Raw genomic sequence first — 72,089 nt, forward strand, 5'->3', positions numbered from 1 at the left:
TTTATAGTAATTTCAAATGAAATTGGGGAAAATATAATAATTGAAACTCAATTTAAATCCAACACTAATTATATATAAAAAAATACTATTTGCTCATCAATTTTACAATTTATTTTCAATAAAATGCCCATATCAAATAATTAGAAGTAATATAATTAATTTCTTCATTTTCCAAAATAGCAGTAATAATATTTAAAATATTACTTATCTAATCTAAATCATATAAAATCCTTATTATCTCATAACTATCAACCTTATACTTTAAATATAGAAAATAATCCAATAATTATAAAATTGGATAATAATCATAACTTATCTCAAGTTCAATAAAATAATCTCTGAAAATAAGGCTATAAATAACTATATGATTTGAGACTTGATCATAATAAGACTTTTCAAAAGTTCTGGGTCTTACAAGAAACAAGTTGCTGCTGTGTTAAACGTTCTGCAGAAAAAACCAGATTTGACATCCATAATTCAAAAATTTACCATAAATCATAAACTTGATGAAAAAGTCTCAAATTCACCACTCCAACTCCCTATATTCCCAAGCTTAATCCAGACTTAGTCCCACGCAAATTCGATCATCATAGAATTAGTTATAGATTTTTAAAGTATATAATTTCATTTAAAATAGTGCAGAAAATCAGATCCACGATTTAACTTTGAAAAATCATAACTAATGTTCCAGTTAATACGAAACCTTCAAAATTGAATCTCAACAATCACACTTAATATAATTTACTTAACATGTAAATTCTCATCATTTCAGTCACTATAGAGCCACTGATTCACTTTCAAAGTTGCCGTTTAATTTCAAGAGAACCTGATTTTCAGCAAACCATTTTGTATTCAAAATCCAACCCTTCAATACCCCTCAAAACCAATTCCAAATCAACCACCAACCAAGTTTATTAACATTACAATATACCAAATAACAGCTCAATGGCAACAAATCCAACATAACCCATTAAAATTCAGAAATTCTCAACAATTAGTCATCAAACAATTCCCATTCCACATAATCAATCAATATCACTAACCAACAATTCCAAATCACAATCTCAACCATTCCAATCACAATTTCAACCACAATTCAATATTCACATAATCAATCAATTACTCACAGCTATTAAATCTATTTGCAGTTATTCAATAAACCTTGTAGGCATTCTTAAATTGAAATCGTTTTAAACCCCCTACCTCGATGTTGCAATCGCATACTTTAACGTAACAACTCTCTTCTCTTTTAGTTTCAGGGTAGTAGCGGTAACTCTTACGCAACCGGAACAGCAACAATATTAGCCTTCGCAGCACTGACCATGATTGCAGTAAAATAGAGGATTCAAATTGGAGAGGAATCAAAAGCAATTTCAGCTCTAGGGATTCAAGACAAAGCAAGAACTAAAATAGAATTAAAACCAGAACATGGCAACCACAGCAGTGACAAAACAAAACGTATAACTGGATCAACCCTAAGGAGAAGATAAGACCAGTACCCAGATAACAAAATCAGAATCAGTAATGGCTTCAACTGTCCCATGGCAGCACCAGCTTCAATACTCGACCTAATTGTAGCAGGAAATAGGAGCCAAAAAGGGGCTGAGCAACAAAGATATAGGCAACCATGATTAAAACAAGCACATGGAAGAGAAACACGGTATAATCAGAGTAAGGGTGAGAGTGTTACGGTTTCAAAAATGGGGAAATTGGAATCAGAACAAGGAGAAGGATCCTAGCTTAATTGAGAGTTGGTGGCGGTAGCTTGCTTTCTCTAATGACAAGCTCCATCCACGGCAGCTCCAAAAAAAATCAAAAGGACAGGGATTAGAAGCAGGAACCGCCGTTCTTGTAGCAGCTCCAAATCAACAACAACCGTATTACCCTCCCCGTCAGTCTCTCTTCTCCGTTATTCTTTCTCTTCTCCTCTGCCCTAACCGACGTTGACAGTGGTGAGGAGAGCTTCAACAGCGGCGGCTAGAAGTGCGACAGCCTCCCTCCCTCTTCTATTCGATAGCAACAGCAGCGACGGTGGCAGTGACACCCACTGGCGCTGCTCCCCGCTTCCCCTCTTCCCTCTGCATCTCGTGCTCTCTTACTCCCTCTTCCCCTGTTTCTCAGTCTCTTGTCTCCCCCTTTTCTCCCTCTCTGCGTTATACTATTGAAAATGTGTGGTGAATTGTTGAGTGTAAATGAATGGTAAGGAATGAAAGAAAGTGGATCACTTGGGGAAAGGGTTAGTGGCAGTGTGCGTGTGTGTTTGTGTTTGGTTAGGGAATATACGTATTAGATAATAACGGTACGTATAAAATAAGAAACATAAGACTAGGAAAAATATATTCAAGTAACATAAATTTTATAAAATATTTGAGATAGAATAACAATTTAAGATTCAAATATAATACTATAAAAATTACTTTCAAAACACATAAGATTTTATCTATCAATCTATTAACGAGCTCAAATAATTATTTCTAATTTAAATTACAAAATAAGCATACTAATCACATTTTATAAAATACGGTTAAACTCAAAATATCAATTACTTATATTTAATTATATAACCTTTTATTATTTTTCTATCATAACTTTAATTTCAATTTATATAAAATAACTAGTTATAATCAAGATTGTACATAAATACTAATTGACTTAAAATTAAAGTATTTATCAAAATCAATTTAATCATTCCTAATAAATTAATCTCTAAGAACTCAATTTAATAAAATAAGTCATAACTTTTTCATTATATAAGTTACTTAAATTAAATTGTATGATTCTGTTTTATTTTTCAATTACTAACATTATACAAAATATTTAATTATAATAAATTACTTAAGAATCTTATTTGATTTAAAATGAAATTATCTCCGAATCTATTTAATTATTTCTAATAAAATAATTTCTAAAGTTATAAAGTTTAAACTTAATAAGATAAAATCACAATTTATTTTAGATTTTCAAAAACGCGGGATGTTACATTCTATCTAACTTACAAAAATTTTCGCCCTCGAAAATTGATATAAGATGAAGAAAAGATTTATATGCACATCCCCTTTTGAATATTTTAAAGATACCAAGAAAATCATATCACATAAACATAGAAGAAAATATATTAGGTGATGCAAACCAAATTTCAAAATCTAAAATTAAATAGGCACAATGTTCGTTCAGAACTCTTAACAAAGCATGATCACTTCCTCTCGTCGCCTTAAAACTTCATGACTCCTTATAACTTCGTACACTTACCAGACTCACTTTCTCTGCACAAAAATTGCGTCCCTAAGAACTAGCGTATATAAGGAATACGAAATATGAGAAGAGAAAGACAAACGGCATGAAAGGTTTATGCGAGAAATTGGAAGAATACTCAAGTTTGCAATTGCACAAGATGGTATTTCGCAAGGTTTTGAAGGAATACATGAGATCGTCAACAAACAAGGATATATATAAGCAATGAAATGGAGCATAAAGGGAATTAATTCAAGGCTTAGGAAGAAATTATGAATCGAACAGTTTCAATATGAATGTTATTAGGGAAAATAGTACAACAATTTTAAACAACTTCAATTTGAAATAGAAGGAATTAGTTTATCTTTTTCAAAAGAATATATATAAATCTAACATTTTTCAAAGTACTAAACTTAGTATAAATAATATGTTATATCGATTTAATTTTTAAATCAAAACAAATCATGCATGGTTTTGTAAATTAAAGCGTGTTTGATGTTAAGGGCAAAATATTTTCTTTAAAAAAATCTTGGAGGATACTTAAGTACATAGCTATAGAATTATAGTAAAGTTGGCAGAAAATGAGCTTCTATTTAAAGAATAAATTCTGAAATAAAATTTTCTATAAATCAATAAAAGATAAGTGGTATATCACAGATAAACAAGATTAAACTACATAAAGAAGCTTCAGAGTTTATGTAAGAAAGTCTAGGCTGAATTAAAAACAATCCCATCAAAATCTAAGCAAGGGTTGTGGATACAATCAAGTAAGAAAAGATTTAAATTGAATTTTTTTTTTCCGAAGGGAATCTGAAACAAGTACTGAAGAAGGAAATTACAAGAGATGATATGTTGCACCGAAATAATTCCGAATTTAGAGCAAGGAACATAGAGTTTGTAAGGTAAGGATAAATGTTTCAAAAGATTCAAGTAACAACCAGATACAGAGTCAAGCAAGGACATGAACGAATGATAATACAAGATTAACAAGAAAAAGATCAGAAACTAGAAATTCCAATACAATTAGTAGAGGAAGAGATAACACTAAGCACGAATAAAGAGCATACGTCGAAACGGAACTAATCTCTAGAATTTAGTTTCTAACGTCCCCAAAACCTTGTGATTCGTGTTAATCTATCACTTCTATTTCATCTATGATAACCCATTAGTGTTTCATATACATAAATCATTAGTATTAAGTTGGCCAAACTTGATACCATGAGGTATGCAATGGTAAACTAATAGCGTTAATCACTAGACAGTCATGCATATAAAACATAAACTCTTGTTATCAGAACAAGTTAAAAAGCATGACAGACATTCAGAGTATGCAATGAAGCATAGTCAGTCCACTCCCAAGGCTCTACAGGAAGGACTGCTCTGATACCATATTGTACCATCCCTTCCAGCAAAATACCTTGCTTAAGTCAGGGTATTTCTACTAGAAAGAACATTACGTAACCTTTTCTAGTATTAACTACTTAATTATCGAGCCTTTGTATTGAGATCGCATTTCAGTTTTAAGAAAATGCCAGAAAATTCTGTTTTTATTTATTAAGGACATGTATCAAGGATAAATATTGCAAATAATAATAACAATCACATAAGTATTATTAAAAGTAATTCGTATACATAAGAAGTCATATAAACCCAAATACAACACCTACCCCTCTGTTAAAATAAAACCTCAAAGGACAAGAGCGAGGGGACTCTATGAATGCATTAAAACCATAAAGAAAGCCTACTAATCGCTTGCAGCTTCATATTGCATCTTCAAACCTGTGTCACTGAAAGGGTGGAAAATTTGGGGGTGAGAACCCAACCACATGTTCTCAGTAGAGGTCGAGAATGCTGCAAAAGTATAGAATAAAGCGCAAATAGTTAATTTCATTCAGAGACATCTAAAAGAAAATTAACCTTCTTTAAAAGCATTAGTTAATTATTCAAAATCCTAGACCCACATTTTCTTCATAAAACTCTTAAAAGTTTTCCTAGACTGTATGAATGACCAACCTGTTCCAAGCATACGTTCATTAAGTCTATGCTGAACCAGTTTGATTTTTCATACTTTACTAGACCATAACGTAAAAGAAGTTACCTACGTGGTATAAATGATCATCCTGCTCCAAGCATAGGTTCATTAAGTCTATGCTAAACCAGTTAGATACTTTATACAAAACTAGACCTCAAACGCACCAGTCATGGCCTCAGGCCCAAACAACTCAATCAACATCCAATCACCACAATCCAAACAATCAGTTACAAACACAGGTAATGAGGTTCAAACATAATCAAGAGCAATTACATCAAGTATAGCAATTAGCAATTAAACAGAATTATTCACTTAGGCAAACCAATTACAATATACACACCCAAACAATGTCACATAGATGCATATGATGAATGTCTAGTCCTAGTGTAGGCCATGAGCTAATGTGTCGGTTAGCACCTGCATTCCCGATATTTATCCGGTCACGAGTTCATGATTTCCCGAATACGATTTTCTGTTCAAATAAATGCACATATAATTATTAGCAGCTCTATTGAGACAGCCTCTGCTTTCTACTCGCAGGAAATATACTCTTGGGAACGGAAAATTACTCTTGGGTTGCCTCAGGGCAATAGATAAATAAACAAACATCTCTTGGGTTGCATTAAGCAACAAGCAAATAAATAATATCTCTTGGGTTGCATTAAGCAACAAATATATGTATATATAATTAAGAAACAAATATATATAATATCTCTTGGGTTGCATTTAAGCAACAAATAAGCAAACAATATCTCTTAGGTTGCCTCAAGCAACAAACAAACATCTCTTGGGTTGCTTCAAACAACAAACAAATAAACAAATATCTCTTGGGTTGCCTCAAGCAACATATAATCATACAGTAAGTACTTTACTCTTTCCTTTTTCTTTCATAATTACAAATACGCAAGCGGGACAAGACCCACGCCCTTGCCAACAATCTCGTATACCAAATAATATTTTCTTAAAAGAATCATTGAAGTTATTATCATTAAATAAGCCTTAAATATTGATTTTGATTAAGTTCTTATACTTTTATAAAAATTTCGACATAATCTCCTTTAAAAATAAAACTTAGCCACCCTTACGGGTTCCTTCTTTCTCAACATTTCATCAGCCTCTTTCAGCAATTGCCATAAAAATATATTCTCAAAAATATTTGATAATAGTATAGAAAATCTATTTCTTAAATTTCATATCCAAAATAATTACCGACACAACTTGGCAGCTTGATTTCCATTTTGTTTTTAAAATATCCAATGAAATCGGAATCACGCAAACTTTATATCCATGTGACCGTCTCGGATTAAGCTTTCTATTAAAACAAAAATCACAATTTTTTGCTGACTCTAGCTTCGGAAATATAAGTAAAACCGTGACTGCTCTGTAGTGTTTTAAAACCAGAAGACAGCAGCAGCATACAACATTCGAAATTTTATATAAAATCCAAATTAAATTCTACTACCTTCAAAATTAATGTGGTTAAACATAACTCATCCAAATTTCTTTCTCAATTCGTTCCAGGGTCATAACATTTTTAATGAAGAAGTAACATAGCTTCGAAGTTAGATAATTCTCTGCAGAATTCTGTTTTACAAATCATTGAACACAACCTCTTCCTAGTCCCATAACTCACTTATTAAAACATAGAAAACCCTGAAATTTAAATCACATACGCTAAAAATACTTAATTTTCACCTCCAATTGGTTGCATCTCAATGTCTATCCAGGATCAAAAGTTATAAACTCCCAAAGTTACTAATTTAGGAAAACAGAATCTGGCATTTTCTGCATAATGCATCATCTTTCAAAAATTCATATCTTTAAAACTACAAGTCCAATTGTTCTGAAATTTTACGGAATTAAAATAATAGGAATAAAGTTTTATTTAAAATTAGTTCCATTTCAAAATTCAAAGTGAAAAATTTCCATTAGAAGAAACAAGTTGCTGCTGTGTTAAACATTCTGCAGAAAAAACCAGATTTGACATCCATAATTCAAAAATTTACCATAAATCATAAACTTGATGAAAAAGTCTCAAATTCACCAGTACAACTCCCTATATTCCCAAGCTTAATCCAGAATTAGTCCCACACAAATCCGATCATCATAGAATTAGTTATAGATTTTTAAAATTTCTAATTTCATTTAAAATAGTGCAGAAAATCAGATCCACGATTTAACTTTGAAAAATCATAACTAATGTTCCAGTTAATACGAAACCTTCAAAATTGAATCTCAACAATCACACTTAATATAATTTACTTAACATTTAAATTCTCATCATTTCAGTCACTATAAAGCCATTGATTCACTTTCAAAGTTGTCGTTTAATTTCAAGAGAACCGGATTTTCAGCAAACCATTTTGTATTCAAAATCCAACCCTTCAATACCCCTCAAAACTAATTCCAAATCAACCACCAACCAAGTTTATTAACATTACAATATACCAAATAACAGCTCAATGGCAACAAATCCAACATAACCCATTAAAATTCAGAAATTCTCAACAATTAGTCATCAAACAATTCCCAATCCACATAATCAATCAATATCACTAACCAACAATTCCAAATCACAATCTCAACCATTCCAATCACAATTTCAACCACAATTCAATATTCACATAATCAATCAATTACTCACAGCTATTAAATCTATTTACAGTTATTCAATAAACCTTGTAGGCATTCTTAAATTGAAATCGTTTTAAACCCCCTACCTCGATGTCGCAATCGCATACTTTAATGTAACAACTCTCTTCTCTTTTAGTTTCAGGGCAGCAGTGGTAACTCTCACGCAACCGGAACAGCAACAATATTAGCCTTCGCAGCATTGACCATGATTGTAGTAAAATAGAGGATTCAAATTGGAGAGGAATCAAAAGCAATTTTAGCTCTAGGGATTCAAGACAAAGAAAGAACTAAAATAGAATTAAAACCAGAACATGGCAACCACAGTAGTGACAAAACAAAACGTATAAATGGATCAACCCTAAGGAGAAGATAAGACCAGTACCCAGATAACAAAATCAGAATCAGTAATGGCTTCAACCGTCCCATGGCAGCACCAGCTTCAATACTCGACCTAATTGTAGCAGGAAATAGGAGCCAAAAAAGGGCTGAGCAACAAAGATATAGGCAACCATGATTAAAACAAGCACATGGAAGAGAAACACGGTATAATCAGAGTAAGGGTGAGAGTGTTACGATTTCAAAAATGGGGAAATTGGAATCAGAACAAGGAGAAGGATCCTAGCTTAATTGAGAGTTGGTGGCGGCAGCTTGCTTTCTCTGATGACAAGCTCCATGCACGGCAGCTCCAAAAAAAAATCAAAAGGACAGGGATTAGAAGCAGGAACTGCCGTTCTTGTAGTAGCTCCAAATCAACAGCCACCGTATTAGCCTCCCCGTCAGTCTTTCTTCTCCGTTATTCTTCCTCTTCTCCTCTGCCCTAACCGACGTTGACAGTGGTGAGGAGAGCTTCAACAGCGGCGGCTAGAAGTGCGACAGCCTCCCTCCCTCTTCTGATCGATAGCAACAGCAGTAACGGTGGTAGTGACACCCACCGACGCTGCTCCCCGCTTCCCCTCTTCCCTCTGCATCTCGTGCTCTCTTACTCCCTCTTCCCCTATTTCTCAGTCTCTCGTCTCCCCCTTTTCTCCCTCTCTGCGTTATACTATTGAAAATGTGTGGTGAATTGTTGAGTGTAAATGAATGGTAAGGAATGAAAGAAAGTGGATCACTTGGGAAAAAGGTTAGTGGCAGTGTGCGTGTGCATTTGTGTTTGGTTAGGGATTATACGTATTAGATAATAACGGTACGTATAAAATAAGAAACATAAGACTAGAAAAAATATATTCAGGTAACATAAATTTTATAAAATATTTGAGATAGAATAACAATTTAAGATTCAAATATAATACTATAAAAATTACTTTCAAAACGCATAAGATTTTATCTATCAATCTATTAATGAGCTCAAATAATTATTTCTAATTTAAATTACAAAATAAGCATACTAATCACATTTTATAAAATACGGTTAAACTCAAAATATCAATTACTTATATTAAATTATATAACCTTTTATTATTTTTCTATCATAACTTTAATTTCAATTTATATAAAATAACTAGTTATAATCAAGATTGTACATAAATACTAATTGACTTAAAATTAAAGTATTTATCAAAATCAATTTAATCATTCCTAATAAATTAATCTCTAAGAACTCAATTTAATAAAATAACTCATAAATTTTTCATTATATAAGTTACTTAAATTAAATTGTACGATTCTGTTTTATTTTTCAATTACTAACATTATACAAAATATTTAATTATAATAAATTACTTAAGAATCTTATTTGATTTAAAATGAAATTATCTCCGAATCTATTTAATTATTTCTAATAAAATAATTTCTAAAATTATAAAATTTAAACTTAATAAAAAAAAATCTCAATTTATTTATATTTAGATTTCCAAAAACGCGGGATGTTTCACAAGCCATCAACTTTAATTTTAAAAATCAAATCTTTTTAATTTCTTTTTCAATTCTTTTTCAAAATAAATTTCAATTATATCTTTCTTAAAATTTTAATTTCAAAATCTTTTTCTAACTTCTTATCTTTTCAAAATTTATTTTCAAATCTTTTTCAACTAACTACTTGACTTGTTTGTTTTAATTTTAAAATGTTTACTATTTCTTATCTTTTTCAAAACCACCTAACTACTTTTCCACTTCTAATTTTCGAAAATCACTAACCACTTTTTTAAAATTCTTTTTAATTAACTAATTGTTTTAAATTCTAATTTTATTTTATTTTTTTTTAATATTTTCAAACACTAACTAAATAATTAAAATAAAAATAAAAATATTTTTTTTTTATTTTACTTAAAAAAAATTCGAATACTTTCTCTCTCATCTCTTTCTATTTATCTTATTTAATTACTAACACTTCTCTTCTACTCATAATTCAAACCCCTCTCTCTTCTCTCTATTCGAATTACTCATCTCCTCTCTCTTCTCATTCTTCTATTCTTCTATTTTTATACTCACATAAAGGAATCTCTATACTGTGACATAGAGGATTCCCATTCTCTCTTTATTTTCTTCTTTTTTATATTAGCAGGAACAAGGATAAGGTCATTCTTGTTGAAGCTAATTCTAAACCTGAAAAGACTCTGAAGAGGAAGCTAAGAGAAGCTAAAGCACAACACTCCGGAGAGGACCTTACAGAAAATTTTGAAAAAGAAGCAGACATGACAGCCGAACCCAACAACAATGCTAGAGATGCAAGAAAGATGCTTGGTGACTTTACTGCACTAACTTCCAACTTCTATGGAAGAAGCATCTCATTTCCTGCCATTGGAGCAAACAACTTTGAGCTTAAGCCTCAATTAGTTTCTCTAATGCAGCAGAATCACAAGTTTTATGGACTTCCACAAGAAGATCCTCATCAGTTTTTAGCTGAATTCTTGCAGATCTGTGATACTGTTAAGACCAATGGGGTTGATCCCGAGGTCTACAGACTTATGCTTTTTCCCTTTGCTGTAAGAAACAGAGCTAGGATATGGTTGGACTCAAAACCTAAAGAAAGCCTGAACTCTTGGGAAAAGTTGGTCAATGCTTTCTTGGCCAAATTCTTTCCACCTCAAAAGATGAGCAAGCTTAGAGTGGAAGTCCAAACCTTCAGACAAAAGGAAGGTGAATCCCTCTACGAAGCTTGGGAAAGATACAAGCAATTGATCAGAAGGTGTCCTTCTGACATGCCTTCAGAATTGAGCATGTTATGTATATTCTATGATGGTCTGTCTGAATTGTCCAAGATGTCATTGGACCACTCTACTGGTGGATCTCTTCATCTGAAGAAAACACCTAGAGAAGCCCAGGAACTCATTAAAATAGTTGCAAATAACCAGTTCATGTATACTTCTGAAATAATTCCTGTGAATAATGGGATGACTCAGAAGAAAGGAGTTCTTGAGATTGATACTCTAAATGCCATATTGGCTCAGAGTAAAATATTGACTCAGCAAGTTAATATGATTTCTCAGAATCTGACTAGAATGCAAGTTGCATCTGGCAGTACTAAAGAAGCTTCCTCTGAAGGAGAAGCTTAAGACCCTGAGAATCCTGCAATGGAAGAGGTGAATTACATGGGAGAATCCCATGAAAATACCTATAATCTTTCATAGAGAAATCATCCAAATTTCTCATGGAAGGATCAACAGAAGCCTCAACAAGGCTTCAATAATAATAATGATGGGAGAAATAGGTTTGGCAATAGAAAGCCTTTTCCATCATCTTATCAGCAACAGACAGAGAATTCTAAGCAGAGCCTCTCTGACTTAGCAACTATAGTCTCTGATCTATCTAAGACCACTCTCAGTTTCATAATTGAAACAAGGTCCTCCATCAGAAATTTGGAGGCACAAGTGGGTCAGCTGAGTAAAAGAGTTACTGAAGTCCCTCATAGTACTCTCCCAAGCAATGCAGAAGAGAATCCAAAGAGAGAGTAGAAGGCCATCAATATATCCAAAGAGGCAGTACTTTCCAGTCAGGAAGACCTCAATGGACGTCCACTGACCACTAAGGAGTCCCCTAATGAGGAACCAAAGGAATCTGAGGCACATACAGAGACCATAGAGATTCCACTGAACTTACTGTTGCCATTCATGAGCTCTGATGAGCATTCTTCCTCTGAAGAGGATGAAGATATTGTTGAAGAGCAAGTTGCTCGGCATCTAGGAGCAATCATGAAGCTAAATACCAAGCTATTTGGTAATGAGACTTGGGAGGATGAATCTCCATTGCTCATCAATGAACTGAATGCCTTGGTTCAATAGAAATTACCTCAGAAGAAATCGGATCCCAGAAGGTTCTTAATACCTTGTACTATAGGCACCATGAACATTGAGAAGGCTCTGTGTGACCTAGGGTTAGGTATAAACCTCATGCCACTCTCTGTAATAGAAAAACTAGGAATCTTTGAGGTATAAGCTGCAAGAATCTCACTATAGATGGTAGACAAATCAATGAAACAGGCTTATGGACTTGTAGGGGATGTCTTAGTGAAGGTTGAAGGACTTTACATCCCTGCTGACTTCATAATCCTAGACACTGGAAAGGATGAGGATGAATCCATTATCCTTGGAAGACCCTTCCTAGCCACAGCAAGGGCTGTGATTGATGTGGACAGAGGAGAGTTATTCCTTCAATTGAATGAGGACTACCTTGTGTTTAAGGCTCAAGGATCTTCTTCTGTAACCATGGAGAGGAAGCATGAAAAGCTTCTCTCAATACAGAGTCAAGTAGAGCCCCCACATTCAAACTCTAAGTTTGGTGTTGGGAGGCCACCATCATGCTCTGAATGTCTGTGAAGCTCTCTAAGAGCTCACTGTCAAGCTATTGACATTTATGAAGCGCTTATTGGGAGGCAATCCAATGTTATTTAATTATATTTATTTTTTTATATAGAAATTTGTTTTCCATTGCCATGTTATGTTTTCTTTAGGTTGATGATCATGTGGAGTCACAAAAACAGCTGCAGAATTAAAGCAGAATCAAAAACAGCATCAAAAATAGCACACCCTAGAGGATAGGCTTACTGGTGTTAAAATGCCAGTAAGGATAGCAGAATGGGCATTTAACGCCAGAAATGGCATCATTCTGGGCGTTCAAAAAAATGCCCAGTAAAGAAGGATTCCTAGCGTTTAATGCCAGCTAGAGTATCTGGCTAGGCGTTAAACACCCAAAGAGGTAGTCAAGTGGGCGTTAAACGCCAGAATGGATAGCATTATGGGCGTTTAACGCCAGGATGACACAAGGGAGGTAATTTTGTTTCCAATTCGATTTTTTTTAATTTTTCATGTTTTAATTCATAATTTTTTGCATCAAACATATTTTAAACGTTCATCTTTCAATTTCTATTTTCAAAAATTAATAATCTTTTCAATTCTTTTTAAATCTTTTTCAATTCTTTTCAATTCCTTCCAAAACGATTTCAAAACTTACATATCTTTTCAAATTATTTTCAACTCTTTTTAATTTTTCTTGTATACAGTAATAAGTTTTCAAAATTAATTGCATCATTCTTCTTCTACTCCCTTCTATCTTATTTTGCTCGAGGACGAGCAAAAGCTTTTAAGTTTGGTGTGGAAAAAAAGCTTTGCTTTTTGTTTTTCCATAACCATTAATGGCACCTAAGGCCGGAGGAACCTCTAGGAAGAGGAAAGGAAAGGCAGTTGCTTCTAACTCCAAGTCATGGGAGATGGAGAGATTCATCTCAAAAGCCCATCACTAGAAAGAGGATGGTGCAAACAAGAGAGCCCGCTCATGGACCTCCACAAGAGCATGAGGAAATTCCTCATCAAGAAATCCCTGAGATGCCTCAAGGGATACACTTTCCTCCACAAAGCTATTGGGAGCAACTCAACACCTCTTTAAGAGATTTGAGTTCCAACTTGGAGCAACTAGGGATGGAGCACCAAGAGCACTCTATTATCCTCCATGAAATTAGAGAGGACCAAAGAGCCATGAGGGAAGAGCAACAAAGGCAAGGAAGAGATATTGAGGAGCTCAAGCACTCCATAGGATGTTCAAGAGGAAGAACTAGTCGCCGTCACTAAGGTGGACCCGTTCTTTAATTTTCTTGTTCTTATTTTTCTGTTTTTCGTTTCTATGCTTTATGTTTTGTCTATGTTTGTGTCTTTATTACATGATCATTAGTGTTTAGTGTCTATGTCTTAAAGCTATGAATGTTCCATGAATCTTTCACCTTTCTTAAATGAAAAATGTTTTCTGAAAAAGAAAAAGAAGTACATGAATTTCGAATTTTATCTTGAAAATAGTTTAATTATTTTGATGTGGTGGCAATACTTTTTGTTTTCTGAATGAATGATTGAACAGTGCATATTTTTGATAGTGAAGTTTATGAATGTTAAAATTGTTGGCTCTTGAAAGAATAATGAAAAAAGAGAAATGTTATTGATAATCTAAAAAAATCATAAAATTAATTCTTGAAGTAAGAAAAAGCAGTGAAAAACACAAAGCTTGCGAAAAAAAATAATGGCAAAAAATAAAGAAAAGGAAAGAAAAAGAAAAAGCAAGCAGAAAAAACCAATAGCTCTTTAAACCAAAAGGCAAGGGTAAAAAAGGTATCCAAGGCTTTGAGCATTAATGGATAGGAGGGCCCAAAGGAATAAAATCCTGGCCTAAGCAGCTAAATCAAGCTGTCCCTAACCATGTGCTTGTGTCATGAAGGTCCAAGTGAAAAGCTTGAGACTGAGTGGTTAAAGTCGTGATCCAAAGCAAAAAGAGTGTGCTTAAGAACTCTAGGCACTTCTAACTGGGGACTCTAGTAAAGCTGAGTCACAATCTGAAAAGGTTCACCCAGTTATGTGTCCGTGGCATTTATGTATCCGGTGGTAATACTAGAAAACAAAATACTTAGGGTCACGGCCAAGACTCATAAAGTAGCTGTGTTCAAGAATCAATATACTAAACTAGGAGAATCAATAACACTATCTGAATTTTGAGTTCCTATGGATGCCAATCATTCTGAACTTCAAAGGATAAAGTGAGATGCCAAAACTGTTCAGAAGCAAAAAGCTACTAGTCCCGCTCATCTAATTGGAACTAAGCTTCATCGATATTTTGAAATTTATTGTATTTTCTCTTCTTTTTATCCTATTTTGTTTTAAGTTGCTTGGGGACAAGCAACAATTTAAGTTTGGTGTTGTGATGAGCGGATAATTTATACGCTTTTTGGCATTATTTTTAGGTAGATTTTAGTATGTTCTAGTTACTTTTTATTATAATTTTATTAGTTTTTATGCAAAAAATCACATTTCTGGACTTTACTATGAGTTTGTGTATTTTTCTATAATTTTAGGTATTTTCTGGCTGAAATTGAGGGACCTGAGCAAAAGTCTGATTCAGAGGCTGAGAAAAGACTGGAAATGCTGTTGGATTCTGACCTTCCTGGACTCAAAGTGGAATTTCTGGATCTACAGAAGCCCAATTGGCCCACTCTTAATTGCGATGGAAAGTAGACATCTTGTGCTTTCCAGCAACGTATAATAGTTCATACTTTGCCCGAGATTTGATGGCCCAAACAGGCATTTAAACATCAGCCAGAGACCCTTTTCTGGCGTAAAACGCCGGAACTGGCACCAGAACTGGAGTTAAATGCCCAATCTGGCATCCAAGATGGCGTTTAACTCTAGAAAAGGCCTATGCACGTGTAAAGCTCAATGCTCAGCCCAAGCACACACCAAGTGGGCCCCGGAAGTGAATTTCTGCACTATCTGCATTTAGTTACTTAATTTATGTAATCCTTAGTAACTAGTTTAGTATAAATACTAGTCTTTCCTATTGTATTCGAAGACTTTTATCATCTTATGCCATTTTTCACATTGGGAGGCTGGCCATTCAGCCATGCCTAGACCTTTTTCTCTTATGTATTTTCCAACGGTGGAGTTTCTACACCTCATAGATTAAGGCGCGGAGCTCTGCTGTTCTTCATGAATTAATGCAAGTACTATTGTTTCTCTTTCAATTCATGCTTACTTCTTCTCCAAGATATACTCTCGTACTTAATTCAATTATGTCAGAATGAAGGGGTGACCCGTGACAATCACCCACTATCTTCGTTACTCACTTAGCCAAGATCCGCGTGCCTGACAACCACAAGCGGTCTACATGATATTCAATGTAGTCATCGGACGACAGCCGGAGTATAGTTTCTTGGGTCTTTGATCCATAGACTGAGTCCGTGAGATTAGGATCTTCGTGGTATAGGCTAGAACCAATTGGCAGCATTCCTGAGATCCGGAAAGTCTAAACCTTGTCTGTGGTATTCCGAGTAGGATCTGGGAAGGGATGACTGTGACGAGCTTCAAACTCGCAAATGTTAGTGTAGTGACAGTGTGCAAAAGGATAGAGAGATCCTATTCCAACGCTAGTGAGAACCGACAGATGATTAGCTGTGCGGTAGCTGTACCTGGGATTTTTCATCCGAGATGAGAAATCCGACAATTGATTAGCCGTGCAGAAATCGTACCTGGTATTTTTCATCCGAGAGGATCATACAGCTTTACATGGAAGGGAGCACGCATGATTAGATGAAGATAATAGGAAAGCAGAGGTTCAGAAGCAACAAAGAATCTCCAAACGCTTATCTGAAACTCCCACCAATGAATTACATAAGTATGTTTATTTTATTTTATGTTTTATTTATCTTTTAATTATCAAAACCTCATAACCATTTGAATCCGCCTGACTAAGATTTACATGATGACCATAGCTTGCTTCAAGCCGACAATCTCCATGGGATTGACCCTTACTCACGTAAGGTATTACTTGGACGACCCAGTGCACTTGCTGGTTAGTTGTGCGGAGTTGTGAAAAGTGTGATCACAATTTCGTGCACCAAGTTTTTTGCACCGTTGCCGGGGATTGTTCAAGTTTGAACAACTGACGATTCATCTTGTTGCTTAGATTGGGTAATTTTATTTTATTTTTAAGCTTTTTATTTTTATTTTCGAAAAAAAATATACAAAAAAATTTAATAAAATCATAAAAAAAAAATTTGTGTTTCTTGTTTGAGTCTTGTGTCAAATTTTAAGTTTGGTGTCAATTGCATTTTTTAATTTTCTTAAAATTTTCAAAAATTCATGCATTGTGTTCTTCTTTGATCTTCAAGTTGTTCTTGATGATTTTCCTTGTTTGATCTTTAACTTTTCTTATTTTGTGTTTTTTGTTGTTTTTCATATGCATTTTCGAATTCATAGTGTCTAAACATTAAAAATTTCTAAGTTTGGCGTCTTGCATGTCTTTCTTTTCTTAAAAAATTTTCAAAAATATGTTTTTGATTTTCATCATGATCTTCAAAGTGTTCTTGGTGTTCATCGTGACATTCAAAGTGTTCTTGCTTGCATTATTTGTTTTGATCTTAAATTCTTATGTTTTGTGTCATTTTGTTATTTTTCTCTTTCTTCATTAATTCAAAAAATTCAAAAATAACATCTTTCCCTTATTTTACTTATAAATTTCAAAATTTTGGGTTGACTTAGTCAAAAATTTTTAAAATTTAGTTGTTTCTTGTTAGTCAAGCCAAAATTTCAATTTAAAAATTCTATCTTTTCAAATTTTTTTCAAAATCAAATCTTTTTCATTTTTCTTTCATGTTTTTCGAAAATTCTTCAAAATAAATTTTTCAAAATCTTTTTCTTAATTTTATTTCACATTTTCGAAAACTTTACTAACAATTAATGTCTTGATTCAAAAATTTCAAGTTTGTTACTTTCCTTTTAAGAAAGGTTGAATCTTTAGATTCTAGAATCATATCTTTTAGTTTCTTGTTAGCCAAGTCATCATCTTTAATTTTAAAAATCAAATCTTTTTAAATTTCTTTTTCAAATCTTTTTCAAAATAAATTTCAATCATATCTTTTTCAAAATTTAATTCCAAAATCTTTTTCTAACTTCTCGTCTTTTCAAAAATTATTTTCAAATCTTTTTCCATTAACCACTTGACTTGTTTGTTTTAATTTTAAAAAGTTTACTATTTTTTATCTTTTTCAAAACCACCTAACTACTTTTCCACTTCTAATTTTCGAAAATCACTAACCACTTTTTCAAAATTCTTTTTAATTAACTAATTGTTTTAAATTCTAATTTCATTTTATTTCCTTTCTTAAATTTTGAATTCTAACTTATAATTAAAATAAAAAAATATTTTTATTTTCTTTTAATTAATATTCGAATACTTTCTCTCTCATCTCTTTCTATTTATTTTATTTATTTACTAACACTTCTCTTCCACTCATAATTCGAACCTTCTCCCTATGGAGAGGACCTTACAGAAAATTTCGAAAAAGAAGAAGACATGGCAGCCGAACCCAACAACAATGGTGGAGATGCAAGGAAGATGCTTGGTGACTTTACTGCACCAACTTCTGACTTCTATGGAAGAAGCATCTCAATTCCTGTAATTGGAGCGAACAACTTTAAGCTTAAGCCTCAATTAGTTTCTCTAATGTAGCAGAATTGCAAGTTTCGTGGACTTTCATTGGAAAATCCTCATCAGTTCTTAGCTGAATTCTTGCAAATCTATAACACTGTTAAGACCAATGGAGTTAATCCCGAGGTCCACAGACTTATGCTTTTCCCCTTTGCTGTAAGAGACAGAGCTAGGATATGGTTGGACTCACAACCTAAAGAAAGCCTGAACTCTTGGAAAAAGTTGGACAATGCTTTCTTGGCCAAATTCTTTCCACCTCAAAAGATGAGCAAGCTCAGAGTGGAAGTCCAAACCTTCAGACAGAAGGAAGGTGAATCCCTCTATGAAGCATGGGAAAGATACAAGCAATTGATCAGAAGGTGTCCTTGATAAACCACTATTTTATGGTTTATCTTGTGCTCAATTGAGTGGTTTTTATCTACTCTTTACCCACTTATTCATACTATTTGCATGATTTTACATTTACCTTCCTAATTTTGTGCTTTGATTGAAAACATGCTTCTTTGGACTTATAATTGCTAATATTAATCCTCTCTTATTACCATAAGATGCCTTGATATGTGTGTTAAGTGATTTCAGAGATTATAGGGCAGGAATGGCTTGGAGGATGGGAAGAAAGCATGCAAAAGTGGAAGGAATGCAAGAAGTTGGAGAAATTGCTAAGCTGTCCAGCCTGACCTCTCTGCACTCAAACGGATATAACTTTAGCTACATAGGTCCAAACGATGTGGTTCCAGTTCCGTTGGAAAGCTAACGTCCGGGGCTTCGATTTGATATATAATATGCTATAGTTCCTCTGACGCTAGGCGACGCAATTGCGTGATCCATGCGGCCGCATCGCAGTGACGGAAATCAGCGCATTAAAATTCGAAACCAGCGAATTCTGGACTGTTTCTGACCCAGTTCGCGGCCCAGAAAACACAGATTAGAGGCTATAAAGTGGGAAATTGCATCCATTCATAAGAGGCTCTCATAATTCACAATTTTAGGAGTAGATGTAGTTTTTAGAGAGAGAGGTTCTCTCCTCTCTCTTAGGATTAGGATTTAGGATTTCTCTTAGTTTTAGAGTGACTCTCAATCCCAGGTTCAATGTTCTTTAATTTATATTCTCTTCTACTTTTATTCATTCTGCTACTTCAGCTGATTATTAGATGTTGCCAATTTGGTTTATGGATTCCTATGTTTAATTTGATTCAATACAATTCGAAGTATTTCAGTTTATGATTGTTTTATTCTATTTAAGATTGCTTTTAAATTAATTTAGATATTTTTCTCCCTTTTGGCTTTGGTTAGGTAATTGGTAACACTTGAGTTGTCAAACTCAGGAGTGGTTGAAATTGGCAGATTTTTCTTTAGCTAGGATTGCTCTAACACTAGTCTCTCCACAGGAGTTGACTAGGACTTGAGAATCAAGCTAATTAGTCCACTTGACTTAACTAAGTGGGATTAAAATCCAATTCTCATCACATCTGATAAGGATAACAAGGACAGGATTTCCGGTTCTCAAACTTTGCCAAGAGTTTATTTTACAGTTATTTATTAATTTTTATTGCTTGAAAATATACCTGTGCACATTGCCCAAACTCCAAATTTCTCAAAACCCCGAATTTACAATCTCCATAACCAATAATAAGAACATACCTCCCTGCAATTCCTTGAGAAGACGACCCGAGGTTTGAATACTCGGTTATCAATTTCAAAGGGGTTTGTTACTTGTGACAACCAAAATGTTTGTACAAGGGATTTTTGTCGGTTTAGAGACTATATCTACAACGCGACTGTTTTTATGACATTCTTTACTGGCAAAAATCCTAACGTCAGTCCTTCTGACATGCTTTCAGAATGGAGCATCTTATGTATATACTATGATGGTCTGTCTGAATTGTCCAAGATGTCATTGGACCACTCTGCTGGTGGATCTCTTCATCAGAAGAAAACACCTGTAGAAGCCCAGGAAATTATTGAAATGGTTGCAAATAACCAGTTCATGCATACTTCTGAAAGAAATCCTGTGAATAGTGGGATGACTCAGAAGAAAGGAGTTCTTGAGATTGATACTCTAAATGCCATATTGGCTCAGAACAAAATATTGACCCAGTAAGTCAATATGATTTCTTAGAATCTGACTGAAATGCAAGCTGCATCCGGCAGTACTAAAGAAGCCTCCTCTGAAGGAGAAGCTTATGGCCCTGAGAATCCTGCAATGGAAGAGGTGAATTACATGGGAGAATCCTATGGAAACACTTACAATCCTTCATGGAGGAATCATCCTAATTTCTCATGGAAGGATCAACAGAAGCCTCAACAAGGCTTCAATAATAATAATGGTGGGAGAAATGAGTTTGGCAATAGCAAGCCTTTTCCATCATCTTCTGAGCAACAGACAGAGAATTCTAAGCAGAACCTCTCTGACTTAGCAACCATAGTCTCTGATATATCTAAGACCACTCTCAGTTTCATGACTGAAACAAGGTCCTCCATCAGAAATTTAGAGGCATAAGTGGGTCAGCTGAGTAAAAGAGTTATTGAAATCCCTCCTAGTACTCTCCCAAGGAATACAGAAGAGAATCCCAAAAGAGAATGCATGGCCATAACCATATCCAAAGTGCCCAAACCTGGAGGGAGTAAAAAGGCAGTGATTTCCAGTGAGGAAGACCTTGCTGGACGTCCACTAACCATTAAGAAGTTCCCTATTGAGGAACCAAAGAAATCAGAGGCTCATACAGAGATCATAGAGATTCCACTGAACTTACCGCTGCCATTCATGAGCTCTGATGAGTATTCTTCCTCTGAAGAAGATGAAGATATTGTTGAAAAGCAAGTTGCTCAGTATCTAGGAGCAATCATGAAGTCTAATGCCAAGTTATTTGGTAATGAGACTTGGGAGGATGAACCTCCATTGCTCATCAATGAACTGAATGCCTTGGTTCAGCAGAAATTAGCTTAGAAGAAACCGGATCCCGAAAAGTTCTTAATACATTGTACCATAGGCACCATGACCTTTGAGAAGGCTCTGTGTGACCTGGGGTCAGGTATAAACCTCATGTCACTCTCTGTAATGGAAAAACTAGGGATCTTTAAGGTACAAACTGCAAGAATCTCATTAGAGATGGCAGACAAATCAATGAAACAGGCTTATGGACTTGTAGAGGATGTCTTAGTGAAGGTTGAAGGCCTGTACATCCCTGCTGACTTCATAATCCTGGACACTGGGAAGGATGAGGATGAATCCATTATCCTTGGAAGATCCTTCCTAGCCACAGCAAGGGCTGTGATTGATGTGGACAGAGGAGAGTTAGTCTTTCAATTGAATGAGGACTACCTTGTGTTTAAGGCTCAAGGATCATCTTCTGTAACCATGGAGAGGAAGCATGAAAAGCTTCTCTTAATACAGAGTCAAACAGAGCCCCCACACTCAACTTTTAAGTTTGGTGTTCGAAGGCCACCATTAAGCTCTGAGTCTCTATGAAGCTCTCTAAGAGCTCACTGTCAAGCTATTGACATTAAAGAAGAGCTTATTGGGAGGCAACCCAATGTTATTTAATTATATTTATTATAGACATTTGTTTTCCATTGTCATGTTACGTTTTCTTTAGGTAGATGATCATATGAAGTCACAAAAACAGTTGCAGAATTAAAACGGAATAAAAAACAGCATAAAAAATAGCACACCCTAGAGGACAGGCTTACTGGCGTTTAAACGCCAGTAAGGATAGCAGAATGGGCGTTTAATGCCCAGTCTGGCAGTATTCTGGGCGTTAAACGCCAGAATTGGCAGACAGACTGGCGTTTAACACCAGAAAAGGGTGTCTGGCTGGCGTTAAATGTCAGAAAAGGGCATCAGCCTGGCGTTTAACGCCAGAAAAGGTAGCAGAGATGGCGTTAAACACCAGAAATGGCACACAGAGGGCATTTAAACGCCAGAAAGGTGCATGGAGCAGAATTCCTTGACACCTCAGGATCTGTGGACTCCACGGGATCCCTACCTACCCCAACTCACTCTCTCTCCTCTTCACACCTTTCCATAACACTCTTCCACAAATACCCTTGACCAATCACATCAATACCTATTCCCCAAATACCATTCACCTATCAAATCCTATCCTCTTCTCCATAATCTCTTCACCACTCACATCCATCTACTATTCCCCAAAAACCCATCATAAAACCCCACCTACCTCACCATTCAAATTCAAAACAGTTCCCTCCCAAACCTAACCCCCTCTTACACGAATTCACTCTCTCTACCCTATAAATACCCCTCCTTACCACCTTCAATTTCACACATCATAAACACTTAAACCCCCCTTGGCCGAATTCAACACACCCCTCTATCTCCTTCATTTCTTCTTCTTCTAATCCTTTCTTTCTTTTTTTGCTCGAGGACGAGCAAACCTTTTAAGTTTGGTGTGGGAAAAATCTCTGCTTTTTTTGTTTTCTATAACCATTAATGGCATCTAAGGCTGGAGAAACCTCTAGAAAGAGGAAAGGGAAGGTAGTTGCTTCCACCTCCGAGTCATGGGAGATGGAGAAATTCATCTCAAAGGTCCATCAAGACCACTTCTATGAAGTTGTGGCCAAGAAAAAGGTGATCCCTGAAGTCTCCTTCATGCTCAAAAAGAGTGAATATCCGGAGATCCGACGTGAGGTTTGGAGAAGAGGTTGGGAAGCTCTCACCAACCCCATCCAACAAGTCGGAATCTTAATAGTTCAAGAGTTCTATGCTAATGCATGGATCACTAAGAACCATGATCAAAGTGTGAACCTGAACCCAAAGAATTAGCTCACAATGGTTCGAGGAAAATACTTGGATTTCAGTCTGAAAAATGTGAAGTTGGCATTTAACTTGCCAATGATGTAAGGAGATCCTCATCCTTTCACTAGAAGGGTCAACTTTGATCAAAGGTTGGACCAAGTCCTCATGGACATCTGTGTGGAAGGAGCTCAATGGAAGAGAGACTCCAAAGGCAAGCCGGTTCAACTGAGAAGGCTTGACCTCAAGCCTGTGGCTAGAGGATGGTTAGAGTTCATCCAACGCTCTATCATTCCTACTAGCAACCGGTTTAAAGTTACAGTAGACCGGGCTATCATGATCCATAGTATCATGAATGGAGAGGAAGTAGAAGTTCATGAGATCATACCTCTAGAACTATACAAGGTGGCGGACAAGCCCTCCACTTTGGCAAGGTTAGCCTTCCCTCATCACATCTGTAACCTATGCAATTCAGCTAGAATTTTCATAGAGGAGGCCATCCTCATTGAAGAAGACAAACCCATCACTAAAAAGAGGATGGAGCAAACAAGAGAGCCCACTCATGGACCTCAACAAGAGCATGAGGAGATTCCTCATCAAGAAATCACTGAGATGCCTTAAGGGATGCATTTCCCTCCACACAACTATTGGGAGCAACTCAACACCCCTTTAAGAGATTTGAGTTCCAACATGGAGCAACTAAGGATGGAGCACCAAGAGCACTCCATTGTCCTCCATGAAATCAGAGAGGACCAAAGAGTCATGAGGGAGGAGCAACAATGGCAAGGAAGAGATATTGAGGAGCTAAAGCACTCCATAGGATCTTCAAGAGGAAGAACTAGCCGCCGTCACTAAGGTGGACCCGTTCTTTAATTTTTTTTGTTCTTATTTTTCTGTTTTTCGACTTTTTATGCTTTATGTTGTGTCTATGTTTTTGTCTTTATCACATGATCATCAGTGTTTAAATGTCTATGTCTTAAAGTTATGAATGTTCCATGAATCTTTCACCTTTCTTAAATAAAAAATATTTTCTGAAAAAGAAAAAGAAGTACCTGAATTTCGAATTCTATCTTGAAAATAGTTTAATTATTTTGATGTGGTGGCAATACTTTTTGTTTTCTGAATGAATGCTTGAACAGTGCATATTTTTTATAGTGAAGTGTATGAATGTTAAAATTGTTGGCTTTTGAAAGAATAATGAAAAAAGAGAAATATTATTGATAATCTAAAAAATCATATAATTGATTCTTGAAGTAAAAAAAAGCAGTAAAACACAAAGCTTGCGAAAAAAAAGAAAGAAAGAAAAAGAAAAAGCAAGCAGAAAAAGCCAATAACCCTTTAAACCAAAAGGCAAGGGTAAAGAGGATCCAAGGCTTTGAGCATTAATGGATAGGAGGGCCCAAAGGAATAAAATCCTGGCCTAAGCGGCTAAATCAAGCTGTCCCTAACCATGTGCTTGTGGCGTGAAGGTGTCAAGTGAAAAGCTTGAGACTGAGCGGTTAAAGTCATGGTCCAAAGCAAAAAGAGTGTGCTTAAGAGCTCTGGGCACCTCTAACTGGGGACTCTAGCAAAGCTGAGTCACAATCTGAAAAGGTTCACCCAGTTATGTGTCTGTGGCATTTATGCATCTGGTGGTAATACTGGAAAACAAAATGCTTAGGGTCACGGCCAAGACTCATAAAGTAGTTGTGTTCAAGAATCAACATACTGAACTAGGAGAATCAATAACACTATCTGAATTCTGAGTTCTTATGGATGCTAATCATTCTGAACTTCAAAGGATAAAGTGAGATGCCAAAACTATTCAAAAGCAAAAAGCTACTAGCCACGCTCCTTAAAACTAATCTTCATTGATAATTTTGGAATTTATTGTATTTTTTCTTCTTTTTATCCTATTTTATTTTTAGTTGCTTGGGGACAAGCAACAATTTACGTTTGGTGTTGTGATGAGCGGATAATTTATACCCTTTTTGGCATTGTTTTTACATAGTTTTTAGTATGTTTTAGTTACTTTTTGTTATATTTTTATTAGTTTTTATACAAAAATCACATTTCTAGACTTTACTATGAGTTTGTGTGTTTTTCTGTAATTTCAAGTATTTTCTGGCTGAAATTGAGGGACTTGAGCAAAAGTCTTATTCAGAGGTTGAGAAAGGACTGCAGATACTGTTGGATTCTGACCCTCCTGCACTCGAAGTAGAATTTCTGGAGCTACAGAAGCCCAATAGTCTATACTTTTCTCGAGATTTGATGGTCCAAATTGGCGTCTAAACGCCAGCCAGAGACCCTTTTCTGGCTTAAAATGAATTGAGATCATAGGCCTTCCATCCTTGTCACTAATAACAATAGTTAACAAGAATTTATCTTATTACGTCATCCCCGATGATGGAGGAAGGTATCATGTTATCCTCATTCTCGGAGAAAGTCTAATAAGACTAGCTAATCTCAATCCAAAAGTCATAATCACTTACTAATTGAATTAGCAAGAGATTAGAGTCAATGGAAATCATACTAGATAACAACTCTAGATCACTGACATAAGTTGGGTTTTCATGGCTCAAGATTGCCTAATTACTCTTTCCAAGCCAAGAATGCTCAAAATCTAATCTAACATCCAACCAAGTATTTTGTCAAACACTTGGAAGGCATAAAAGGAAAGTATAATAAATGACAAGAAATAGTAAAATCTACCAACTACAAATTGCAAGGAGGTAAGATCAACAACTCGAATTCACAATAAAAGACATCAAACATCAATTACATTAATAGAAAATCCAAATCCAACAAGTGTTCATCAATCATAAACAAAGAAGCATGAAAAGGAAAATTAACAAGAGGGAACAAGAAGATTACATCACTACAGCATGAAAATGTAGAAGAAACAAGATGAAAGAAAGGAATTAAACATGGATCTATGATGCAATTAATCCTAGGAACCCTAATTCTAGAGAGAAGAGGGAGCTTCTCTCTCTAGAAACTAAGCTACATGATGTAAGAACTTCAAACAATTGCTCCCCCCTTATCCAAGCTTGAATTCTGCATGAAATAGCATTAGAAATGAGTTGGATTGGGCCCAAAATGCTCTAAAAATCACTGGCCACGAGTTGCTTTGAGTAAATCACGTGCACCAATCGGTGTGCACGTGTACAATGTGCGTGAGCATCCCTAGACATCAGGTAACTATGACAAATTTTATATTATTTTGAAGCCCCGGATGTTAGCTTTCCAACGCAACTAGAACCGTCTCATTTGGACCTCTGTAGCTCAAGTTATGATCGATTAAGTGCAAAGAGGTCAGGCTTGACAGCTTGCAGTTCCTTCATTTCTTCATGAGTTCTCCCACTTTGCATGCTTTTCTCCTCACTTCTTCCATCGAATACTTGCCTTATGAACCTGAAATCACTCAACAAACACATCAAAGCATCGAATGGAATTAAAGTGAATTAAAATCACCAATTTAAGGGCCTAAAAAGCATGTTTTTACACTTAAGCACAATTCAAGGGAGAATTACAAAACCATGATATTTCATTGAATAAATGTGGGAAAAGGTGATAAAATCCTCCAAATTAAGCACATGATAAACCACAAAATTGGGGTTTATCAAGACATAGAGGTAGAATTTTCACAACCTCCTTGTTATGACTTGAGTGATGGGGAAGAGAAAGTTGGTGAGGAAGCAATTCCGTTCCAAGAACATATTGAGTGGGTGGCAATTTCACCTATGAGCTTTATTGGTCCCCATCAATATGCTATCTTGGAGATGGACTACCAACTCAAGGTCCTTCTTGGGTTGGCGCATGGTGGAGGAAAGGGTATTGGTTGCCAAGAGAATCCAAGGCCCTTCAAGAAGAACAATTCAAAAATTGGAGTTCAAGAATGGTGTGAAGCACAATTGGGTAATTTTTGGAAAATGTTGGGTTGTTACAAGGGTCAATTAGGAGCTTATCTATCCGGTTTGAAGCATAAAGATCAACAGGAAGGTGAGCGAATGCCTAGAATATGGGATCCCAGAGGAGAGTCAAAGACCAAGCATGGATGGAGGTTCAAGGAGGAGTGGAAACACAAGCCACCCTAGCTAGAGTCTCCTCAATAAGTCTAACTTAAGGACTATAAACCAAAGTGCTAGGTGGGAGGCACCGCACCATGGTAACATCTTTCTTACCCTTTCTCTTTGTTTATAGTCCTAGTTTATTGCATATTTGCTTGTCTTAGTTAGCTTAGGATTGGTTTAATTTGAGCTTAGATATGTTAGTTTGCATATGGATCATGATTTTATGATGTTTTTAATGTTTGGGGTTGAAATGTTGATTAAGCTAAGGCATAACACCTTAGAAATGAAAGAAATTTTTTTTGCAAAACAGGGCATCTGTAAGTACGCACGCTACTTTGCGTGCGCACACAACTGTGAGTTTCGCGACCTGTAAAAGTGCACAAGCCTGTGCGTCCGCACAGCCCTTGCAGTGCCCTCTGCTCGCAATGCCAGCACAGTTTGTGCATGGGTACTGCCTTGTTTTCTATGACATGTGCGTGCGCACTGCTCTGTGCGAACACACGTGTCTCCCTTCTTGCGCTCTTTGTGCGGCCGCACAGCCATGTGCGTCCGCATGCCAATATGTAACCCCTCTGGTGGGAGCATTGGCGTGGCTTGTACACGTGAACACCCCCTATCTTTCCTTCTGTGCGTGCGCACAGACCTGTGTGCGCACGCACACACGATCTTGCTTCTACAAAAAAAAAGCATTTTGTGCGCACGCACAGGTATGTACGTGCGCACACATCTATACCCCTCTTCTGTTTGGAGCGTTCGCACACATTGTGTGAGCGCACAACTCCCTTTTTCCACCTTGTGTGCGTACGCACACACACTGCACGTATGCACTTAGTAATTAAATAAGTTGCAAGTGTCTCTTTGATGTTGATTGGGTTGCTTGTTGATTGAATTTCATCGATGCACTTGTACTTTACCTTCAATTACTAGCACCTAATTGGATTTGCACATTTACATTTTGTTGCATATTAGGTAAAACTTTTATGAGTGCACATGGAATTTAGTGAATTGAATTGAATTGCTTGTTCACCATGGATTTTAAGTCAATATAATCGCATCACAAGGTCCTTGTTTCTTATTAATGCTTTGCATTTGTTTGAGTGACTTGGCTTGATTCTTATCAAGATTGTCACTTTGTGCAACAAGTACCTTTACCATGTGACTATGTCATTAATTTTGAAGATGAATAAGTAGTTCTCTTTTCATTATTACATTGGTTATTGTTTGTTGTGCTATTTTATACTAATTTCGCTCTTTCACTTACACAACTTCAATATCCAATAATCCTTAAACTCAATTCACCCTTGTGGTGGTTGCCTAAGTTTGTTTGTCCTTAATTGTAGCTTACTTATTGCTTGCATCTTAGGCCATTTAATTGAGGAACTCATTCTTACTTTTTGATTGTGTGGATGCCATTTTAACCGGCCGTTGTGTGTATTCTAATCACGTGTACACTTGGAATACACACATGGCTCAGTTTTTTTTCATACCACACCACCATGCAAAATTCTTCAATGAGATGCTTATTTACTCTCTCCTTTATCTTTTTGTGCCACTTCCCTATGACTCTTAAGTATACTTTATTCCTTCTTTTTTGAGGATGAGACACAAGGCACGGAGCTGGGAGAGGAGGAGGACACCGGGGACGAAGATACCGAGAATGCATTGGACTCGGTGGTTTCCATACAACCCAAGCCCCCTGCATCCACCAGCTGAAGGTGGAGGAACTTAGATACATTCCCCTCGGATGATGTTCGTGCACGGAGGACCGTGTAACACTTAAGTGTGGGGGAGGATTTGTCATTTTGGGGTGTAAACTTTCTTTTCCCAAACACTTTGTACCTTATTTTTGTTTTTTTCTAGTAGGTTTCTTGTATATATTTGGAGTATTTTTGTCTGTTGCATTACATTTTCTTTTGGTATATATATCATAGTTTATATCTAGCTATTGCATGTTGCATTTTTTTTGCATCTTTTCCTTAGTATATATTCTATAAATAGAAGTTGTGATTGGATGTTGTGAATAGTATAGCACCTAGTTCAATTTTGTCCTAATTGTTCATGTTATATTTTGGTTGTTGAAAAAATTAGGAACAGAACTAGGAAACTTTTGAAAAATTACATCCATCACAACATACATACGCATATAGGAATAATTTTGGTGAAAAACAACATGGATTTCCAAGAATTTTGTTTGAAGGGCATTCTATTGAATTGATTGAGAAAATTGTTTTCAAACTTGCTTGAATGATTTCTTTATGGAACATAGAAGAGTAAAGAACAAATACCCTGTGAGTTTTTGAGTTTTAATGAGTGGTTACACATTTTAACCACTAATTTTGTTCATTGTGTGTTATATCTCCTTCTATGATTGTGATCTTGGTTTTGCTCGATTCTTTATTTCCAATATTTGATGTTTGAATGCATTTAGCATGATTGAGGCCATCTTTGAATTAAACTCACTCACCCATATAGCCTTACCCTTGCATCTACCTTTGTTAACCCCTTTGAGCTTTTTAATCCCTTTTGTTCAAATTATAACCATATCAAAAGCCTAAGCGTAAAACCATGGAATGACCTTGAATTGCATCCTTGATTAGCTTAGGATGGGGTGTGTGTGTCGTTTAAGTGTGGGAGAAATCTTGGGAAGCATTGGTAGAGAAAAAAAATTTTTTTGTTTTGGGTACTTATTGAAAAATTTGGAAAATGGGTGCACATTCATGTATCAACTTGCTTTAACCACATGCATTTGTCAAAAATAAAAAGAAAAGAAAAGAAAAAAGTGAAAGGGGACAAAGGTCTCCCCAAAAAGGAAAAAGAAAATGAAATGAATGAATAAGAAATGCATATGTGAACTTGGATAAAAAGATGCATGAATGTGTATAAAAAGGGAATGGAAAGTTAGGTTGCATAGTTTGTAATTTGGTTGATATAGGTTGAGTGGACATTTGAGCTAATCAAAGATTCAATTCCCTAGTTCACTTAGCCATATTTATCCTACCTTAACCCTAACCCCATTACAACCCTCTAAAGACCTCATGATACTTGCACTCACACATTACATGTTTGTTGATTGTTAGATGAAAAGTAAATCCTTGAAAGCATGATTAGGAGGAGACTTAAGTGATTAAACCCTAAAACACCGAGTGCTTAGAGTGTATACACACCTAGTGAGGGTTCGGTCACTCAACTCTATGTTTCCATACCTCTTATCATGTATTCTTGCAAGTTGCTTCATTTTTATGAGAGAATCAATTCTTTAGATTTTGTTTGCATTGAATTCTTTGCTTGGCCCTATATGTCTATATACTTGCTTGGAATTTGATTGTTTGTTTTCACCAATTCAATAGGATACTATATATATATATATAGACATGCATGCATATAGATAGTTACATTCAATAAGTTGTTTCCCTTTGATTATTCTCCTTGCTTGGCTTAGCATGAGGACATGCTATTGTTTAAATGTGGGGGAATTGATAAGTCCATATTTGACGATATATTTTAGGTTGAATTGGATGGATTTCATCACATAAACTCACACTTATTCACTAAAATAGCATACTTTTGTGTTTGATCCCTAAATTGAACCTAGATGTGAAAACATGCATTTTTGTGCTTAAATTGAGTAATTTAATCCCACTTTTATTCCATTCGATGCCGTGATATGTTTGTTGAGTGATTTCAGATCTTAGAGGCAAGAATGGTTTGGTAGAAGTGGAAGAAAGCATGCAAAAAGGGAGAAAACATGAAGAAAACAAAGGAGAAAAGTATTTCAGCCCACGCACACCTTCTGTGCCCACGCACAGGGGTCAAAATTAGGACCTGTGCCCATGCTCAGGGCAGAATGGAAATTAGGACCTGTGCATCCGCACAGGGCCGTGCCCATGCACAGGAGGAAAATCAGCAAGTGTGCCCATGCACAAACTTGTGTTTCCGCACAGGTACCAGCACGTGCCTCCATTAAAATTGCACGTGGACTCACGTTTTGGGGGCTTTTTGGCCCATTTTTGAAGGCTTTGGAGCATATTTGAACGGGGAAGCAACTGTATATCATACCATACATTACCATACTTCATAGAAGAGTTTTTAGGATTAGTTTTAGAGTAGTTTAGTTTAGGTTTTTAATGAGCAGATAATTTATACACTTTTTGGCATTGTTTTTACATAGTTTTTAGTTTGATTTAGTTAATTTTTATTATGTTTTTATTAGTTTTTATGCAAAAATTATATTTTTGGACTTTACTATGAGTTTGTTTGTTTTTCTGTGATTTCAGGTATTTTCTGGCTGAAATTGAGGGACTGAGCAAAAATCTGATTCAGAGGCTGAAAAAGGACTGTAGATGCTGTTGGATTTTGACCTCCCTGCACTCAAAATGGATTTTCTGGAGCTAAAGAGACCCAATTGACGTGCTCTTAATTTCGTTGGAAAGTAGACATCCAGGGCTTTCCAGAAATATATAATAGTCTATTCTTTTCCCGAGTTTTGATGACTCAAACTGGCGTTCAAACGCCAACTTCCTGCCCCATTCTGAAGTTAAACGCCAAAAATAGGTTACAAACCAGAGTTAAACGCCACAAACACACTGTAACCTGGTGTTTAACTCCAAGAGAAGTCTCTACACGTGTAAAGCTCAATGCTCAGCCTAAGCACACACCAAGTGAGCCCCGGAAGTGGATTTCTGCATCATTTACTTATCTCTGTAAACCCTATTAACTAGTTTAGTATAAATAGGACTTTTTACTATTGTATTCAAGGTCTTGGTCATTCTGGTTCCCCCTCTGGGGCCGAAGCCAATGAACACCATTATCACTTATGTATTTTCAACGGTGGAGTTTCTACACACCATAGATTAAGGTGTGGAGCTCTGCTGTTCCTTATGAATTAATGCGAAGTACTATTGTTTTTCTATTCAATTCAAGCTTATTCTTATTCCAAGATATTCACTCACACTTCAATCTGATGAATGTGATGATCCGTGATACTCATCATCATTCTCACCTATGAACACGTGCCTGACAACCACTTCTGTTCTATCTGCAATAGCTTGAGCGTGTATCTCTTAGCCTCCATTCCGAAAGATCGGAGTCTTCGTGGTATAAGCTAGAATCAATTTGCAGCATTCTTGAGATCCGGAAAGTCTAAACCTTGTCTGTGGTATTCCTAGTAGGATCTGGGATGGGATGACTGTGACGAGCTTCAAACTCGCGAGTGTTGGGCGTAGTGACAGACGCAAAAGGATCAATGGATCCTATTCCAACATGAGTGAGAACCGACGGATGATTAGCCGTGCGGTGACAGCGCATTTGGACCATTTTCACTGAGAGGACAGATGGTAGCCATTGACAACGGTGATCCCCAACATACAACTTGCCATGGAAAGGAGTATGAATGATTGAATGAAGACAGTAGGAAAGCAGAGATTCAGAAGGAGTAAAGCATCTCCATACGCTTATCTGAAATTCTCATCAATGAATTACAAAAGTATTTCTATCTTATCTTATATTTTATTTATATTTTAATTATCAAAACCTCATAACCATTTGAATCTGCCTGGCTGAGATTTACAAGATGACCATAGCTTACTTCAAGCCGACAATCTCCGTGGGATCGACTCTTACTCACGTAAGGTTTATTACTTGGACGACCTAGTGCACTTGCTGGTTAGTTGTGCGGAGTTGTGAAGAAGAATTGAGATTATGAACGTGCGTACCAAGTTTTTGGCGCCGTTGTCGGGGATTGCTTGAGTTTGGACAACTGACGGTTCATCCTGTTGCTCAGATTAGGTAATTTTATTTTATTTTTAAGCTTTTTACTTCTTATTTTCGAAAAATACAAAAAAAAAATTAATAAAATTATAAAAACCAAAAAAAATTTTTTGTGTTTCTTGTTTGAGTTTAATGTCAATTTTTAAGTTTGGTGTCAATTGCATCTTTTTTTATCTTCTTTAAATTTTCGAAAAATTCATGCATGGTGTTCTTCATGATCTTCAAGTTGTTCTTGATGATCTTCTTTGTTTGATCTTTTCAATTTTATGTTTTGTGTCTTTTCTTGTTTTTCATATGCATTTTCAATTTGTTAGTATCTAAACATTAAAAATTTCTAAGTTTGGTGTCTTGCATGTTTTTCTTTTCTTAAAAATTTTCAAAAATAAGTCTTGATGTTCATCTTGATCTTCAAAGTGTTCTTAGTGTTCATCTTGACATTCAAAGTGTTCTTGCATGCATTAGTTATTTTGATTCATAATTTCTATGTTTTGTTTCAATTTGGTGATTTTCTCTCTCTTTACTAAAAATCCAAAAATCAAAAATATATCTTTCCTTGTTTTACTCATAAATTTCAATTTTAAAATTCTATCTTTTCAAATATTTTTCAAAAATCAAATCTTTTTCATTTATCTTTACATATTTTCGGAATTTTTTAAATTGATTTTCAAAATCTTTTTCTTATTCTTACTTCATATTTTCGAAAATCTCACTAACATTTAATGTTTTAATTCAAAAATTTTTTAAGTTGTTACTTGCCTATTAAGAAAGGTTCAATCTTTGAATTTTAAAATCATATCTTTTGATTTCTTATTAGTTAAGTAATCAACTTTAATTTTAAAAATCAAATCTTTTTAAATTTCTTTTTCAAATCTTTTTTAAAATGATTTTCAATCATATCTTTTTCAAAAATCAATTTCAAAATCTTTTCTAACTTCTGATCCTTTCAAAATTGATTTTCAAATATTTTTCAATTAACTACTTAACTTTTTATTTGATTTTAAAATTTTTCTATTTCAATCATATCTTTTTCAAAATCATCTAACTAATTTTCTCTCTCTGATTTTCGAAAACTCCTCCCCACTTTTTCAAAATTCCTTTTTGTTAACTAATTGTTTTAAATTTTAATTTAATCTTATTTCTCTTTTAAATTTCGAATTATAACTAATATTTAAAATAAAAATAAAAATATTTTTATTTTATTATATTTAATTTTTGAATTCTTCCCCTTCTTCTACTCTTCTTTTCTTTTACTCACATAAAGGAATCTCTATACTGTGACATAGAGGATTCCTCTTCTTTTATGTTCTCTTCTTTTTCATATGAGTAGGAACAGAGATAAAGACATTCATATTGAATCTGATCCTAAACCTGAAAGGACTCTTAAGAGGAAACTAAGAGAAGCTAAAACATAACCCTCTGGAGAGGACTTGACAGAAATTTTCAAAAAAGAAGGAGACATGGCCGAACCCAATAACAATGGTGGAGATGCACGGAAGATGCTTGGTGACTTTACTGCACCCTCTTCTGACTTCTATGGAAGAAGCATCTCAATTCCTGCCATTGGAGCAAACAACTTTGAGTTTAAGCCTCAATTAGTTTCTCTAATGCAACAGAATTGCAAGTTTCATGGACTTTCATTGGAAGATCCTCATCAGTTCTTAGCTGAATTCTTGCAAATCTGTGACACTGTCAAGACCAATGGAGTTGATCCCGAGGTCTACAGGCTTATGCTTTTCCCTTTTGCTGTAAGTGACAGAGCTAGAACATGGTTGGATTCACAACCTAAGGAAAGCCTGAACTCTTGGGAAAAGCTGGTCAGTGCTTTCCTGGCAAAATTCTTTCCACCTCAAAAGATGAGCAAGCTTAGAGTGGAAATCCAAACCTTCAGACAGAAGGAAGGTGAATCCCTCTATGAAGCTTGGGAAAGATATAAGCAATTGATTAAAAGGTATCCTACTGACATGCTTCCAGAATGGAGCATCATATGTATATTCTATGATGGTCTGTCTGAGTTGTCAAAAATGTCATTGAACCATTCTGTAGGAGGATCTCTTCATCTGAAAACCCCTGAAGAAGCTTAGGAACTCATTGAAATGGTTGTAAATAACCAGTTCATGTACACCTCTGAGAGGAATCCTATGAACAATGGGACGCCTCAGAAGAAAGGAGTTCTTGAAATTGATACTCTGAATGCCATATTGGTTCAGAACAAAATATTGACTCAGCAAGTCAATATGATTTCTCAGAGTCTGAATGGATTGCAAGCTGCATCCAACAGTACTAAAGAAGCATCTTCTGAAGAAGAAGCTTATGATCCTGAAAACCCTGCAATGGCAGAGGTGAATTACATGGGAGAACCCTATAATCCTTCATGGAGAAATCACCTAAATTTCTCATGGAAGGACTAACAGAAGCCTCAACAAGGCTTCAATAATAATGGTGGAAGAAATAGGTTTAGCAATAGCAAGCCTTTTCCATCATCTTCTCAGCAATAGATAGAGAATTCTGAACAGAGCCATTCTGGCCTGGCAACCATAGTCTCTGATCTATCCAAGACTACACAAAGTTTCATGAATGAAACAAGGTCCTCCATTAGAAATTTGGAGGCACAGGTGGGTCAGCTGAGTAAGAAGATTACTGAAACTCCTCCCAGTACTCTCCCAAGCAATACAGAAGAAAATTCCAACAGAGAGTGCAAGGCCATAACCATGACCAACATGGCCGAACCTGGAGAGAGTGAGGAGGACGTGAGTCCCAGTGAGAAAAGCCTCATGGGACGTCCTCTGGATATAAAGGAGATTTCCTTTGAGGATCCAAAGGAATCTGAGGCTCATACAGAGACCATAGAGATTCCATTGAACTTCCTTCTGCCATTCATGAGCTCTGATGAATATTCTTCCTCTGAAGTGGATGAAGACATCACTGAAGAGCAAGTTACTAATTATCTAGGAGCAATCATGAAGCTAAATGCCAAGTTATTTGGTACTGAGACTTGGGAGGATGAACCCCCTTTGTTCACCAATGAACTGAATGCATTAATGAGGCAGACATTACCTCAGAAGAAACTGGATCCCGGAAAATTCTTCCTACCTTGTACCATAGGCACCATAACCTTTGAAAAGGCTCTGTGTGACCTGGGGTCAGGGATAAACCTCATGCTACTCTCTGTAATGGAGAAACTGGGAATCTTTGAGCTGCAAGCTGCAAGAATCTCTCTAGAGATGGCAGACAAATCAATAAAACAGGCTTATGGACTAGTAAAGGATGTACTAGTGAAGGTTGAAGGCCTTTACATCCCTGCTAATTTCATAATCCTAGACACTGGGAAGGATGATGATGAATCCATCATCCTTGGTAGATCCTTCCTAGCCACAACAAAAGCTGTGATTGATGTTGACAGAGGAGAGTTGGTCCTTAAGTTGAATGAGGACTACCTTGTATTCAAGACTCAAGGTTCTCCTTCTGTAACTTTAGAGAGGAAGCATGAAAAGCTTCTCTCAATACAGAGTCAAACAAAACCCCCACATTCAAACTCTAAGCTTGGTGTTGGGAGGCCACAACCAAACTCTAAGTTTGGTGTTGAGAGGCCACAACCAAACTCTAAGTTTGGTGTTGAGAGGCCCCAACCCTGCTCTGATTATCTGTGAGTCTCCATGAGAGCTCACTGTCAAGCTATTGACATTAAAAAAGTGCTTATTGGGAGGCAACCCAATGTTATTAAATTATATCTATTTATTTTTCATTGTTATTTTATGTTTTCTGTAGGTTGATGATCATGTGAAGTCACAAAAACAACTGAAAAATCAAAAAGAGAATGAAAAACAGCATTAAAAACAGCACACCCTGGAGGATAAGCTTACTGGCATTTAAACACCAATAAGAAGCATCAGACTGGCGTTTAACGCCAGAAAGAAGCACCAACTTGGTGTTAAACACCAATAAAGGGAGAAAAGTTGGTGTTTAACGCCCGAAACAAGCAGCAGTCTGGCGTTAAATGTCAGGATTGCACTCTAAGGGCGTTTACACGCCTAAATATAGCAGGGATGATAAGTCCTTGACTCCTCAGGATCTGTGGACCCCACAGGATCCCCACCAACCTCAACTCACTCTCTCTCTCTTCTTCACACCTCCATATCTCTTCCCCAAATACCCTTCACAATTCAAACCATTTCCCTCCCACACCTAACCCCTTGGCCAAACCACTTCCGTCACTCTATCTCCTTCATTTTCTTCTTCTTCTACTTTCCTCTTTCTTCTTTTGCTCGAGGACGAGCAAACCTTCTAAGTTTTGTGTGGTAAAAGCGTTGCTTTTTGTTTTTCCATAACCATTTATAGCACCTAAGGCCAGAGAAACCTCCAGAAAGAGAAAAGGGAAGGCAAAAGCTTCCACCTTTGAGTCATGGGAGATGGAGAGATTCATCTCAAAGGTCCATCAAGACCACTTCTATGAAGTTGTGGCCAAGTCATTTGTACCCTATGCAATTCAGCTGGAATTGTCATAGAGGGAGACATCCTCATTGAAGAGGACAATCCCATCACTAAAAAGAGGATGGAGCAAACAAGAGAGCCCACTCATGGACCTCAACAAGAGCATGAGGAAATTCCTCATCATGAAATCCCTGAGATGCCTCAAGGGATGCACTTTCCTCCACAAAACTATTGGGAGCAAATTAACACCTCCCTAGGAGAATTGAGTTCCAACATGGGACAACTAAGGGTGGAGCACCAAGAGCACTCCATCATTCTCCATGAAATTAGAGAAGATCAAAGAGTCATGAGGGAGGAGCAACAAAATCAAGGAAGAGACATTGAGGAGCTAAATCACTCCATAAGATCTTCAAGAGGAAGAACTAGCCACCATCACTAAGGTGGACCCGTTCTTTAATTTCCTTGTTCTTTATTTTTTTGTTTTTCGTTTCCTATGCCTTATGTTTTATCTATATTTGTGTCTTATTACATGATCACTAGTGTTTAAGTGTCTATGTCTTAAAGCTATGAATGTGCTATGAATCCATCACCTTTCTTAAATGAAAAATATTTTAATCACAAAAGAACAAGAAGTACATGATTTGGAATTCATCCTTGAAATTAGTTCAATTATTTTGATGTGGTGACAATACTTTTTGTTTTCTGAATGAATGATTGAACAGTACATATGTCTTTTGAATTTGTTGTTTATGAATGTTAAAATTGTTGGCTCTTGAAAGAATAATGAAAAAGGAGAAATGTTATTGATATTCTGAAAAATCATAAAATTGATTCTTGAAGCAAGAAAAAGCAGTGAAGAACAAAGCTTGCAAAAAAAAATGGCAAAAATAAAAGAAAAAGAAAGAAAAAGAAAAAGCAAGCAGAAAAAGCCAAGAGCTCTTTAAACCAAAAGGCAAGAGCAAAAAGCCAATAACCCTTTAAACTAAAAGGCAATGGTAAAAAGGATCCAAGGCTTTGAGCATTAATGGATAGGAGGGCCCAAGGGAATAAAATCCTGGCCTAAGCGGCTAAACCAAGCTGTCCCTAACCATGTGCTTGTGGTGTGAAGGTGTCAAGCCAAAAGCTTGAGACTGAGCGGTTAAAGTCGTGATCCAAAGCAAAAAGAGTGTACTTAAGAACCCTAGACACCTCTAATTGGGGACTCTAGCAAAGCTGAGTCATAAATTGAAAAGGTTCACCCAGTTATGTGTATGTGGCATTTATGTATCCGGTGGTAATACTGGAAAATAAAGTGCTTAGGGCCACGGCCAAGACTCATAAAGTAGCTGTGTTGAAGAATCAACATACTGAACTAAGAGAATCAATAACACTATCTAAATTTTGAGTTCCTATAGATGCCAATCATTCCGAACTTCAAAGGATAAAGTGAGATGCCAAAACTGTTCAGAAGCAAAAAGCTACTAGTCCCGCTCATCTAATTGGAACTAAGCTTCATTGATATTTTGAAATTTATTGTATTTTCTCTTCTTTTTATCCTATTTGATTTTCAGTTGCGTAGGGACAAGCAACAGTTTAAGTTTGCTATTGTGATGAGCGGATAATTTATACGCTTTTTGGCATTATTTTTACATAGTTTTTAGTATGATTTAGTTAATTTTTATTATGTTTTTATTAGTTTTTATGCAAAAATCATATTTCTAGACTTTACTATGAGTTTGTGTGTTTTTCTGTGATTTCAGGTATTTTCTGGCTGAAATTGAGGCACCTGAGCAAAAATCTTATTAAGAGGCTCAAACAGGACTACAGATGCTGTTGGATTCTGACCTCCCTGCACTCGAAATAGATTTTCTGGAGCTACAGAGACCCAATTGACGAGCTCTCAATTTCGTTAGAAAGTAGACATCCAGGGCTTTCCATCAATATATAATAGTTCATACTTTTCCCGAGTTTTGATGACGCAAACTGGCGTTCAAACACCAACTTCCTACCCTATTCTGAAGTTAAACGCCAAAAACAGGTTACAAACCAGAGTTTAACGCCACAAACAGGCTGCAACCTGGTGTTTAACTCCAAGAGAAGTCTCTACACGTGTAAAGCTCAATGCTCAGCCTAAGCACACACCAAGTGGGTCTTGGAAGTGGATTTCTGCATCATTTACTTATCTCTGTAAACCCTAGTAACTAGTTTAGTATAAATAGGACTTTTTACTATTGTATTCAAGGTCTTGGTCATTCTGGTTCCCCCACTTGGGCCGAAGCCAATGAACACCATTATCACTTATGTATTTTCAATGGTGGAGTTTCTACACGTCATAGATTAAGGTGTGGAGCTCTGCTGTTCCTCATGAATTAATGTGAAGTACTATTGTTTTTCTATTAAATTCAAGCTTATTCTTATTCCAAGATATTCACTCGCACTTCAACCTGATGAATGTGATGCTCTGTGACACTCATCATCATTCTCACCTATGAACGCGTGCCTGACAACCACTTCTATTCTATCTGCAATAGCTTGAGCGTGTATCTCTTAGCCTCCATTCCGAAAGATCGGAGTCTTCGTGGTATAAGCTAGAATCAATTGGCAGCATTCTTGAGATCCAAAAAGTCTAAACCTTGTCTGTGGTATTCCGAGTAGGATCTGGGATGGGATGACTGTGACGAGCTTCAAACTCGTGAGTTTTGGGCGTTGTGACAGACGTAAAAGGATCAATGGATCCTATTCCAACATGAGTGAGAACTGACAGATGATTAGTCGTGTGGTGACTGCGCATTTGGACTATTTTTACTGAGAGGACGGACGGTAGCCATTGACAACGGTGATCCCCCAACATATTGCTTGCCATGGAAAGGAGTATTAATGATTCAATGAAGACAGTAGGAAAGCAGAGATTTAGAAGGAGCAAAGCATCTCCATACGCTTATCTGAAATTCTCATCAATGAATTACATAAGTATTTCTATCTTATCTTATATTTTATTTATATTTTAATTATCAAAACTTCATAACCATTTGAATCTTCCTGACTGAGATTTACAAGATGACCATAGCTTGCTTCAAGCCGACAATCTCTGTGGGATTGACCCTTACTCACGTAAGGTTTATTACTTGGACGACCCAGTGCACTTGCTGGTTAGTTGTGCAGAGTTGTGAAGAAGAATTGAGATTATGAACGTGTGTACCAAGTTTTTGGCGCCGTTGAGATCACAATTTCGTGCACCAGTTTTCTCTCTTAGGGTTTTAATTAGGGTTTCAATGTAGCATTTTATACTTCAATTTTGTTCTTGGATTTTGCTATCTTATTGTAAGTTTTTCTTTAGTTCTCTCTTTTATGACATTACTTGTTCTACACTTTCTCATATTTTCATTTCTCTTGCCAATTTATATAGTTTTGCAATTTTGGATTTCTAGTTATTTAAATAGATGTTTGATGGCTTTTATATGTTTGTTTGAGTTGCCTTTATTGATTTTGATCATTTATGGTTCATAGATTTCATCAATTTCCCAATTTTGCCATTTTTTATGTTTATGCCCACTATGTGTTTAATGAAATGCCAATTTTGATTATGGGGTAATTTCCACCCCTTGGCTTGGGGAAAATGAGTGTATGGATTACTAGAGCCATAATGTCCAATATTTAGTGATAATTCTTGGGTTGTTAATTGTTCTTGTTCCCACTAACGCTAATTTTTTGCTAAGGTAATTAGCAAGCAAGCTAGGAATTGTGGGTTAAGAACACTTATGCTCATTTAACTTACTCACCGATGTGAGGGTTGACTTAGTGAGATTAATCCATCATAATTATCATAGTTGTGGTTATGGCAAGGAAGGAATTCCATAACTCATTCCAAGTCAATGTTTCATTTATGTTTTGAACTACTTTCCATTACTTTTTAGCCTTACTTGTTTATATTACATACATAGTTCTTTTATTCCTTTATTAGTTTATTAATTGCAATTTTATCTAGTTTTTTTATCTCTTTATTTGTTTGCTTCCTTATCATTGAAAATCCCCTTGCTACTCACAACCAAAATTGTGTGCATTCATTGGCATTAGTTCCTAGGGAGAACAACCCGGGAGTCTAAATACTCTCGGTTATAATTGTGTTTTGAATTGTGACAATGTTTAGAATGATAATTTGATTGATGATCAATGGTTGGGTTTGGACTATACTTGCAACGTCAATCCTATTTTTAGTACGAAAATCCATACCCATGCTTTTGGTCGTCGTCAAAGTCCACACTAACCAACCTATGAAATATATTCTACAAAAGACGGACCTAACAGGAAGGATGTTACAATGGGTTGTGGAACTGTCTGAGTTTGATTTAAATTATGAAGCTCGGACAACAATTAAGTCCCAGTATTTCGCTGACTTCATAGCTGAATAAATTGAAAGTCGAGAAAGTCTGATAACTTGGAGCTTGTACGAAGATGGGTCATCCAATAAACCTGGCAGTGGATCAGGTGTCGTCTTGGAAAGTGAGCAAGGAACTCGGATAGAACTTTCATTGAGGTTCGAGTGCCTTGCCTTTAATAACCAAGCAGAATACAAGGCCTTGCTTGCTGGCTTGAAGCTGGCTAAAGAAGTAGGAGCACAAACGTTGATGGTGTTTAATAATTTCCAAGTGGTAGCTTCACAAATTAATGGCACTTACCAAGCCAAAGACCCCAACATGAAGAAATATTTAGATAAAGCACAAGAACAGCTAGCACAATTCTCAAAAGGAGAGGTCTGACACATAACTAAGGAGTCAAATGCCTGAGCTGACTCCCTTTCCAAACTCGCCAGCACCAAGCCAAGGGGCAATAATAGAAGCCTAATCTAAAAAACTCTCCAAGAACCATCAATATCAAAGGGAGATAACAACTCATACATAATGGCCATATCCAATCAAAATTTAGGATGGATAACTCCCATAATCAACTATCTTAAATTTGATGTCCTCCTTAAAAACGAAAAGGAGGCTCGAAGACTTGTAAGGGAAGCACAAAATTACACCCTGGTCTACAATGTTCTATATAAAAGAGGAATATCAACACCTCTCCTAAAGTGCGGCCCGACCTCCAATACAAAGGAGGTCTTGGAGGAAGTACACAACGGCATATGTGGGAACCACTTAGGAGCCTGATCACTAGCCAAGAAGGTGATCTGGGTCAGCTTCTTTTGGTCGACCTTACAAAGAGAAGCGGCCGAGTTCATTAAAAAGTGCCTACCTTGTCAGAAGCATGCCAACTTCCATGTGGCGCCTCCTGAAGAACTTATTAGCGTCACTTCACCATGGCCATTTGCAAATTGGTGTCTTGATCTCCTCGGACCATTTTCTCAAGCTCTGGGACAAGTCAGATATCTCATAGTAGGGATTGACTATTTTACTAAGTGAATTGAAGCAGAACCATTAGCAACTATCACTGCCCAGAGAAGTTGGAAGTTCCTCTACAAAAATATTGTCATAAGGTTTAGAGTTTCCCAGTTCATCACCACGGACAATGAAACCAAGTTCACCAACTCGACCTTTAGAAATTAAGTGGCCAATCTCAAAATAAAGCACCAATTCACATCAGTAGAGCATCCTCAGGCTAGTGGCACACATGTAACCTAAAAAAGTACTACAATAAGGTAGCGCACCTTGTTCCTTGGTGTACTCTTTTTCCTGACCTGAAAGATTTTTTCCCCGATAAGGGTTTTTTCTAAAGGGGGTTTTAACGAGGCATCATAACAAGGGTAGCCAGAACCCTTAGTAGCAAATTTATGTAAAAGAATTTTTCATTTATCAATGATAACTTGATTTAAAGCTTTAGTAATTGAATAATAATAAGGATTTTATATATTTTAAGTTGAATAATTAGATTTTTAACTTTATTTTATAATTAAAAAGGAAATTGGTTTTTATAATTTTTAATAATTGAATTAGAGTATTTATTTGAAAATAAATAAAGTTGATAATTAAATAGTACTTTTATAGATATTATTGAATTAATATTAGTTTTTTATTACTATATTACCCTTAATTCTATTAAAATTACCTAAACTATCCAAAAATCCCCAAATTGAAAATCCTAACTCTAACCTTTTTACCCCATCGCTTCACCACCTCACCCATTGCCATCCCACCCCCATTTCTCCCTCTCAGCTACAACGCACACACGAAATAAAAGAAAACGGGAGAAAACAAATGGAAAAGGAAAAGAGACATGAGAGATAGCAGAAGAGAGATGGAGATCGAGGGTGTGAGAAAACGGAGGAGAACCGGAGAAGAAGCAGCACCGACAAGGAACACGCGCTGCCATTGGAAACAGAACCGCGAAGAGAGTCGTCGAGACGTGGGTGAGAGACACGGGGTAAAAGATAGCTCGCGTTGCCTGTGCCGTCGTCAAGGTCTTCAATGTAGCCATCAATGGAGGTCTGTCGCCGAGGAGCAGAATGCGATGGAGAAGGGAGACCGAAGCTAACACACGCGCAGTAGGGAAAACGGCATCGCGGAATGGATCTGGATCTTTCTGCTGCTATTTCGTCACTATCGCAGCTGGGTTGCTGCCGCCGACGCTGTTGGGTATGACCAGAGAGAGAGGTGATAGTGGTGGATGTTGGTGCTGTTGCACGCTAGAGGAAGGGCCGGTACGTTGTCTCAAAGCCGCTGCATCACCACCAGAGTTTCCTGCCGCCGTTCCCCCTGTTGAATGTCATCACCAGAGCTGCAGCCACTGCGTTCTTTGGATTCTCCTATAAAAACAGTAGGATGTCTTACTCTGAAACCTTTGTAGTCACCATTTTGTTATATATTACTGAGATTTTTGTGACATTAATTGTCTTAGGGTTGAGTTCCTATTGCTGTATGGTGCTTCTATGGCTATTGCCATTACGAAAAATGGTTAATTTGATGTCGTTGATTTTGGGCAAAGAGGAAAGTGTTTTCAGACCCGTTTGGCTTTGTGGTTTTCGACTGTTTAAGGTAGTTTTTTGTTAAAATCTATTTTATATTACAGAATTGTTATAAATAGATATGGACGTGAAAAATGTATTTCTGTGATTATGTTTGTCTTATGGATGTGATTGTTCACTGAATTGAATTACTGACTGCTTGAATGGTGTGCGGTTGTAGATGAAAAATTGATAGTGAAACTAGATCGGCATTGAAAATGATTTGATTTTGGAAGCGGTTTGATTTTGAATTAGCTTAATTTTACAAATGATTTAATATTGGAGCTGGTTGATTTTGAAAAAGACTTGTTATTGGAATAGGTTGAATTTTGGAAAATGATTGAGATTTGGAAATAAGTTTGATTTATTGGAAATAAATTGAATTAGAGAAATAAATTGGTATCGAAATGGTTTGACATCAAACCTGATCTGATATCAAAACTGGTTTAAAAATTAGAAAGGTTTTGATATTTGATAATTGTTTGATAGTGAAGTTGGTTGAGAACGGGTTGGAAAATGTGGTTTTGATGGGACCCGTAAGGGTGGCATAGTCCGAATTTTAGAGGAGATACTGTCCAAATTTTTGTAAAAAATGGAGATTTCTTTTAAAGTGGTTGTTTAGAAAGACTAAGATTTAAGGATTATATGACTTATTTCAGAGTTATTAAGAAAAAGATTATATTTTGAGTTTGAATTCTTAAAGAACGGAATGGGAGAAATGATGAGGATTGAATTTGAAAGAAGAATGATGAGAATTAATTTTAAAAGTATGATTTTTGAATAAATTTAATGATATTGAGAAACTGATTTGAAAATGAAATTAATTTTGATTAAGAGTTGAGACCTCGGGTAAGAGGCAGTGGCGTTGTTCACTTGCTTTGGAAAAGAGATGAGGAATAAGAATGAAGAAAACTGTGTTTGATTATGAAATTCAATGAATATGGTAAATGAGACATGGTTAAGGATGATTGATGACAAGTATATCTGTATTTTCTCGCTGGTTGTAAGGGTGACAGGGCACCTATTCCCTCTAATGGTGATAGGGCACCAACAAATGAGCTCATTAGCTATATGGCAGACATGCATCATATGCATTTGCATGCTTTGTTTGGGTTTGAATTTTTTTTGTTTGCCTAACTGCTTAACTGTCTTTAACTGCTATATATTTTTCTTGTCTGTTTTGCGTGTGTTTGTTTTGGTGTGATACTTTTGAGATTGAGTTTTGGTGCTGAATTGATGATAGTGTTAGTTGATTGTGTAATTGGTTTCTGATTGAGGTTTAGTAAAGTATGAAATATCAAGCTGTTCATCATAGGCTTAGTGAACCTATGTTTGGAACAGGTTGGTCATTCATACTGTTAGGAAACTTTTAAGGTTCTTTTATAGGAAAAGTGAGTTTTGGATTTCTGGATACTTAACTGATTTCTTTTAAAAAGGCTTTGAATTTTTGAGTAGTTAAACCGTCGGTTTTTAAAAGATTCACAAGACATCGATAATCACTGAGTTTGAAAATAGATTTCTCTTTAAATATCTTCTTATGACAATTCTGAAACTCTGTTGTGAGATCGTGTGGTTAGGTTCTCACCCCGTACTGCTTTATCTTTTCAGGAGACGAATGACGAGGCTCACGAAGAGTTTTATTGCGTTTTGCTTATTCGATGTTGTTGTTTTAGTTATTATTTATTTATCCATCGCCAACAATATTATATTTTGTAAGAGGGATTGGAATTGTATGTTTTGTATGCATACAAAATTCATAAGCTACTTATGTAAAGAGTGTTGTATATATGTACGTGTTTGTTGGTTTACAAGATAAAGTATTTTTCCAGTTTTTTCAAAGAAAACAGCAATACAGTTTTGTGTCAAAAGCTCTTATTTTATTATTATGTATATGAAGTCATCGTAATACTTCTTACTATCAGAGTGGCGCAGCCGGAAGCGTGACATTCTGATAGTGAGGGTGTTACAATCTGCCTCGGGAGCAATGATCTGAATATGAGATTTAAGGTTGGAAAACATTTCATCTGTGGCCTCAGTTACAAACTCCTCAAGTGTAGCATACCTCTTTATGAGCGGATATTTTATACGCTTTTTGGGGTTAATTTCATATAGTTTTTAGTGTGTTCTAGTTAGTTTTCAGCTTATTTTCATTAGTTTTTAGGAAAAATTCATATTTCTGGACTTTACTATGAGTTGTGTTTTTCTATAATTTCAGGTATTTTCTGGCCGAAATTGAGGGAGCTGAGCAAAAATCTGATTCAGGCTGAAAAAGGACTGCCGATGCTGTTGGATTCTGACCTCCCTGTACTCAAAATGGAATTTCTGGAGCTACAGAAATCCAAATGGCGCACTTCCAATTGTGTTGGAAAGTAGACATCTAGAGCTTTCCAGAAATATATAATAGTTCATACTTTGCTCAAGGATAGATGATGTAAACTGGCATTTAACGCCAGCTCTCTGCCCAATTCTGGCGTACAGCGCCAGAAACAAGCTGCAAGTTGGAGTTCAACGCCAGAAATGGATCCAAAGCTGGCGTTGAACGCCCAAAACAGCCCCAGGCACGTGAAAGCTTTAGTCTCAGCCCCAGCACACACCAAGTGGGCCCCAGAAGTGGATTTCTGCACTATCTGTTATAGTTTACTCATTTTCTGTAAACCTAGGTTACTAGTTTAGTATTTAAACAACTTTTGGGGATCTATTTTGTATCTCATGACATTTTTAGATCTGAACTTTGTAACTTTTAACGGCATGAGTCTCTAAACTCTATTGTTGGGGGTGAGGAGCTCTGCTGTGTCTCGATGAATTAATGCAAGTATTTCTGTTTTCCGTTCAAACATGCGTGTTCCTCTCTAAAATATCCATTCGCGCCTCATTATGGAGAAGGTGATGATCCGTGACAATCATCACCTTCCTCACTCCATGAACGTGTGTCTGACAATCACTTCCATTCTACATCAGATTGAATGATTATCTCTTAGATTCCTTAATCAGAATCTCCGTGGTATAAGCTAGTTTGATGGCAGCATTCATGAGAATCCGACAAGTCTAAACCTTGTCTGTGGTATTCCGAGTAGGATTCTGGGGTTGAATGGCTGTGACGAACTTCAAACTCACGAGTGCTGGGCGTAGTGACAGACGCAAAAGGATAGTAAATCCTATTCCGGTATGATTGAGAACCTGCAGATGATTAGCCGTGCGGTGACAGCGCACTTGGACCCTTTTCACTGGAAGGATGGATGGTAGCCATTGACAACGGTGATCCACCAACATACAGCTTGCCATAGGAGGACGTGCATGCGTGAATTAGAAACAGAGGAAAGTAGAATTTCAGAAGACAAAGCATCTCCAAAACTCCAACATATTCTCCATTACTGCATAACAAGTAATTTTTAATTTATGCTCCCTTGTTCATTTGCAAGTCAATTGATAACCACCAATTAATATCCTGACTGAGAATTGCAAGATAACCATAGCTTGCTTCAAACCAACAATCTCCGTGGGATCGACCCTTACTCACGTAAGGTTTTACTTGGACAACCCAGTGCACTTGCTGGTTAGTGGTACGAGTTGTGAAACGTGTTATTCATAATTCCTGCACCAAGTTTTTGGCGCCGTTGCCGGGGATTGTTTGAGTTTGAACAACTGACGGTTTATTTTGTTGCTTAGATTAGGAAAAATTTTTCTTTTTTGGTTTAGAGTCTTTTATTATTTATACATTGTTAAAATACTTTAAATTTATAGCTCAATTAGTTAGAGCTTGGTGCTTATGTTCTTGGTAATTGGCTATCCTAATTTTTAAAATCTTTTTCAAAAATAATTTTTCTTTGAATAAATCCTGTGCGAAACTCTAAGTTTGGTGTTTTCTTGTTATTTTTTTTTTTCGAAAATTTTAGTTTGGTTTTCTAAAAATTTTAAGTTTGGTGTTGTTTCTTCATGTTCTTGTGTTCTTGTGAGTCTTCAAAGTGTTCTTGAGTTTTCCTTGTGTCTTGATCTTAAAATTTTTTTTGTTTGTTGTTCCTTGGTGTTTCCCCTCCAAAATTTTCGAAAACTAGGAGCATTAGATCTAAAAATTTTAAATCTTGTGTGATTTTATTGTTTTTCTCTTTCCTCACTAAATTCAAAAATATCTTTTCTCTCTATTTTTAAAATAATTTTTTCAAAAATTATTTTTTAAAATTCAGATTTTTTTTTCAAAATTTAAAATCTTTTCCAAATTATATCTTTTTCAAAACTTCCTAACCACTTTCTCTCTCCTCAATTTTTTCGAAAATATTCACCTATTTTTATTTACTTTATTTTAATTTAATTATTTTCTAAATAATTAAATAAATAAATAAATAAATAAATAAAAATAAATATTTTTTTTATCATCTCCCTTTCTCCATCATGGATCTAAGTGGAAATGAACAGTCCAGGAGGACTCTGGGGTCATATGCTAACCCCTCTACTGCTTCATATGGGAGCAGTATCTGCATACCCTCCATTGGAGTCAGTAGTTTTGAGTTGAATCCTCAGCTCATTATCATGGTGCAGCAAAGTTGCCAGTATTCCGGTCTTCCACAGAAAGAACCTACAGAGTTTCTGGCACAGTTTTTACAAATTGCTGACACAGTATATGATAAGGAGGTAGATCAGGATGTCTACAGATTATTACTATTTCCATTTGCTGTAAAAGACCAAACCAAGAGGTGGTTAAATAACCAACCTAAGGCTAGCATAAGGACATGGAAACAGCTGACAGAAAAATTTCTGAATCAATACTTTCCTCCAAAACGGATGACACAGCTAAGGCTGGACATCCAAGGCTTTAAACAAGGAGATAATGAATCTCTTTATGATGCCTGGGAGAGATACAGAGAGATGCTACAAAAATGCCCCTCTGAAATGTTTTCAGAGTGGGTTCAGTTAGACATCTTCTATTATGGGCTTACAGAAAGAGCTCAGATCTCTCTAGATTACTCAACTGGTGGATCTATCCACATGAGAAAGACAATTAAAGAAGCTCAAGAGTTCATTGATACAGTTGCTAGAAATCAGCATCTGTACCTAAGCAGTGACCCTTCCATGAAAGAAGAGGTTAAAACAGTAACTCCTGAACTCAGCCCTGTAAAACAAGCTGCTGAATTCAATCAGCAATTGGACTTTCTAACAAATAAGTTAGCCGAATTCAAGGATAAACTACAAGAGACAAGGATGGCTAATATAAATATGGAAGAACAATTGAAGCAAACAAAGCAGCAGCTGTCAAGACAAATAACAGAAGAATGCCAAGCAGTTCAATTAAGAAGTGGGAAAATATTAAATACCCCACCTCAAGGCAGCAAAGAGCTAAGGAATGAGCAAACCACCCAAAATTCACCTGAGGACAGTAAGAGCCCAGGGAAAAGTAATTCTGGCGCTAAAACGCCAGAAATCTGGTGGAAGGCTGGCGCTGAACACCCAGACCATGCCCAAGATTGGCGTTCAACGCCAGTAACAAGCAAGGACTGGCGTTCAACGCCAGAAATAAGCAAGGATCTGAGGTTGAACGCCCAAAATGGGCACAGTTCTGGCGTTCAGACGCCAGGAACAGACAAGGAGTGGGCGTCTAACGTCACTCCAGCTTCTAACTCTGGCACTCCATTGCCAGTGAGGGATCAGACACACACAAGTGCTGATGACAACCCCTCTAAAAAGGCTTCTTCAACCACTTCTGTAGGCAATAAACCTACAACAACTAAGGTTGAGGAATATAAAGCCAAGATACCTTATCCCCAAAAACTCCGGAAAGAGGAGCAGGATAAGCAATTTGATCGCTTTACAGATTATCTCAGGACTCTTGAAATAAAGATTCCATTTGCAGAGGCACTTGAGCAAATACCTTCTTATGCCAAGTTCATGAAAGAGATCTTGAGTTATAAGAAGGATTGGAGAGAAACTGAAATAGTTCTCCTCACTGAAGAATGAAGTGCAGTCATTCTGAAAAGCTTTCCTGAAAAGCTTAAAGACCCTGGGAGTTTTCTGATACCATGCACATTAGAAGGTAATTGCACCAAGACAGCTTTATGTGATCTTGGGGCAAGCATCAACCTAATACCTGCATCCACTATCAGATAGCTTGGTTTAACTGAAGAAGTTAAACCGACCCGAATATGTCTCCAACTTGCTGATGGCTCCATTAAATACCCATCAGGCGTGATTGAAGACATGATCGTCAGAGTTGGGCCATTCGCCTTTCCTACTGACTTTGTAGTGCTGGAAATGGAGGAGCACAAGAGTGCTACTCTCATTTTAGGAAGACCCTTCCTAGCAACTGGACGAACTCTCATTGATGTCCAACAGAGGGAAATAACCCTGAGAGTCAATGATGATGAGTTTAAGTTGAATGCTGTCAAAGCCATGTAGCATCCAGACACATCAAAAGACTGCATGAAAGTTGATCTTATTGACTCTTTGGTAGAAGAGATCAAGATGGCTGAGAGTCTCGAATCAGAGTTGGAAGACATCTTTAAAGATGTTCAGCCTGATTTGGAGGATTCAGAGGAGATGGAAGAGCCTCTGAAATTTCCTCTGGAAAAGGAAAAACCTCCTAAACCCGAGCTCAAACCATTACCACCATCCCTGAAATATGTATTTCTGGGAGAAGGTGACACTCTTCCAGTGATCATAAGCTCTGCTCTAAATCTACAGGAAGAGGAAGCACTTATTCAAGTGCTAGGGACACACAAGACAGCTCTTGGGTGGTCCATAGGTGACCTTAAGGGCATAAGCCCATCTAGATACATGCACAAAATCTTATTGGAGGATAATGCTAAACCAGTGGTTCAACCACAGAGGCGGCTCCAGCCATGAAGGAAGTGGTGCAGAAAGAGGTCACCAAATTACTAGAGGCTGGGATTATTTATCCTATTTCTGACAGCCCCTGGGTGAGCCCTGTCCAAGTTGTCCCCAAAAAGGGAGGCATGACAGTGGTTCATAATGAAAAGAATGAACTGGTTCCTACAAGAACAGTTACAGGGTGGCGCATGTGTATTGACTACAGAAGGCTCAATACAGCCACCAGAAAGGATCATTTTCCTTTACCATTCATAGACCAGATGCTAGAAAGACTGGCAGGTCATAATTATTACTGCTTTTTGGATGGCTACTCAGGCTATAACCAGATTGCAGTAGATCCCCAAGATCAAGAAAAAATAGCATTCACATGTCCGTCAGGAGTGTTTGCTTATAGAAGGATGCCATTTGGGCTGTGTAATGCACCTGCAACCTTCCAGAGATGCATGCTCTCTATTTTCTCTGATATGGTGGAAAAATTTTTGGAAGTCTTCATGGATGACTTCTCAGTATATGGAGACTCATTCAGCTCCTGTCTTAATCACCTGAAACTTGTTCTGAAGAGATGCCAAGAGACCAACCTAGTTTTAAACTGGGAAAAATGTCACTTCATGGTGACTGAAGGGATTGTTCTTGGGCATAAAATCTCAAACAAGGGAATAGAGGTGGATCAAGCAAAAATAGAGGTAATTGAAAAATTACCACCACCTGCCAATGTTAAGGCAATCAGAAGCTTTCTGGGGCATGCAGGATTCTATAGGAGGTTTATAAAGGATTTTTCAAAAATTGCAAAACCTCTAAGCAATCTGCTAGCTGCTGACATGCCATTTGTGTTTGACACAGAGTGTCTGCAGGCGTTTGAAACGCTGAAAGCCAAGCTGGTCACAGCACCAGTTATTTCTGCACCAGACTGGACATTACCATTTGAGCTAATGTGTGATGCCAGTGATCACGCCATTGGTGCAGTGCTGGGGCAGAGGCATGACAAGCTTCTGCACATCATTTATTATGCTAGCCGCGTTTTAAATGATGCCCAGAAAAATTACACAACCACAGAAAAAGAATTGCTTGCAGTGGTTTATGCCATTGATAAGTTCAGATCATACTTAGTAGGATCAAAAGTGATTGTGTATACTGACCATGCTGCTCTTAAATATCTACTCACAAAGCAGGATTCAAAACCCAGGCTCATCAGATGGGTGTTGCTTCTGCAAGAGTTTGATATAGAAATAAGAGACAGAAAAGGGACCGAGAACCAAGTGGCTGATCATCTGTCCTGGATAGAGCCAGTAGAAGGGACGCCCCTCCCCTCTCTTGAAATCTCTGAGACTTTTCCGGATGAGCATTTATTTGCCATTCAGGAAACACCATGGTTTGCCGATATTGCAAACTATAAAGGTGCAAGGTTCATACCCAAGGAGTACAACAGGCAACAAAAGAAGAAATTAATTACTGATGCAAAGTACTACTTGTGGGATGAACCCTATCTCTTTAAGAGATGTGCAGACGGAATAATCCGTAGGTGTGTTCATAGAGAAGAAGCACAGAGGATCCTATGGCATTGCCATGGATCTCAATATGAGGCCATTTCGGAGGTGAGCGAACAGCCACCAAGGTCCTCCAATGTGGCTTCTATTGGCCCACACTCTATAGAGATTCCCGAGAGTTTGTACGTAACTGTGACAGTTGCCAAAGAGCTGGTAATCTGCCTCATGGTTACGCCATGCCTCAACAAGGAATCTTGGAGATTGAGTTGTTTGACGTATGGGGAATTGACTTCATGGGACCTTTCCCACCATCATTCTCAAACACTTATATTCTGGTGGCAGTTGACTATGTATCAAAATGGGTTGAGGCCATTGCCACACCCACCAATGATACTAAAACAGTGCTGAAGTTCCTCCAGAAACATATCTTTAGCAGGTTTGGTGTCCCTAGAGTACTAATCAGTGATGGGGGCACTCACTTCTGCAACAAACAGCTTTACTGTGCCATGGTCCGGTATGGGATTCGCCACAAGGTGGCAACTCCATATCATCCACAGACTAATGGACAAGCTGAAGTCTCTAACAGAGAGCTAAAAAGAATCCTAGAACGGACTGTAAATACCCATAGAAAGGATTGGGCAAGAAGCTTGGATGATGTTCTGTGGGCATACAGAACAGCATTCAAGACTCCTATAGGGACCTCTCCATACCAACTTGTGTATGGTAAGGCATGTCACCTGCCCGTGGAACTGGAACATAAAGCCTACTGGGCAACCAGATTCTTAAACTTTGATGCCAAATTAGTTGGAGAAAAAGGATTGCTCCAGCTAAATGAGCTAGAGGAATTCAGATTCACTGCTTTCGAAAATGCCAAGCTTTATAAAGAAAAATAAAAAAAATTGCATGACAGGAAGCTGTCATCTAGAATCTTTGAACCAGGACAAAAGGTTCTGTTGTTTAACTCTAGGCTCATGCTATTCCCCGGGAAACTGAAGTCTCGGTGGAGGGGACCATATGTGATTACAAGTGTATCACCATATGGTTATGTGGAGCTTCAAGATATTGATTCTGATAAGAAGTTCATTGTTAATGGACAGAGAATCAAGCACTATCTCGAAGGCAATGTTGAGCAAGAGTGCTCAAGGCTGAAGCTAGATTAAAAGCTCAACAAGGTCCAGCTAAAGACAATAAAGAAGCGCTTGCTGGGAGGCAACCCAGCCATGGGGCATCACTTCCTCTAAGCATTTTGCCCTATTGTTGATTTTATTTGTTTATATAAAGTTCACTGATCCTAAGGTAAAGAGTCAATTGTATAAGTTCACAGGGTTACAGAAGGATTCTGCACACAAAATAGAGAAAAAGAGCTCACTGGCAAGAAAACGCCAGTAAAAGTCTGTTTTGGGCGTTCAACGCCCAACAGAAGCATCCACTGGGCGTTGAACGCCAGTGAGGATAGCCATCTGGGCGTTAAACGCCAGAAAGAAGCTCTTTTTGGGCATTTAACGCCAAATTTACAGCATTCTGGGTGTTCAGAAAAACGCCCAGTAACAAAGGATTTCCTGGCGTTCAACGCCAGAAAGAAGCAGCAGCTGGGCGTTGAACGCCCAGGAGAGGCAGCATTTGGGTGTTGAACGCCCAAAACATGCAGCGTTTGGGCGTTCAAACGCTAGGATGGTGGGGAGGAGGTAAATTCAATTTTTTCTTCATATTTTTCATTTTAATTTTGATTTTCATGCTTCAATTCATGATTTCTTACATAAACATGTTAAGAACCCTGATTTCTAAAATTTCTAATTTCCAAAAACCCTTTTTTTTTTAAAAAAATATCAATTGTATCTTAATCCATAAGCACCAACCCTTTTTATCCAATTCAACTCTTTTTCAAAATTTTCAAAACAAATCCATCTCTTTTCATTCAAAAATCTTTTCAACTAATTAATATCTTTTTCAAATTCCCACATTATCTTTTTCAAAATTTAGATTTATCTTTTTCAAAAATCTTTTATATCTTTTCAATTTTAAACTATATCATCTCTTATCATATCTTCTATCCTATCTTTTCCAAATCAATCTTTTTTATCATATCTCGTCTAAATTTTCGAACCCACCCCCTCCCTTTAAATATGGGTTCGGCCTCCCTCCCCTTCCATCAACAATTGCACCTAGCTCTCCTTCTATCCCTCTCCTTTCTTTTCTTTTGCTTGAGGACAAGCAAACCTATAAGTTTGGTGTGTTTATCCGTGATCACTAAGATCATGGCTCCTAAGGAAAAACAACCCACTTCAAGAGGCAAGAAAGAGAGTGTTCCAAAACCACTTTGGAATCAAGGAAAATTCTTATCTAAAGAACATTCAGACCATTATTACAAAATAATGGGTCTAAGATCAGTGATCCCGGAAGTTAGATTCGATCTGAAAAGAGAAGGGATAACTCAAAAGAGAAGATCTCAAACCAGTCACCAGAGGATGGCTGGACTTCATTGGGCATTCTCTGCTGCCCACTAGCAACCGTTCTGAAGTCACTGTTAGAAGAGCAGTGATGATCCATTGCATCATGATGGAAAAAGAAGTGGAATTTCATCAACTGATTTCAACTGAATTCTACAAAATTGCTAACAAAAATTCTAAAGAGGCCAGGTTGGCTTACCCAAGCTTGATTTCTCTGCTCTGCAAGGACGCTGGAGTAAGGATGGGAATAACTGAGTATATCTCAGTCGAGAAACCAATCACCAAAGCATCAATGGAAAAATAACAAGCACAGGATGATCCCATCAAGAAGAAAACACAGGAATTTCTCCCAGAAATCCCTCAATCTAAATACTGGGAGTATCTTGAAATATCAATTACCAAAATGCAAGAAGCTATAGAACAAATAATAAAAGAACAGAAGGAACAAAGTCAAATTCTTTGCTATTTGATTAAAGAACAAGAGGAGCAAGGGCGTGACTTGAGGGAATTGAAGCGCCAGAAGTTATCTCTTGAAGGACCAAGCACCCTACAGATCCGAGGAACATCCACTTCCCAGAACAAAGGTTGTTAAATTCTAATTTCTGCTTTAACTCTGTGATAGTTGTCGTTATAGGAGTTTACCTTAGGAGTCATATAGTAGTAATTAGTATCTATTTTGATTTTATCCCCAATTAAGTTATAGTCTATTTTTCTCATCATCAGCAAACATGAATAAAATAGTAGATCTTTTGAATAAGAGGCAATAAAATTTCAAGTTTTTAATAATATAAAAAAATTCTAATTAGTTACATGTGGTGGTAATGCTTTCTGTCTTCTGAATGAATGCTTGAACAGTGCATATGTCTTTGGAATTTGTTGTTTAAGACTGTTAAATATGTTGGCTCTTGAAAGAATGATGAACATGAGACATGTTATTGATAATCTGAAAAATCATAAAAATGATTCTTGAAGCAAGAAAAAGCAGCAAAGAACAAAGCTTACAATATATATATATATATATATATATATATATATATATATATATATCGAGAAAGAAAAAGAGAAAGCAAGCAGAAAAAGCCAATAGCCCTTAAAACCAAAAGGCAAGGGTAATAAAAAGGATCCCAAGGCTTTGAACATCAGTGGATAGGAGGGCCTAAGGGAAAAAAATCCTGGCCTAAGCGGCTAAACCAAGCTGTCCCTAACCATGTGCATGTGGCGTGAAAGTGTCAAGTGAAAACTTGAGACTGAGCGGTTAAAGTCAAGGTCCAAAACAAAAAGAAGAGTGTGCTTAAGAACTCTGGACACCTCTAATTGGGGACTTTAGCAAAGCTGAGTCACAATCTAAAAGGTTCACCCAATTATGTGTTTGTGGCATTTATGTATCCGGTAGTAACACTGGAAAACAAAGTGCTTAGGGCCACGACCAAGACTCATAAAACAGCTGTGTTCAAGAATCATCATACTGAAATAGGAGAATCAATAACACTATCTGAATTCTAAGTTCCTATAGATGCCAATCACTCTGAGCTTCAATGGATAAAGTGAGATGCCAAAACTGTTCGGAATCAAAAAGCTACTAGCCCCGCTCATCTAATTAGAATCTGAGCTTCACTCAAAAACTCTGAGATATTATTGCTTCTCAACCTATTAGTCTTCTATTTTATTTGTCTAGTTTCTTGAGGACAAGCAACAGTTTAAGTTTGGTGTTGTGATGAGCGGATATTTTATACGCTTTTTGGGGTTAATTTCATATAGTTTTTAGTATGTTCTAGTTAGTTTTCAGCTTATTTTCATTAGTTTTTAGGAAAAAATTATATTTCTGGACTTTACTATGAGTTATGTGTTTTTCTGTAATTTCAGGTATTTTCTGGCTGAAATTGAGAGAGCTGAGCAAAAATCTGATTCAGGCTGAAAAAGGACTGTCGATGCTGTTGGATTCTGACCTCCCTATACTCAAAATGGAATTTCTGGAGCTACAGAAATCCAAATGGCACGCTTCCAATTGTGTTGGAAAGTAGACATCCAGAGCTTTCCAGCAATATATAATAGTCCATACCTTACTCAAGGATAGATGACGTAAACTGGCGTTCAACGCCAGCTCTCTGCCCAATTCTGGCGTCCAGCGCCAGAAACAAGCTGCAAGTTGGCGTTGAACGCCCAAAACAGCCTCAGGCACGTGAAAGCTTTAGTCTCAGCTCCAGCACACACCAAGTGGGCCCCAGAAGTGGATTTCTGCAGTATCTGTTATAGTTTACTCATTTTCTGTAAACCTAGGTTACTAGTTTAGAATTTAAACAACTTTTGGGGATCTATTTTGTATCTCATGACATTTTTAAATCTGAACTTTGTAACTTTTGACGGCATGAGTCTCTAAACTCCATTGTTGGGGGTGAGGAGCTCTGCTGTGTCTCGATGAATTAATGCAAGTATTTCTGTTTTCCGTTCAAACATGCGTGTTCCTATCTAAAATATCCATTCGCGCCTCATTATGGAGAAGGTGATGATCCGTGACACTCATCACCTTCCTCACTCCATGAACGTGTGTCTGACAATCACTTCCGTTCTACATCAGATTGAATGATTATCTCTTAGATTCCTTAATCAGAATCTCCGTGGTATAAGCTAGATTGATGGCAACATTCATGAGAATCCGGAAAGTCTAAACCTTGTCTGTGGTATTCCGAGTAAGATTCTGGGATTGAATGGCTGTGACGAACTTCAAACTCACGAGTGCTGGGCGTAGTGACAGACGCAAAAGGATAGTAAATCCTATTCCGGTATAATTGAGAACCTGCAGATGATTAGCCGTGCGGTGACAGCGCACTTGGACCCTTTTCACTGGAAGGATGGATGGTAGCCATTGACAACGGTGATCCACCAACATACAGCTTGCCATAGGAGGACGTGCATGCGTGAATTAGAAATAGAGGAACGCAGAATTTTAGAAGACAAAGCATCTCCAAAACTCTAACATATTCTCCATTACTTCATAACAAGTAATTTTTAATTTATGCTCCCTTGTTCATTTGCAAGTCAATTGATAACCACTAATTAATATCCTGACTGAGAATTGCAAGATAACCATAGCTTGCTTCAAACCAACAATCTCCGTGGGATCGACCCTTACTCACGTAAGGTATTACTTGGACGACCCAGTGCACTTGCTGGTTAGTGGTACGAGTTGTGAAACGTGTTATTCATAATTCGTGCACCACCTCTCCTTAGCTTTATCTAACTCCTCCTGAAGATCAAGTTTTCCCCAAAAACTCGGGTGTAGCTCTCATCCGCCTTCTTTTTCATTTCCTTCACCCTAGACTAAGCTTTCTCTAAGTCGGACATTAACCCGTCCCTCTCCTCCTCCAACTCCTTTTTAATCTCCTTCAACCTCTCCACTTCAGCTCGGGAAGCCACCAGAGAGCTGTGTGCGGCTCTGATAGGAGTCTTCCATAACTCCCTGGCCAGGGCAGCACACACACCCGCCGTCCGAATTCTATTTCGAGCCGTAAGGTGAAAGTAGTTTTGGATAGCCACATCATCCATGCTGATACGACTATGAGGGAGAATATTTCTCTCACTCCAAGCAAGTCCGTCAAAACCCTTATCATAAATGCTCCATCCCTCAATAGTCTTTTCCATTTTGGGAGGAGGTTCTTTGGATGAAGTAGAAGGATGGGTCCCAGTACTCTTTGAAGGGGACTCATAAGTAATTAACTAAGAAGCTGGAACGGGAATAACTTCCTTTGGAGCTGAAGGACCCGAGTCCGACAATGTTCTTGGGAATAGATCGGACAGAAGTACACCCAGGTGTTTTTGTTGAATATTACGAGCCATAACGTTCTTCTTGGTGGCCCATATTGTTTTTATACCAGCAGATTTTAGAGCCATTCTCTCTGCAAAAACAAAAGTAAAAGTACATTAATTTCCAGTAAAAATCACAACCAAAAATAGAAAAGCTAAGGGTAAGAAAACTACCTAGCTCGGACTGAAGTTGACTAGGGTCTCCTAAGAACTTTTTGGTGTCCAAGTGAGGAGCTCGGCCCCAGCACTCTTGAAACAAGTTAACTACAGCCTTTTCAAGGTTTTTCTTCCAAGTATAATGGGAAATATGGTTCATCATTCTCATCCAAAAAGAATGGTCGGGCACTCTCTATAGCTCGGACTTTGAAAAATTAATTTTTGAAGTCATGGAATGACTCATCAAAAATAAAAAAAACCTTGCTACCCTGAACGGCACAGAAGGAAAGCCAAGCTACCTTTTCTTAGCCAAAAGGCTTCATCATAACAAAAGCATAAAAAGAAAACCTTGAGGGAAGGTCGGACATCAAGCTCCTAACATAAGAGTTAGTATATTTCGAGGGAAGCCCAAGAGTTTAGGTGAAGTTGGGAGAGGGCAAAATTGGAAGTCCAAAGGACATTACTCTCAAAGTCAGAGAAAGGAAGCCTAACATCTAGTTTCGAGAAAAAACAATCGCAAGCTTATAAAAAGGGACGCTCTGACTTATCTAAGGGGGGAAAGCATGCCCTCTCCTCAGGATCAGCCACTACTATTTCATAGTTTCGCTTATCCTCTAGATTCTCATAGAGCCTATGACGTCTATGGAAGGTCTCGACATATTCTCTATCGACTACAGGAACGATGGTAAGGACAGAAGTATCTACCTAAGCTAAAAGAGAAAGAGGGACTTTTGTTGACATGTCGTGAATAGCAGATCGAGACAAAAAAAGGCTATACCTACAAATGCAACAAAAAGAAGTCGTCGCTAAAGAGCTCGGACACCAATCAAAAGAAGTCGGGTAAAGGCAATACAACAAAAATACGATTTCAAAATATCTTTTTAGAAATGGTGTCACTCCTGCACTAGCAACAACAACGTCATTAGAGGACAACATGATGGCATTCTACAAAAGGCAACAATTTCTCAAAAATACTAGAGATACAGCCAAAACAGTGATCCCAGATGGCAAAAACAGTTTCAAAAGGGTTTTTTAGCAACAAACAAAACAACAAGAGTTAAATAATCTATCAAAATCTTAAGACACAAGTCTCGACAATAAATTCATTACCAACAACTACTATTCAGGGAACCATTTAGAACAGTTTCATGAATACAGAACAATCAAGACAATATGAATAAAATTACTAACCTTGATGAAACTCGAAAAATGAAGGGGGACGTCAAGCAGCAAAATCATGAGTGATCTGCTTCGAAGCACCAAGAACTCTTCAAACGAATCAAGATAAAGAAAATCTTGAAATTGAAAAACGGTTGCAAAACAAGAAACAAAGGAAGAAAATGAAGGAGTTTTTTGTGATGAAGGGAGCAAAGGAGTGTTTTCAGAAATGGAAAAGGGAGAAGAAGGAGAGCGCGAAGCACTTTATAGGAGAGAAGGGACAAAATAGTCACTTCACACCTCGCTTTAAAGTCATGCTTGTATTCCAAGGGAACTGTCGCATAACGTTCGCCCCTCATTTAAAGTGGCAACGTTAAAGATTTCAAAACATGTCGAGTACCTGACCTCTTGAAGGCAGCATACCCGACAATGAAAACTGAGCCAAGAAATGCTTGAACCCGACCTAATGAAAGCTCGGACTCAAGCAGGGTTACTATTCATACCCTAACCTAAAACATAGAGCCATACCCAACAAGGACCAAATGGCCCACCAAAAAGGGTGGCCTATACCATTCACCCGACCTCTTTAAAGAGGTCAGACATGACAACAAAGACCAACGTTACTTATCCAAATAAGTAACTGCTTCCCCGAATCTCTTCTACTATCTCTATCTCTCCTAAAATATAGATCCCAACAAACTCCCAAAGATAAAGGGAATGGTTATCCATCAATTAAAGGTGGAACTACTTTTAAAAAAGGTGGATATCAAACTCTACTATAAATACACTGATACCCCCTCAGGTATATACACGTTTTTTCTGCTAAAATCATGCTTAAAATCCTGACTAACTTAAGCATAGGAGTCTCTTGCAGGTACCACCCCCCACCTCCTCGCGAGGAACTCGGACAGCGGCACCTCAGTGCAAGAACAAGTCGGATGCTGTCTCATAACGAGTCTGGACCTCACATTCAGGCATAAATCAACAGTTCAGTAACCCTCAAAATAATATTTGTTGATATTGTTATTTTTATTTCCTTAAAATGTTATTTAATATGAACTTTCTTTCTTATGCTTTATTATTATTAATTTTTTTATTTTTTCTCCAATTGTAAATCTTGTTATACTGATTTTTTTATAGAATATTTTTGTTTAATATATCTAATTTTTGCTTTTTTTTTCAAAGATGATATATATCAAGAGAGAAAAGAATTATGCAAATCAAATTTTGAACTTTAAATTCAAATAAGATGCACAAATCTATAATTTTTTTGATAAATCTGAACTCTTTGTATTATTGTTATTGAAATTTTCAAATACCATTATACAATTCTAGATATTTTTATTTTATTGTTCTTGTGCTATGCATTAAGCTATATCTTTAAATAATTTTATCTTTTTTTAAGATAGACATGACATTATATATTTAATCTATAAAGTTGAAATGAGTAAAGAAAAAATGATGATACATGACTTAGTGATACATGCTCTGGAGGATAATTGGGGCATTCTAAGACAAAAGGGTAATGAAAATTTTACACTTTCGTAGGGCCTTATCATTAGAGCACGTGCAAAGAAATTCAAGTAGAGCTTTAAAATCTTGGCAACACTCGTACATGAGGAGTTACATCAAATTCTAATTAAGAGAGAAAGGACAAAACCCATTAGGCTAAGTCAGGATAGAAATAAGCCTAACAATGCTTTCTAAATTCAATGGAACGCATAAATTATTATTTAATTTTTAAAATTATTAGGCCTATGTTTTAGTTTGTTTTGTTGTTAGAGTTTGTTAAAAAATTTAATTTAGTTCTAATTTGCTAGGTAGTATTTTTAGAAATTTTAAATTTAAATCAAATCTGATATAATCCAATAAGATCAAATTTGATTTAAATTAGTTATCTTTTCTTTAGAAGATTTAAATTTAGTTATCTTATCTTATCTTTTAGTTAATCTGTTAGGAGTCTATTTAAACAGCTTTTGTAAGACAATTTAGGAATTCTTTATGAATAAAAAATTCTTAATTACTTTATACTCATTTTCTTTATGTGATTAAGTGAAGTGAGTGATTTGCTTCACTTGTTGCATGAAGAGCCCTCTGATCTAGGTTGTCAATGACAAGTTCTTTGAAGGTATAGTAGAAAAATTTCTTTCGGTGACCTAGATTATTAAGAACAAATTTTTTAGAAGTCTAATAGAAAAATCTGTCATCTTTTTCTAATAATTCAATTTTTTCATTAAAGTTTTCATCTGCCATTCTTGTTTTATTCTGCTGTTTATACTACTTTTTCTATCTTTTATTTTCGTAGTATCCTTTCTTATTTTTCTTCTTTCCACCCTTCCAATTCTTTCGTTGCGACACTAATGCTTTATCTTTATTAAACCCACTAAATTCTTATCACTTAGAAAATACAAATTTTTTGAATTTTCTATTATGATTGACAAACTTTTTGTTCCAAACAATACATAGCTTAAGACACACAAATTTTAATAATTTTCTATCATAATTGACAAAGTGTTAGTTCTAAAACAAATTTTTAATTTATTTTCTATCTTTTGTTTCATACTTTTTTATTATTTTTATTTTATTTTATTTACTGTTGTGAATGTTATAACTTATTACAAATTTTTATAATAAAAAAATTTGTTAATAATAAAATAGAGAATAGTCAACCAAATGTTTAAAAATATAGATTTTGCTTAATTATATCATAGAATGTAAATTGAGTTAACTAAAATTAGTATTTTATCAATAATGTCATGCTAACATAGCCACATGCTCCTTGAACTCCATTTGGCGTAATTTTTTCATTAGTTATAAAAATATTTATTTGAAAATAAATAATAAATATAAATTGCTACAAACTATATACATTTAAAATGATCAAAATCAATTATTGTACATTTAAATTATAATAAGAAAAAAATTATATATAATAATTAAATTTAATTATTCATATATTACCAAAATTGTAATTATTCTTCATCATATTCCATTTTTTCATCTATTGGTAATCTTTTTTATTTTAAATTAAAATTTGAATTGATTGAATTAATATTCTTCTTCTTCAATAAATAACATAGCTGGATTGATATTTTTTTTGTTAATATTTATTGGTTTATTTAGCCTAATTTATTATGGTTATTCATCTCTTTCTTATTTTATACTAATTTCAATTAATTAAAATTAATAAATTTTAGTTATTTCAATTCTTGTAAGTTTTTTATTCTAATAAAATATTTCAATTAAGCTATTAATAAAATTTTAAAATTTTATGTCATTAATATAAATATCCTTTTAAAATGGGTGCTCTTTTCGAAAAAAAAAAAAAACTATGTATAGGCTTTGATTTGATAAATTATTACTTTTATACAATATGGTGTTATATATATACTATACCTAATTATATAAATTTACTATTTGATTATATGGCCAGAAATAGTTGTATTTAATGTCTTATTATATTAAAAGTTAATTACAATAAATGATTAAGATTTTGATAGATTATTATTATATTATTATTATCATCTAATTTTTTTATTATTTTTTTATCTATATTAATTTAAATATTTATTTTATTATTTTTTTATTCTCTTATACTATGTATTCATATCTATAAAAGTTCATTGTAAGTTACAGCAAAAGTACTATATACTTCTTTTAATAATTTTGTTTTTCTTCTATTTTTATTTTTCAATATTTTATTTGTTATGTTTTAATTTTTATTTTAATTTATGCATTTATTTTTCAAATTTTTCATAAGTTCATAATTACTACTTGTTCATACTCTGACCCAATACACAGCCAAATCTAAAGTAAATAAAGTCCAATCTACAAATATTAGTCAAGTCAACACCAAACTAACCTTATAAAAGTCGGTTGTAACGACGTTACACTCAGAATTATGTATCTGAATAAGTAATCAATCCCAAAAATCTCTCTTACTCATCTAGAAAGGAGATCAAGAAACGACTATACACCATCAAAGGTGGAACGACTTTAAAAGAGGGTTATTGACTTGATAAGGGCCAAAAGCAGGTTCGAAATTTCACAAAATAGAATTGGCATTGCAAGTATAGTTCCAAACCAACAATTGACCCTAATCAAAGTTTATATAAAGAATTGTCACAATTCGAATCAAAATAACCGAGATTATTTAAACTCCTGGATCGTTCTCCCTAGGAATTGCAATGAAGTACTCACCGAATGTGTATACGCTCTAGTCACTCAAGTGTATAGGGTTAATTCACTCAATTCTCCTCTACTCATGCTTTCCAAGATTTGTTTTTCATCTAACAATCTACAATTATTCAATGTATACATACAAGTATCATGAGGACTTGGTGCGTGATAGAAGTTAGGCCAATTAAGAGATTATAATATAATAGAACAGCGTTACAAGTATAGCTCTTAACCAGCTAAAATCTGCCTCACCAATTTAGAAGGGTGTCACAAAAATTTAGAATAGAAAAATACTGGGAGTATGAGTCCCAGGTTGTCTCCCAACGAGTTGCAAGGAAGGGTGCTATTTTATTAACTAGGAAATTCCAAGAGAGGTGAGTTTGGACGATGAGCAATTAAATAACTGTAAATTAAAGCAATAAAAACTAAGAATGATTATTAATATTCTAGATAAAAAGCCTTGACTAGGGGGATGATTAATTGGAAGTTTTATCCTTGTTGGGGTCTCTTAAGTGTAGTATCAAAAAGGTTGTTGTTTTCACTTAGTTAATACTTACTAAATAAAGAAAAGTCAAGTGATTGAGCTAACTCTTATTCGCAAATCCTAGTCCTCTCCCTTGGGAAGGTCTAGCGTTAGTAAATACAGAACTAGCCAACAACTTCCAGTTTAATCAGTACTTAAGCCTTCCAACTCAAGTGTCTCCTTTTAATCAACCCATGTCAAGTATGGAGTCTACTCCATTGACATGAATATAACGCTCATAAAAATATAAGAAGAAGACATGATAAATTAAATTAAATTAATTAAAAGTAAAAGTAATTCTTTGCATTAACAATCCATGAAAATAATCCAATTACTACTTTAAACAAGAATTAAGAATATGGAATAAATAAAAGAGTGAGTAAGGAAACAAAGTGTAGTATCTTCAACGGAGGTAATGACTCTTTAATATCCAAAAGCAAAAGCAATAAACTGGGAATGTAAAGAGAACCTTGAGGAAGAGTAATCCTCTCTAAATTCAGATCTAAAAACCTAAAACTATCCTAATGAGAATGTATCAATGTGTCTAAAGTTGTGTCAAAAGGTCTTTGCATGTTCCCTGGCTTTATTCTGTGTTTCTGGGCCGAAAATTGGGTCAAAACACTGCCCGAAATTGCCCCCAGTGTTTTCTGTTAATTCTGCAGATCGCGCAGGTCACGTGTACGCGTCGTCCACGCGTGCGCGTCATTCAGCGATTTTTCTTGTCACGCGTACGCATCGTCCATGCGTGCGCATCATTCGTACAGACTCCTATCCACGCGTACGCATCAGGCACATGCACGCGTCGCTGTAATTTTCTCCATTCCCCGCACTCGCGTGAGCCATGCGCATGCGTCGGTGTTCGCTGGTCATCTACTTAGTTTCTTGTGTGTCTTCCATTTTTGCAAGCTTCCTCTCCATTCTCTAAGCCATTCCTGCCCTATAAAGCCTGAAACACTTAACACACAGATCACGGCATCGAATGGTATAAAGGAGAATTAAAATACATAAATTAAAGTTCTTTAGGAAGCAAGTTTTCAACCATAAAACAATACTAGGAAGGAAAATGTAAAATCATGCAATTAGTATGAATAATTGGGTGAATACTTGATGAAATCACTCAATTAAACATAAGATAAACCATAAAATAGTGGTTTATCAACCTCCCCACACTTAAACATTAGCATGTCCTCATGCTTAGCTTAAGGAGATAAAACAAATGAGTAGGGAAAAGTAAGACTCATGCAATGCAATGCAACCTATGAATGCAACTATATGATAAAATGATTTTGTCTACTTTGTTAAAAATAAATAAGTTCTTTTAAGACAAAAATAAATCAAATTCCACTAATTCAAATTATACAGTAAAAACAAGTGAACTTGTAGGAAGACAGCTCATGAAAGTAGGGGACATAGAATTAAGCATTTGAACCCTCACTGATGGTGTATGTGCACTATAGTCTCTCTAGTGTATAGGGTAATCACTCTACTCTTCTCTAATCATGCTTTCTAAACCTTGTTCTTCACCTAACCAATCAACAAGTATTTAATGTACCAATGCAAATATCATGAGGTCTTTTCAAGATTGTAATGGGGCCAAGGTAAAGGTGAGGGTATATATATGGCTAAGTGAGCTATAAATTGAATCCTTGATTATCCTAAGCTATCACCTAATATACATACTCTATTTTGTTCTTAAATCATCCTTAGCTACCCAAAATTTTCCCACTTTTGTTTTACATACTCATGCATCAACTTTTCTCTTAACTTGTATCACATATGCATTGATTTTTATTGAACTTAACTTAGCATTGGGGTAATTTTGTCCCCTTATTCATTTATCTAATTACTTATTTATTTGAATATTTTTGGATTTTTTTATAAGTAAATGTAAAAATAAACATAGCTTATCAATGCACATAGATTTATAATTTTTCTAGTTTCACATGAGTAGGTACCCAAATTCCCAACATTTTATCATGACACATTTCTTTATTAACCAATGTTCCCACAGTTTTCCATACTTAATTGATACACAATTTCTATCTTAAGCTAACCAAAGATTCAATTTGGGGTATTACTTGTTTTCCTGCTTAAGGCTAGTAATGTGGTAAAATATAGAACAAATAGGATTAAAAGGCTCAAATTGGCTAACAAAGGTGATTGAAAGGATAGGCTATTTGGGATAAGTGAGTTAATAAAATAATGGCCTCAATCATATGAATGCATATAACACATTAAACATTGGATATATAGGATGGAACAAAATATAGATTACAATCATAGAGTAGCAAACACACAAGAATAAAATTTTATGGTTAAATATTGTAACCATGTCATTAAGCTCAAATCTCACAAGTTGTGTGTTCTAGCTTTTAACTATGTTCCAAATACAACTTCCAAACAAGTTTAACACAAGAGTTTTGATTTAAATTAGTGAAATTTTTCAAAAATAAGGTCTTAAAAAGAAACTTATTATTTTCTAATCAAATAGAACATGCATGTAAATAACATATTTCTATGCAATTTATCCTATCCTAACAAAAGAAAAATTAAATAAATATCCTATTCTATTGGTGCTAAGAAAGAGAAATTACCTCTGAAAGTCAGGTACTGACCGACCTCCCCACACTTAACGCTTGGCACCATCCTCGGTGCCATTAGTCAGGAACAAAGGGGGGCTGGTAGCAGTATCTCCACAATCGGGACCGTCATGGCTCCCTGTGCTGGTAAATGAAGTGGAGTCCGGGGTGTCTGGGTCTTCTTTAGGTGGGTGGTGACCAACAAGCAGCTCCTTGAGGTATGTAAATCGGCGCTTGTTACGGCGCTCCCTTTGCTTTCCTTTTCGGTCAAGCTGGTCTAATCTCTCAAGTATCTGATGGAGTAGTTGGTTTATTGAAGGTGCTTGTGATATGGAAGGAGTGGGAATATCTTCGGCCGGGTCTGCAGGCCGGCTAGTAGTGGCTGCTGGAGGTCTGATATACTTTCCGTTAAGGACTATCTGATCATCTCGTGGAATCATGGCCTTTGTGTCCCCAGTTCTGTAGGAGACTCCGGCTGCTGAGACTAGATCTGAAACCAAGGCGGGAAAAGGTAGGTTACCCGCAATCTATACGTGTCCCATAGTATGCCAAATGTGTCTTGGTAAATTGAGGTGCTGGTCTGTAAGGATACACCAGAGTAGAACAACCATGTCTGTAGTGAAGGAGGACTCGTGAGTGCTCAAAAATACGTAATGGGACATAATCTGTTCCCAAACTCGAGCCTCCAAGGTGAGTGCTGAAGCCAATATGCTCTTAGGTCGAGATCGATGGTATCCATAGATCCATCTACTGCCAGGTTGTGCTATAACTCTGAGAACGGCGTCCCAGTCAAATTGGTATGTCTAGCGTTTGAATTAGGCTTCTTGGAATGCGTCCAATCCTTCTGGAGGAGGGGGAAGATCTAAAGCTCGTTGAATGGCCTCTTTTGTTATGGGAACTTGCTTCTGACAGACATAGACAGACTGCATGGTTGGTATGTAAAAATTGGAGTAGAATTCAACTACCCATGAAAGATTAACCTCCCGTGGCTATCTCCGTAAGAATCCCCATTGTCTTCGCTCAATGCGGGGCTCAACAAATTCAACAATATTGGTCGGGAGGATGAGTAGATACTCATTGTTATAGTTTCTCTCAGCTAGGATGGGAAACATCTGCTCTCATTAGCGATTGGTGAACCGCGCAGTGTCCTTTGTTGGGAAAGCTTTCTCTTTTTCATCGACCTTGATGATCCTCTTTATTCATTTTGTTGAGGGCTTTACTACTGTTAAAGATGGCTCTGCCACTAGTGTTCTTTTTGTTCATTTCCTTGCTGGTGGTTTGGGAGTAGCTTTCTCTTTACCCTTCTTGGTGGCCATCCTGAAAAAGGAAAAAAAAAAGTAATATGTAAAGCTAAGGGTTTGAGCAAGGAAGAGGATAGTATAGGTGATAATCAATGCACGGTAAAGAGGGATGCCGTTAACACATGGTCATGGCTACATGTGAAAAGTTCATCAATGGAAATATAGCAAGTGCATGTGATGGCTATTAAATGCAAGATGTTTATTGGCATGCCGGCAAAGGCATGAGTAGCATAGATCAAGCATTAAATGTCAAAGTTAGATTATCAACTCTTTAAAACTAACAATCTATTTGTATTGACAATTATATTTAATCAATAAAATATAAAAGGGTTTTTTGTGAAAAACAGGCATTAGAGTAGTAGAATAAAGTAATATAAAAATAATGCACAATGCCATACGGGCTTTTTCACAAACACATAGCATGCATGGTGAATATGTTATTGAAAGTATTAAATTTAACCTGCAAGCAACCATTTAAGAAGTAATATAAATTGTCAAACAATTTCACAATAACTCACAAGCAAAATATAAAAGAAAATAATCACCCAATTAAATTTCTAACACCAATTAAAGGAATAAAAAGAAAAGAAAAAGAAAGAAAAAGAAAATATAGATAATAAAGTGAAAAGAAAAAGAAGAAGAAAACATTAATAAAAATAATAAAGGAAAAGTAAAAAGTAAGGAAAGAAAGAAAAGAACATTGATAATAGATGTGAAAAATAAGGAAAGAGAAAGTAAAAAGTGAGAAAGAATAAAGAAGGAAGAAGAGAGAAGAAAGAAATAAGAAGGGAAAATAAAAGATTTAGATTTGGGGAAGAAAAGATAAGATATTTGGCGCTGATCTGGATAAGCTGTGCGTCGCATGTGACGCGGACGCGTGAGGCATGCGATCGCGTGGTGTGTGATAAGTTCAGGTGACGCGGATGCGTGGGTCACGCGCACGCGTGGCCTGATTTGTGCTATTGGCGCGAGTGCAGCCTCACGTACGCACAACTCTCTGTTTTATATGCATTTTGCCAAATATTTGGGTGACGCGTGCACGTCAATTTCGAAAAATGACGCGGCCACGTGAGGCGCGCGTTCGCGTGGTAGGGCTTGTGCTTCCAGCACCATTCCAGCCCCACTCCATCATAACTCTCTGCCATTTTCTTCTTTATGTCGATTTTGTAGGGTCACGCGTGCACATAGGCAATGCGCACGCGTGGGAGGCTATTTTTGAAAATGACACGGACGCATCAGTGACGCGTTCGCGTGGGCATGGTTGTGCCTAAGGCCCCCCTCCAGCCACGATTCCGCGTGACTCTCTGCTTTTTTTCTTCCTGTTTCGAAAGCACCTATGACGCGGACGCCTGCTTTTTTTTATTTTATTATGCAGTATGCAAATGCAAATGCAGGCTATATGCAGCTATATGCAGAGGTTATGAGAAGAGTCATTAACAAAAATAAAAATAGAATAAAGTAAAATAAAATTAAGACTGAAACTGAACGATCATACCATGGTGGGTTGTCTCCCACCTAGCACTTTGCTTTTACATCCTTAAGTTGGACAGTCTTCAGGCTCATTCTGCTTCTGTTGGTGGGTCTTCCAAGAGGAAAACCTCTAGTTCTTTGTGATCCTTCATCTTTTCTCCATGATAAAGCTTCAGGCGATGTCCATTGACCTTAATGAATTTGGAGCTAGAAGGATGACGCAGGTGAAAAACTCCGTATGGCTTTGATGCACAGAAACTTGTCTCTCAACAAATTTCCCTCAGCAAGTATACCGTATTGTCATCAAGTAAAACCTCACAATAGAGTGAGGTCGAATCCCACAGGGATTTATTGGTCAAGCAACTTTAATCAGAGGAATGTTCTAGTTGAGCTAAGCAGAAATTTAGTTGAGATTTGCAGAAACGTAAATGGTAGGAAAGTAAATAACAGGAAATGTAAATGCTGGAAACAAAGAGCAGAATGTAAATGGCGGAAAGTGAATTACAGAATCTTAAATGTGGAATTGGGAGGATGAGCATAAAAGTAGATGGCAGAAAATAAAGAAAATGGGTAAGATCAGAAATGGGGGATTCATTGGGCTCAGGAGATGTTGTATTCTCCGGATCAAGTTCATTCTCATCTCTTCCTCAATCAATGCATTCATTGATCTCCTTGGCAATCTTAAGTGATTGAATTCCAATTCCTTGGTAATTCAATCTCTCAAATCTTGATCAATAGCCAATTCCTTGGTCTAATTGCTCATGAGAAGAGATGAAGTATGGTCACTGATTATACCACATGTATTCCCAAATCAAAGTGTTGGTAGGATTATATGTCACTATATCCATCCAAACCTCAATTTGGTCCAACATGAGAAAGCATTTCTAGCATGATCTCTTCATTCCTCTTCCAAGGTTCCGAAGAGATCCAAGTGTGAATAGTTTCTTTTCCAAGACAGCTACCCAATTGGATGAAGATTGAAAGCCTTCTAGTAAAATCAAGAGAAAAGAAAGAAGAAGAATAATGAAAACTATTATTGATCCATCAAATTACAACAGAGCTCCCTAACCCAATGAGAAGGGGTTTAGTTGTTCATAGCTCTGGAAATAGAATAAGATAAAGAAGAATGCATTATCAAATTAACTAGAAATTACAGAGAAAGTAAAATATATAGAGTAGCTCTGGAAATGGAAGAAGATAAAGAAGAATGCATTGTCAAATTAACTAGAAATTACAGAGAAAGTAAAATATACAGAGTGTAGTTCTTCAAAATGCCAAAGGCTCCCTACTAGTTCAAAACTACTCCTATATATACTACTCTTCGGATCTTCTAGTTGGCTCTTCAAGTTTTGGATATGGGCCTTCGATCTTGAGTTGAAGCAGTTACAATCTTCAGTGGGCTCAGCTTTGCTTGCAGAAAAAGTGTGAGTTAGGCATTGACGTTAGTTAGGACGTTAGTGGTGTTAACGTTAAGTGAAAATGTGGGTTCGAGAACATTAGTGACGATCACCTTTTTCACTAACGTTCCAAACCAAAAATGATCCACGTTAACTTCAACGTTAGTGGCACTAACGTGACCACTAATGTTGCCTCTTGGTCCTTCGCAAACGTTACTGGCATTCACCTTTTCCAATAACGTTGCTAATTGCCTTTTTTCCCTACGTTAGAGTTCAAGTTACTATAACTAACGTGACCCTTAACGTGGGCATGCCTAAGCTTCGAGAGCGTTAGTGACACTTACCTTTGTCACTAATGCTCCAAACGCCCCTCCTTCCCACATTAGAGTTCACGTTAATTAGATTAACGTGGCTCTTAACGTGGCTTATGTATGGCCTTTTGGAAGGTTAGTGGTGTTCACTTTTACCACTAACGTTGGAGCTCCTCTTTTCTTTCCACGTTAGCTCCCATGTTAATGTAACTAACGTGGGCTATGATGGCTTTCGAAGGCGTTATTGGCGATCACTT

The 72,089-nt window shown here is 36.4% G+C and overlaps 1 non-coding gene across 1 annotated transcript; it reads right to left on the reverse strand.

Annotated features, from left to right (window-relative positions):
• Positions 1-34,722: 34,722 nt before the first annotated feature.
• LOC148548840 (small nucleolar RNA R71) lies at positions 34,723-34,830 on the reverse strand. Its single transcript, XR_015898032.1, has one exon. It is a non-coding gene; the product is annotated as a small nucleolar RNA R71 (small nucleolar RNA).
• Between the last annotated feature and the right edge of the window lie 37,259 nt (positions 34,831-72,089).

Source organism: Arachis ipaensis, chromosome B8 (genome assembly GCF_059453495.1).
Source record: "Arachis ipaensis isolate K30076 ecotype BB chromosome B8, ASM5945349v1, whole genome shotgun sequence".
In the NCBI taxonomy this organism is placed as follows: domain Eukaryota; kingdom Viridiplantae; phylum Streptophyta; class Magnoliopsida; order Fabales; family Fabaceae; genus Arachis; species Arachis ipaensis.